Source organism: Lagenorhynchus albirostris, chromosome X (genome assembly GCF_949774975.1).
Source record: "Lagenorhynchus albirostris chromosome X, mLagAlb1.1, whole genome shotgun sequence".
Taxonomy (NCBI): domain Eukaryota; kingdom Metazoa; phylum Chordata; class Mammalia; order Artiodactyla; family Delphinidae; genus Lagenorhynchus; species Lagenorhynchus albirostris.
In genome coordinates this window covers 90,103,577-90,165,303 of record NC_083116.1, presented here as the reverse complement: position 1 = coordinate 90,165,303, position 61,727 = coordinate 90,103,577, and the positions used below count along the sequence as shown (strand labels likewise).

General features: G+C 43.6%; 2 protein-coding genes and 2 pseudogenes across 2 annotated transcripts; 2 read left to right on the top strand and 2 right to left on the bottom strand.

The window, feature by feature from the left end:
- The first annotated feature begins 7,940 nt into the window (after positions 1-7,940).
- On the top strand, positions 7,941-11,415 carry LOC132513173 (CXXC-type zinc finger protein 1-like; annotated as a pseudogene).
- A 9,162-nt stretch (positions 11,416-20,577) lies between these two features.
- LOC132513172 (U3 small nucleolar RNA-associated protein 25 homolog) lies at positions 20,578-41,791 on the bottom strand. The gene is given in 3 exon segments (XM_060137353.1): positions 20,578-22,486; positions 22,488-23,070; positions 41,664-41,791. Coding segments are annotated over 3 exon segments (2,289 nt in total). The 3' UTR covers positions 20,578-20,908.
- A 1,469-nt stretch (positions 41,792-43,260) lies between these two features.
- LOC132513171 (CXXC-type zinc finger protein 1-like) lies at positions 43,261-46,735 on the top strand (annotated as a pseudogene).
- A 9,162-nt stretch (positions 46,736-55,897) lies between these two features.
- Positions 55,898-61,365, bottom strand: LOC132513170 (U3 small nucleolar RNA-associated protein 25 homolog). The gene is given in 3 exon segments (XM_060137351.1): positions 55,898-57,806; positions 57,808-58,390; positions 61,250-61,365. Coding segments are annotated over 3 exon segments (2,277 nt in total). The 3' UTR covers positions 55,898-56,228.
- Between the last annotated feature and the right edge of the window lie 362 nt (positions 61,366-61,727).

Below are 61,727 nucleotides of genomic sequence, written 5' to 3'. Positions count from 1 at the left end.
GTTTTCATGTTGAGCCAACCATGCATTCCAGAAATAAATCCCACTTGATCATGTTGTATAATCCTAATATGCTGTTAATTTGGTTTGTTGACTATTTTTGCATCAATGTTCATAAGGGATTTTGGTCTGTGATGGATTTTTTTTTCTTGTAGTGTCTGTCTGGCTTTGGGATCAGCATAAGGCTGGCCTCATAGAATGAATTAGGGAACATTCCCTACTCTTCAATTTTTTTTTGAAAAGCTTGAGAAGGAATGATGTTAGTTTTTCTTTAAATGTTTGGTAGAATTCATTGGGAAAGCTATTAGGCCCAGAGATTTCCTTTCTTGGGAGATTTTTGATTACCGATTCAATCTTTTTACTAATTATTGGTCTCTTCAGATTTTCTATTTCTTCATGGTTTAGTCTTGGTAGGCTTTGTTTTTCTAGGAATTTGTCCATTTCATTTAGGTTATCCAATTTGTTGGCATACAATTGCTCAGAGTACTCTCTTTTAATTCTTTTTGTTTCTGTAGAATCAGTAGTAATGTACTCACTTTCATTTTTGATTTTAATAATTTGAATCCTCTGTTTCTTTCTTAGTCCATCTAGCTAAATGTTTATCCATTTTGTTGATCTTTTCAAGAATCAGCTTTGGGTTTTGTTGCTTTTCTATCACTTTTCTATTCTCTATTTCATTTTATCTCTAATCTTTATTATTTCTTTCCTTCTGCTAGCTTTGGATTTAATTTTTTCCTCTTTTACAGGTTCCTTAAGTTGTAAAGTTAGATGTTGACTTGAGATCTTTCTTGTTTTTTAATGTGTTTATAGCCATAAATTATCCCTTAGCATTGCTTTCACAGTGTCACATAAGCTTTTCTTTTTCTTAATTTTACTTATTTTTGGGCTGTGTTGGGTCTTCGTTGCTGTGCACAGGCTTTCTCTAGTTGTGGCAAGCAAGGGCTACTCTTTGTTGCAGTGCACAGGCTTCTCATTGTGGTGGCTTCTCTTGTTGCAGGGCAGGGGCTCCAGGCACCAGGCTTCAGTAGTTGCAGCACGCGGGCTCAGTAGTTGTGGTATGCGGGCTCTAGGGTGCATGGGCTTCAGTAGTTGTGGTGCGTGGGCTCAGTATTTGTGGCTCATGGGCTCTAGAGAGCAGACTCAGTAGTTGTGGTGCACGGGCTTAGTTGCTCCATGGCATGTGGGATGGTCCTGGACCAGGGATTGAACCCGTGCCCCCTGCATTGGCAGGCAGATTCTTAACCACTGCACCTCTAGGGAAGTCCTCCATAATCTTTTATATGTTATGTTTTCTTTTTCATTTGTTGCTAAGTATTTCCTAATTTCCCTTGTGATTTCTTTATTGATCCATTGGATGCTTAAAAGTGTGTTGTTTAGCTTCCACAGATTTCTGAAATTTCCCGTTTTCTTTCTGTTATTGATCTCTAATTTTATCCCATTGTTTTTATTTTTTTAATATTTTATTTTATTCTTATTTTTATACAGCAGATTCTTATTAGTTATCTATTTTATAAATATTAGTGTATATATGTCAATCCCAATCTCCCAATTCATCCCACCACCACACCCCCACCCCACTTTCCTCACTGGCTGTCCGTACGTTTGTTCTCTACATCTGTGTCTCTATTTCTGCCTTGCAAACCAGTTCATCTGTACCATTTTTCTAGATTCCACATATATACATTAATATACGATATTTGTTTTTCTCTTTCTGCCTTACTTCACTCTGTATGACAGTCTCTAGATCCATCCACGTCTCTACAAATTACCCAATTTCGTTCCTTTTTATGGCTGAGTAATATTCCATTGTATATATGTACCACATCTTCTTTACCCATTTGATTGTCAATGGGCATTTAGGTTGCTTCCATGCCCTGGCTATTGTAAATAGTGCTGCAATGAACATTTGGGTGCATGTGTCTTTTTGAATTATGGTTTTCTCTGGGTATATGCTCTGTAGTGGGATTGCTGGGCCATATGGTAATTCTATGTTTTGTTTTTTAAGGAACCTCCATACTGTTCTCCACAGTGGCTGTATCAATTTACATTCCCACCAACAGTGCAAGAGGGTTCCGTTTTCTCCACACCCTCTCCAGCATTTGTTGCTTGTAGATTATCTGATGATGCCCATTCCCATTGTTTTTAGAAAAGATACTCTGTGTGATATCTAACTTTTAGAAAATATTGAGATTTAATCTGTGGCCTAACATGTGGTCTATCCTGGAATATGTCCCATGTACACTTGTGAAGGATGTGTATTCTGCTGTAGTGGGTAGAGTGTTCTGTATATGTCTGTTAGATCAAGTTTGTTTACTGTGTTGTTCATGTCCTCTGTTTCCTTAGTTATCTCTTGTCTGGTTGTTGTATTCATTATTGCGAGTAGAGTATTGAAGTCTCCAACTATTATTGTAGAACTATCTATTTCTCCATTCAATTCTGTCAATTTTTCTTCATATATTTTGATGTTCTGTTATTAGGCATGTAAATGTTTATAATTGTTATATATTCTCACTGTTTTGAACTTTTAATTAATATATAATGTCTTCCTTGTCTCTTGTCAAGAGTTTTTGACTGAAAATTTATTAGTCTGATATTAGTATAGCCATCCCTGCTCTCTTTTGGTTATTATGCATGGAATAACCTTTTACATACTTTCACTTTCAGCCTATTAGTGTTTGGGGATCTAAAATGAATTTCTTGTAGACCCCATACAGTTGGATCACTTTTCTGAAAAAAATCCTTTCTGCCAATCTCTATCTTTTGATTGGAGAGTTTAATCCATTTACATTAAAGTAATTACTGATAAGGAGGGACTTACTTCCATTTTGGCATTTGTTTTCTGTATGTCTTTTAGCTTTCTGTCCCTCCTTCCCTGCAACACTGTCTTCCTTTGTGTTTAGTTGTCGGGTTTTTCTTTTTTTTGGTAATGAAATTTTAAAATTCCTTTCTTATTTCCTTTGGTGTATATTTTATAGCAATTTTCTTTGTGGTTACCATGGGGGTTTCATTTAACATCCTAAAGTTATTACACTCTAATTTGAATTTACACCAGCTTAATTTCAGTAGCATATACAAATTTCTCCTTTAATAGCCCCATCCCCACCTCTTTCAGTTGTTGATTTCACAAAATTACTTCTTTATACATTGTGTGTTCAAAAACATAAGCTAATAATTTTTTAAAAATACATTAGCCTGTCAAATTATGAAGATAACAAAATGTGGAGTTACAAACCAAAGTTATAATTATAGTAGCTTCTAGATTAATAATTGCTTTTTTTAATGTAGTAGTCTCTTAAATCATGTAGAAAACAAACAATGTGGTTATGCAGCATTGTTACAATAATTCTGCCTTTTATAATTGCCCATGTATTTACCTTTACTGAGATCTTTATTTTTCATATGGCTTCAAGTTACTCTCTATTGTCCTTTCATTTCAACCTTCAGGACTCCCTTTATCATTTCTTTTTTTTTTAACATCTTTATTGGAGTATAATTGCTTTACAATGGTGTGTTAGTTTCTGCTTTATAAGAAAGTGAATCAGTTATACATATACATATGTTCCCATATCTCTTCCCTCTTGCGTCTCCCTCCCTCCCACCCTCCCTATCCCACCCCTTTAGATGGTCACAAAGCACCGAGCTGATCTCCCTGTGCTATGCGGCTGCTTCCCACTAGCTATCTATTTTATGTTTGGTAGTATATATATGTCCATGCCACTCTCTCACTTTGTGAAGACTATTTCTTAAAATAAACCTTAAAACTTTGGTTTTTATAACATCCAATATATGAATCACCAACAACTGTTGTAGGAACACTGTGCTGGGAGTCCTTCACACTCCAGCATTGCCTTAACTGTCTAGTAGAGGAGAGAAACCTGCAACCCACACAGTGACACAAAGCAGAATGACAGAGGTGTTGTGAGAAAACTGAAAAAGGAGGAGCAAGGAGTTTGGGGAAGGCTTCCCAGTGGGGCAGGCACCTGAGCTTAACGTTGAAAGATAAGCAGAAAGTTGACAGGCAAAAGCAGACAAATACAAAACAGACAAGTACAGGCAACTCTCCCCCATCCTTTATAATTCCAAGGTTAAAATAAGAGGAACACCACTCACTATTATAACTATTTCCACAAGTGCATTCAGAAGAGAAGCAGGTCACTTGGTTGGAAAGGAAGTAGAGGGAACTTCCCAGATGGTGATGCCAAAGCTGAGTCTTGAAGGGTGAGCAGGACTAAGCAAAAGAGAAGGACAAGCCTGAGCAAAGGCCTGGAATGTGGAAGCCCATGCTGCATTGACAAGAGAGTGACTATCCAGGATGTCCTGAGTGTTTGACACCTGGAGGGCCTGGGAAGAGGATTTGTCTATCACAGGAAAGTGGGGCCCTGTCATAGAGAACTTTGATGGGCACACCACAGAGTGGAGAACTGATTCTGAATACCCTGGGAATCCAGGGAAGATTCCCAAGGAGAATGGTGACATAATTTTTTCATCTGTGGCCCTTTGGGAAGACAACCCTGGAGGCAAAATGGATTAGCCAGCCACATGTCAGAGGTGGGAGTTCATTATAATGTAAAATACAGGAAACCTGAACTAGGGCTTTGGAACTGGGAATGAAAGAAAGCAGCAGTAAAGAGACAGGAGATATTGGAGAGGTAGGTCTGAAGTCAGAGGTGAAGAGCAAAATGCTGTCCGAGATTCTTTGAATGAGCCACAGTGATGAAAAATAACTCAAAGGGAAGTTAAAAGTTTAGCTGGGACAAAACAAGTAGTGCTTATAAACATTCACAGCCATAGAGAGGTAGTAATGCTTTCTTTAGAGCTCGCAGACTACTTCTTAGTTCAGCTCGAATTTCTCACCTCTTGCCCCAATCCCTAAACTGGATTTGATAAAAACTGTGAAGATTTAGCAGGGGATACTGTCTTTAGAGGCTAGGCTCGAACCAGGACAATAGCTTCTTAACAGCAACATCTTAACATTTTTGAACTTTGCTTTTCTACATGATGATTAGTTAGATGCAACTCTAGTGTAAATTACAGCATTTATTTGCTCTTATCTTCAAGGAATAATATGCAGCCAGATAAATTGCAGTAATTTGCCACTTTGCAACAACACCAGGCAAGGCACCTGATCATCAGTAGCTACTGGACACTCTTGTGTGTCATGTGTAAGCTGGGCACTGCGCAACCAGTAGTGAGCAAGACCAACATTGTCCCTGCCTTCATTTCTAGTTGAGGAAGATGGGTGTGACAAAACAGGTGTGAGGGGTTCAGACAATGCCTCCATTTACTTCTTAATTTCAAGATTAAAATAAAAGAAACATTCTTGCTATATAATTATGTCCACAAATTCATTCAGAAGAGAGGCTGGTCATCCAGATGGAAAGGAAGCAGAGAGAGCTTCCCAGACGGTGATGCCAAAGCTGAGTCCTGAAAGGTGAGCAGTGTGATTGTAATCTTTCACAATGATAATGTTTTTTTCTATTTTACTTTTGTTTTACTTTTACTAATATATTTTTCTTTATTTTCATTTTACATCATTTTAATCATGTATTATATAAGATTTGATTTAATTATATAAGATTGGATTTAATCATGTATTATATAAGATTTTTACATGTTCATGGTGAATGAAATCATTATAGAATGACCCTTTGAACCCCAATTAATACTTTTTGTCTTAGTAGTTTTAGTCTGATATTAATATAATTGACCTTGCTTTATTTTGATTAGCATGTACCTGGCAAATTTCCTTCCATCCTTTTATTTCAAACGTTTCTGTATCCTTATGATTTGCCAGGTTTGGCATAAACAGCATATGGCTAGACTTGTTAATTTTCATCCAAAATGACAATCTCTGACTTTAACTGGAGAGTTTACCCCATTGACAATTTTTTATTACTGATTATGTAATAAAGTATAAATTTCAAATATGAACTTATTACTACCTTCTTACATTTTTCTTTCTATTTTCCTGCCTTTCCATAAATCTTTTTCTACTTTCTCGACTTCTAAAAGCTGATTTACTTGTTTTTCTTTGTTTTTCTCATTGCCTACCTCATGATTGAAATAGCAGATAGTAAAATGGTACTAATATGAAATTATTCAAAGTAATCGGAAATGGTAAAGGGATCAATTTTCCTGCCACATACAATAATGCAGTGAAGATCACCCTGATGTGTGAAACAGGGAGGCACTGGTGTCAAAAGAAACAAGTGTATCCTTCATGGCGCACAGAACGGCGTGTACTCAACTATTGTTTCACTGTAACCATTTGTTTCAAACTTTGGGCTGTACAGCAGCTCGGATATTAAGGGTCTGGAGCAAGTGCAAACACAGTACTCTCGGGAAGGGGTGGCGCTAAGGTCGATACCGGACCGGAAGTCGCTTTGCTGCCGTTTTTACCTCAGCTGCCTTGAAGCTTTCCTCCGTGTAGCGCTTTCCGGGCTTTGAAGACGGAGGGGTGGGTGAGGGTGTCATCGAAGGGGATTTGGGGGTTGATAATGGGTGTCTTTGGAGGCAGTATGGGGACTTGTTCGAATTTGAGTTGAGCGCTCAGATCATTATTTTCTGTCTTCTTATATTGTCAGCTGAGACCACAGTTGGGTATGTATTGTTTTCGTTTTCGTTAAGCTCTAAATATTTTCTAATTTCCGTTATTATTATTTTTTTTACCAAGAGTTTAGAAATGCCTTTTCAATTTTCAAAAGTTAAGGCTTTTGTTTCTAACGCGACTTCTCTGTGCCCCGTGTGATGCTTATTCATTGGAAAGTGTTCAGACTTCCTTTAAGACTAAGGCCAGGGTGAGTTTTTATTAATATTGCATCTGTAGCTCGAAACTAGTATGTGTTCTCTGGTTGATAACTGTCTTAACCAAAACGTGTGTATTCTTTGTGTGTGTGCTTGCTCTTCTAATCTTTGAGAGTAATGATTTGCGTGTGTGTGCAAATGCACGCAAACATTTAAAAACATTTGTATATTTATATATTTTAGTAGGCGTTACTGGGTTCAGGTAGGAGTAGTTTTCAGAATAAAGATTGTCAAATTCTTCTAGGTGAGTGAGTCAGGGCAGACAGCGCACAGCGTGGCACGTGCAAGTGGGGGAGGGGGCAGGGCTTGGCATGGCTCAGCATGTGAGAGGTAAGGCAGAGCAGAGTATGTACAGGAAGTGGGGAGGGGTATATGAGGCTGAGAGTCTGGGAGGCGGGCAGGGCCTGGCAGCGCATGGGACCCACAGGGCTGGGAGCCTTAAGGCAAGACAGAGTGTGTCCAAGAAGGCAGAGTCAGGCATGTGGAGCCTGGAGAGACTAGGCAGACTGGGCGGGACAGAAAGGTGGGCGGAGCATGTCTGAGGGGCTGGGCCGGCTGGGCAGAGGAGGCTTGTCTGGGACCATGGTGTAGGGCAAGCAGGGTAGCAGGTGTGTCCTGGAGGGTGGACAAGGCAGGCTGAGCCCTCTAAGTGTAAGGAGGTAGAGTCTAGCTTTTCTGGGTGGATATGCAGGGCCTTATGATTTCGACTGGGCAAGATGCAGCCAGATGGACTAGCCAAGTGTGTCTGGATAAGGTGGGCAAGCAGGGCCAGGTGGTGCCAGTCATTCCCAGGCAGGCAAGACCTAGTGCATCCAGGCAGGTGCTGTGGGCCCCAGCCACAGTGGCCAGAGGGTGAGGCCAGGAGTGTTGGGGCAGGGTGAGCCCATCCCCACCCACTTAGTGCTGACCCAGAGCCCTCCTTCCATCAGCACAGGAGCGCTACTTATAATCCCTGGTCTCTGGTGAATCTAGGACACAGGGTGGTTGGGGGAATGGAGCTGGTGCGAGGGTCTGCCCGTCAGTTCTTAACTGTGATACTCTCAGAGACTTTGCCATAGTCCCCCTGACAACTGCTCACTCGATCACACCTGCCTCAACTACAGAAGTCTGAGCTGTCCCAGAAGTACCAGGTGGGGGCAATGCCATCGGCAGGAAAGGAGGCCACACACCAGCTGTTGTCTGAAAAGGACCTGCCTCAGTACTGAAGCTTATACCAGGACTTTTATATACGAGATTCTTGACAATCAAAGCCTGATGAGTGTATGGCAGGGCCCCTGCGTGGAAGGGTAAGGACATTGAAGGCAGGGAGGCTCAGCAATGAAGAGAGAGGCGGCACGGAGTGTCCAGAGATCATTTAAGAAACAAATTGGGGAGACCTGTCAGCATTTTTCTCGCCTACAGCCCTGGATGAATGACACTGAGGACTTCCCATTCCTAGATTCTGCACTGCAGAAGCAGGCAATGGATACGAAGAAAAGGAAGAATTTGAAGAAAAAAGTGGAGTGGAAGGTGACAGAAATGGTGGAATGGGGGGCATGGAGGCAGAGGTTGGGGGCAGAATGCAAGGTAGTAGTACAGGGTTAGGGGGCTGACACTGATTCCCCTGCCCCTGCTTTGACCACTCTTGTCTCACGGAAGGAGAAGCAGCAGAAGCTCATGGAAAAGTCAGAAGACCCAGAGCAGTCAGATGCCGAGCACCCAGCCTCACTGCGGCAGTGCCTGGGGCCTGACTGTGTGCACCCCACCCGGCCAGGCTCCAAGTACTGCTCGGACGACTGTGGCATGAAGCTGGCAGCTGCGTGAGTGCACCTGGAGGTTAAGCAACAGGGAATAAAGTAGGGCATGATCTATGCCAGCTGTAAGTCCATCTACCCCGCTACCTATGTATCCTCCACCATTCGTCCACTCACCCACCTATCCATCCACCCTTACATCCACCGACCCGCTGAACCACCCATCCACATTCCATCCACCAACCCACTCATTCACCCTCAACAGTCACTTACCCACCCAGCTGTCTAGCCATGCACCCAACCATCCACCATCCAAGCACGCATTCACCAACATTCACTCATCTACCATTCATTATCCTAAACATCCACCATTCGGCCACTCATCCATTTCTTCTTATTTTGATGCCCCCACATACGCATTCCATTCTTGCTGTCTCCCCTTCCAGCCGCATCTATGCGATCCTGCCCAAGCGCATCCAGCAGTGGCAGAAGAGCCCTTGCATTGCTGAGGAGCATGGCAAGAAAATGCTTGAGCGCATCCACCGTGAGCAGCAGGACACCCACACCCGCCTGAAGGACTTAGAGTGCCATTTCCATGAACTTGAGGCCATCATTCAGCGTGGCAAGCAGCAGGCTGTGTGCAAAGATGAAGAGGTGAGTGGGAATGGGTGGGGTGGAGCAGAAAGGTGCCTGATATCTTGCCCTGCCGTCCCCACCCTGCACTGCTTTACTGGCCCTTCTACGGTCCTATGCAGAGTGACAAGCATGGCAGGAACAGCGTCAACCTGCAGATCTTCTGTGTCTCCTGCGGGCAACCCATCAATACGCAGGTTGCCCTGCGCCACATGGAGCGCTGCTTCGCCAAGGTTGGAGCATTGGCTGGGGGAAGATGGGGCAAGGGTGTTTTTGGCTGGGTGGGGTCCATGAGGAGGGGGGCAGGTTTGGTGCCCGGGTATTTGTTGTAGAAGAGAATACAACACACATCCATGGCTCTACCCATTTGTGCTTTTCTTCCACCCCCAGTAAAGGGGCCAAGATTTGGGCATCAGCCACTGGTGAGGGGGGGACATCGGCTGAGCAGACAGGAGCGTAGGGTCCACAGGGAGCAAATGTGTTGTTTGGGGCTTTTTCATGGGAGGTTACGCAGTGTGTGTCTATAGTTCCTCCCATTTGTACTCTTTTTTCCCCAGTATGAGCGCAAATCGCCCTTCACGTCCATGTACCCCACTCGCATTGAGGGGTGAGTGTGAGTGCTGCTCAGGGTCAAAGGCACGATGTGGACAAGGTCAGGAGCAGGGTGGGCAAGATCAAGGGCAGGATGTGGGTAGGCTCAGAGACAGAGGTGGGCAGATTAGCGGCAGGGTATAGGTGGGGTTGGGGACAAAGTGTGGGCAGGGTTCAGGGTGGGACCAGCCTCCTCCTGACCCTTAGCACCTCACTTTCACCTCTCCCCAGAACCGCAAGGCTCTTCTGTGATGTTTACGACCCACGGAGTAAGAGCTACTGTAAGCGACTCCAGGTGTTATGCCCTGAGCACTCGAAGGACCCCAAGGTGAGACTTTTCTTTCTCTACCTCATCGCCCTCCATTCTTCCCCTTCTCCCTACCTGACCACCTTCCTCTCGTCCTCCAGTGCTTGATTGCCTCCTATTCCTTCTTCCTTCTGCCTGACTGCCTTCATGCCTCCTGACCAATCCCTATGTATCCCCTCCTCCTTTCCTGACCTCCCCTACACCCCCCTCCTCACTGCCCAATCACTTTCTAGTTTTACTTTTCTCCCTGCCTGTTCATTTATTCATAATCTCCTTGCCTGACCCCGCACCCCAACATTTCTCTCTCCCTCTGCCTGACCAGCCTCCGTTCCTCTGCTCCTCACTGCATAACCATTCCCCATTCTTCCCTTCTCCTTGCTTGCTCATCTCCCTTCTTTTCCTAGCCCCTGCCTGACCACCCCACAATCCCCCCTCCCTCCCTGCATGGTTACCCTCAATTCCTCTCTTCTCACTTGCTGACTTCCTTCCATTCTTATTCTCCCTGCCTCACTTCCCCAATCGCCTTCTCACTGCTTGTCATGTCCTAAATCCCTTCTTCTTCCCTGTTTGATCAGCCCCCATCCCTTTCACCCTCCCAGCCTTATTCCTCACCTCCCCCATGCTTTACCAACCCTCATTCATCTACTTCTCCCTGTCAGACCCCCCCCTCCATCCTTCCTCTCCTTCCTGTTTGATCTCTTTCTGTTCTTCCGTCCTTCCTGCCTGATCACCTCCATTCCTACATCCCTGCTTAACTTCTTCCTCCATTCTCCATGATTGATCATCCCCCTTTGGCCCCCTCTTCTTTACCTAATCACTGAATTCCTCTCTTCCCCCCGCTAGGTCACCACTCCCCATTCCTCTCCTTCCTGCCTGCCTGCCCTCTATTCCCCTCTTCCTTGCATCCTGCCTGCCTGATCACCCTCCATTTGCCACCCTTCACGTACCTCATCATCTTTCATTCTTCCCCACAGGTACCGGATGAAGAAGTGTGCGGTTGCCCACTAGTGAAAAACGTCTTTGAGCCCACCGGTAATTTCTGTTGCCTCCCCAAACGCTTGTGCAATCACCACTACTGCTGGGAGAAGCTGAGACGTGCCGAGGTGGACCTAGAGCGCGTGCGCATGGTACGTTACAAGGCTGAGTGGGGCCGAGGGGCGGGATGGAATCCTAGAAGGCCCTTCTCATGCTTGCCCCCCACAGTTGCTCAAGCTGGAAGAGCTGGTTGAGCAGGAGCACAAGGTGCGCACAGCCATGAAGAATCGGGCAGGGCTGCTGGCCCTGATGCTTCATCAGACAACCCAGCATGACCCGCTCACCACTGACCTACGCTCCAGAGTAGACAGCTGAGCTCTGCTCAGCTGAGGTCCTGTACTCAACACCCTGTGCAAGGGAGACACTCTACGAATTCCTCACACACCTGTTCCTCTAACATCCTTCTCAGGGCATCTCAGAGTTTCTCTGTGCTTCTCTGTTCCCCATTTAGTCTCCTGTCTCGGTCTACGCCTCCTTGAGGTGGGGTGGTCCTCAAAATCCCCCCCTTTCTGTCCGTTCCTGTATCCTCCGTCTCTTTCTTTCCTGAATCTGGGCCAGGAGATCTGCCCTGCCCTCATCTCCCACCATCCAGAGTTTTGTTTAAAAACTTTAGAACAAGAGATTTTAATATCCTCTGGTGGCCCCTAAGCCGTTCTCTCTGGCCACAAACCCAATTCCGAACCTCCAGTGGTGGTGGGTGACAGTGCAGCTTTACTTGGGGGGTGGGCTACAGTGCACGTTTGGGGGTGCCTGTGATGCCCACTGTGCTCGGTGCATCCTCTTCTGTCAACGGAGATGTGATCTTATGAAGGGAATGCCAGTGACTCTTGTTCTCCTAAGTCCCCCATCCCAGTCCATCAAATATGTAGTTGGCACCTGATCAGTGTCCCTTGACCAACTTCTGTATAATTGTTAATATTCCCCAGGCCAGAGGTGCTGGGGAAACGTTGCAATGGAGGGAATAGGTGAGTGTGGGATAGTCCTCCTTGGTGATTCCACTTTGGGACACTGAGGAGAGTTCAGGGTGTCATAGCAATTATGTCCCTGCCCCCACTCACCTTGTTCCACCCTTTACCATACCACGAGGTCCCGGCCTTTTCTGTCAGCCTTGGCCCCTGCCAGTCCAGTCCTGGTCTATCTGTCTCCCCCACAAACCTGCCCATCCTGTCCTGTCCTCCTCCTCCCACTACCCTGCCCTGGGTCTGCCCTTTCCAGCTGGCTCTGCCCATTTCAAGCCTATAGGGTTGCCGGAAGAGGACTGGGACCTCTGCCACATCTGCCTTTGCCAGCCCCAGCCAGGCCTCCTGTGCCAGTAGAGGTGTGTCAAGCAGTGCTGCCTGTGGGTACTGGTATGTCTCAAATGATGGACTTGAACTACTCTTCCTATTCTTTTTATATTCACGGGCCCCTTAGGGATATTTTCATTAATTTTCACTGTTACATTTTTACCCGGGGACTCACATATTTCACCTAAATGTTTAAGTATGTTGCTCTAGACCTATATCTCATATTCCACGATAACTAGTATATTAGTTCTCTAATGCACTACGTATCTGGTGCAATATCTCCTTTTTTATTACTAGTATTGTATTTTTTTTCTTTTAAACTTCATCAGATTTTCCAGGAGCTGAGCCATATAGTCAATTATTAGAGAGGCTTACCTTTTTGTTTTATTTATACTCCCTAAATTTATATTTATGTACTTAAGCTTTTACTATATACTTAAGCTTTATGTACTTAAGCTTTTATTAACTGCCACCTTGATTTTTTTGTTTTGTGTTTCATTTTTCTATGTGTTTGCTTCATTTTGTTCTTTTTCTACCTTCTTGAGTCAAATTCCTAACGGTTATTTTTTGGTTTCCCAGTCTTTTTTTTAATAGTAAAGGATTTGAGACTCTACACTTTTTTCTAAATGTAGCTGTGTCTCATAAACTCTGGTGTGAAAGGTGCAACTTCAGAATTGATTTCTCACTTTGATCCTAGCTATTGAGGAACGTTTCTTAGTTTCTAACTGGTTAAAGTAGTTTGGTTATCTTTTCTTTCTTTCTTTGTAATTATGGTTTTACTGTGATCAGAGAATGTAGCCTGTTGAATCTGAACTTGTAAACATTACTCAAGATTTTCTCTGTGGGCCAGATTACTCAATTGAATTTTGTAAAACCTTCATGGATATAAGAGAAGAAACTATATTCTCGGTTAGGTACAGATTACTCATTAGGACTTTTCAATCTAGTTTGAGGATTAACATTTCTTTACTCTGATTTTTTGTCTTTTTGTCTACTCCATCTGTTATATTACCAAAAGATAGAATAAATGTTATATTTTAAAACAAATTTCTCCTTATAGTTCTGTTTTTGGCAGGTGGGTGGGGGGATCCTAAAGTATGTATCTTTGGCCATTTTTCACAATGCCACTATGTGTTTTCTTTGTTTTGCTTGTTGAGTCCTTTTGACCTTGAATTTACTTTGGTAAGTACATCATCACTGCTGCTTTTATTTTGCTGCCACTAATCTGGTGTGTCTTTGGCTAAACCTTTATTTTGCATTTGTCTCTTTGTTTAAGATATACTTCTTTTAACTGCATATAAGAGTATTTTTTGCTCTAATCCCACATTTGTGTCTTGAGATTCAGTCCATTTAAATTTGTATAATGATGATAACCTTATTTTTTTGTATTATATTATCCTTATTATCAGTTTTACTACTTCCTAAATATAACTTTCATTCTCTTCTTCTTCCTAACACCTTTATGACATTTCTGTTCAGTTTTGTCCCCCCCCCATACCTCATTAGTTTGGTAATTTTTATGTTTACTAATTGTCCAGTTATATATTTGGTCCTCTCTAACAGGCATGATTTATGTTTTTTCTATTATTTGATCAGAATATAATTAACCTTTCTTGGTAGAGAAAGATACTCTATCCTCCATATTTGCCTCAGCAAGGTGAACAGTATTATTTCCGGATTTTTCTAGAAACATTTAAACTGCTTTTATGAAGACTATATTTTTCTTAGGTTAAGTCAATTCTGCTTCAAGAAAATTTACTTAACATTTTTATTCAAAGTCCCCAGTCACTTTATTTGTCATAATTTAACTATAGCTATATGAATGTGTACTTGAGGGTGTGTATTTTACCACAACAGTCATTGCTAACCATTGTCTTGCTCTGTTATTTTGAGATCTATCTTCTGATTTAGTATTCATTTATTTAGAATACTTCCTTTAGTGTTTTCCTCAAATAGAGTAAATTGGTAGAATAGTGTTCATATTATTTAATGTCTGAAGCTGTTTATTTCTCCATGGTCTATGGGAAGCAGCTTCTAAAATGGCTCCCAATGATCCTTGCCTCCTGGTATTCACGGCCTTGTGTAATTCCCTCCATTTGAGTAACTTGCTTCTAATCAATAGCATACCTTTAACACTGAGGAGATGCCACCTTCGTGATTAGATTACAAGAGATTGTAGCTTCTGTCTTGCTAACAGGCTGTCCCCCTTGTTGGATTTAGTGAACCAACTTGCCATGTTGGGGAGGCCCGTATAGCAGGGAACTGAGGGTGGCCTTTCACCAACAGTCAGTATGAAACTGAGGCTCTCAGTCCAACAGCCCACATGAACTGAATCCTGTAAACAACCATATAAGTGAACTTGGAAGCGGATCCTTCCCCAGTTGAGCCATCAGATGAGGCCCCAAGCCTAGCTGAGACCTTGAATGCAGCCTCATGAGAGACCCTAAAACAGAGGACCAAGCTAAGCTGTGCCCAGATTCCAGACTCATATAAACTATGAGATAATAAATGTGTGCTTTTTTAGGCCACTAAGTTTATGGGGATGTAGAGCCAGGCAACTAGGGACTGGAGGGTCAGTGGCTTTGTGAGGGACTTCTGGAATGAAAGCCATAACATCTTTCAGGAATGGTCAGTGTTTAGCTGCTCCATAAGTCAGTTTTGGAAACTATGCGGGTCAGTAACTGGCAGTCTGGGAAGACGGATGATTGGAAGCCTGCTGGGGGTGTGGCACTGGTGTGCCCGTGTTGGGCATTATTCAAGGTTCCTGTGGTCATCATGGATTAATGATATGAGGAGCATGGGCCATGCCAGTGACCGGGGGACTTTGAAGTATCCTCTGGCAGTCCCTGTAGTCCAACCATAGGTGGCTTCTGCTGGTCAGTAAATGATGGGCAGCCAGAGGAATCAGGGGCATGGTCCCAGGGATTTGGGACCTCACGTGACCAGAGATCAACTTTCCTGAGTTCGTCAATCACTGGAGGACCTGGTGCACACCTGGTTTTCAGTGTCTAAGAAGTGGGTGGGGAGGGTGAGTTTGAGTTTTCATCTCTGTCAGAAGAGGGAGGACCAGGTAGGTTGCCCTGGATGTGCACTGAAACATGCAGAAGCTCAGTTTATGCACACAAGATGTTGTCTCCCCTCAGCCTGAGCACTTTGAAGACAATGGAAAATAGGAATATTGTTTATTGGGAGTCAACCCTGCATGGGGTTCAGAATCGCAGAGTGACAGGGACTTCCCCGGTGGTCCAGTGGTTAAGACTCCGCGCTCCCAATGTAGGGGGCATGGGTTTGATCCCTGGTTGGGGAAGATCCCACATGCCGCGTGGCACGGCCAAAAAAAAAAAAAAAAAAAAAAAGAATCGCAGAGTGACTGAGTATGGGCACTTTGGAGTCAGCTGAACTTGGCTTAAGTATTTCCTGGTCCTTCTACTTGCTAGCAGTGTGACCTTGGGCAACCGACTTCACCTCACTGTGCTTCCGCTGCTTCTACTGTCAAATGGTCCAAATGATGATCATTGTCAGGTAGCTGACAAGGTTGCAGTGAAAATTAAATGAGGTACCTGATATTGATCACCAGGGCCTCAGGGCAGAGGCAAGTTCCAGACTTGGTGTCCCTGAGACAGGTCACCATCTTCCTGCTGCATGAGCACCACGTGGCTGGTGTCCCACATCCAGAGCCCTTCCTGTTTCAGTGGAAAATGTGGTGCAGCCGATGGAAGAAAGGTGAGATGGGAGGGTCAGCCCCACAGCCTAGAGGAGGGGGAGGCAGCTCCCTGCAGGGTGTCTGCGAGCGAGGTCTGGGTCGGGGTGACCACCGGCCCCAGTCAGGGAGACGCTACCCCCTGATGCCCCGCACAGGCCCTTCAGTCCTCACTGGCTCTGTGCACATGCTCAGTTGATCCCCACCAGAGCTGCTTTCCCCCAGCACAATACTGTTAAATAAGCTATAGACCTAATTCAAATTTCACCATTTTTCCCACTAGTGTTCTTTTTTTTTCCAAGATCTTCTCCAAACTTTGACTGTTCCTCCGTCTATCCTTGTCTTTAATGACCTTGACACTTTTGAAAAGTACAGTTCAGGTATTTTGTAGAATGTCTCTCAACTTAGGTTTGTCTGTTATTTTCTCATGATTAGATTGTGGTTTTGCATTTTAGCAAGAATGCCACAGAAATGTCCTCAGTGCACTTCTTGAGGAGGTACGTGATGTCGATGTTAAACTTGACCATTTGGTTAAGGTAATATCTGCTGGTTTCTCCATTGGAAAGTTTCTATTTTTCGCATTGTACTTAATAAATACCTTGGGGAAGATACTTTGAGACTATGCGAATATTCTGTTGCTATTCAATCTTTTGCCCACTAATTTTAGCATTTATCAGTGGATCTTGCCTACAACAATTATTACCGTGGTGTTTGCCCAATAGTGGTTTTGTATTTCCTTCATTCCTTCTACATTTATTAATTGGGATTATTCTCTAAGAAAGAGCTGTCCCTCCCCTCTCACTTATTTATTGTCTTTTTATTCACTTTTTAATTTATATCAGTATGGACTCATGGATATTTATTTTATTCTCTGGGTTATCCTCCAATACAGTGGCCCCTCCTTATCCGCAGTTTAGTTTTCCACAGTTTCAGTTACCCATGGTCAAATGTGGTCCAAAAATATTAAATGGAAAATTCCAGAAACCAACAATTTATAAGTTTTAAAATTGTGTGCCATTCTGAGTGGTGTGATTAAATCTCCCGCCATCCCGCTTCGTCCTGCCTGGGGCTGTGAATCATCCCTTCATCCAGTGTATCCCACCCGTTTGTTGCAATATAGCAGTGATTGTGTTCAAGTAACCATTATTTTACTTAATAATGGCCCCAAAGTGCAGGAGTAGTGATGCTGGCAGTTTGGCTATTCTCTACTGTGCCTAACTTATAAATTAAACTTTATCATAGGTATGTATGTGTATAGGGAAAAATAGTATGTATGAGGTTCGGTACAATATGTGGTTTCAGGCATCCATTGGGGATCTTGGAACATATCCCCCATGGATAAGGGGGGAGCTACTGAACTAGCATTATTTATTGTGTTGCTCACATTGTCCCAGCTGTGGCCATTGGGAGCTCCTTCAGGTTGGCTCCTGTGTCCTTTTTTTTTATTGTTTAAATAAACTTTAAAAATCTACAATAGCTTTCGATTTATAGAAAAGTCTCAAAGATAGTTTTCCCTATCGTTAACATCCTACATTGCTATGGTATGTTTGTCACAACTAAGGAACCAACATTGGTACATTACTGTTAACTAAACTACACACTTTATTTGCATTTCTTTGGTTTTAAACTAATGTTTTTTTTTTCTGTTGCAGGATCTCATCCAGGACACCACATTACGTTTATTCATCATGTCTCTTTGGCTTCCCCTAGACTGTGAGTTTCTCAAACTTTCCTTGTTTGTGATGACCTTGACAGTTTCTAGGAGTACTGGTCAAGTGATTGATAGAACATTCTTCAGTTGGTCTTATCTGACATTTTTCTCATTACCAGACTAGGGTTTGAGATTTTGGGAAGAATACCACAGAAGTGAAGTACCATTCTCATCACTTCATATCAGGGGTACATGCTATCAACCTGACTTATCCCCAATAATGTTAACCTTGATCACTCTCTTGGCAGAGGTTTGCCAGCTTTCTCCACTATAAAGATACTCCCCACCCCCTTTCTATACTCCAGTCTTAGGAAGCAAGTCACTAAGCACACCCAGGGATGGGGAGAGGATGTTAACCACTACCTCCTGGACGGGGAAATATCTACACACATTATTTGAAATTCTCCAAGTTATCTGTCTCATCTCTCCCATTTATTAATTTATTCAATCATGTATTTATACCAGTATGGACTTATGGATATTCATTTTTATTTCATGGGTTATAATCCAATACTATTGTTTATGTTTTGTTGCTCAGATCTCTAGCTTTGGCCATTAGGAGCTCCTCTGGGTTGGCTTCTGTATCTTTTTGACATGCCCTGCCTTTTTTGAGTACGTTCTTACTTTTTGGCACCACAAGATGTTTCAGGTTCATCTTGTAGTTTCCCTGCTCCAGCCCTGGACTCAAGCACTTCTCCAAGAAGCCCTAACTCCTTTTATTGGAGAATGGTATTGAGAAACAGGATCTGGGCACTAAATGTGCTCACTGACTAGGCAGAACACTCCAGTGTTACCTAGTATATTCTTAGAGCCCAATCAAGAGACAGAAATCACACAGGAGTTTGAAGAGAGCATGTTTAATATAAGTAATTAACTATAACAGGGAATTGGAGGAATGGGAGATTGGCTACTAAGAGGTAAAGAGCACTCCAAATATAGGGAGTAGCCTTTATCCCTAGTGCTGAGATAAAGCACCTGAGAAAGAGGCCACTCCCCATCTCTCCACCCCGGCTTAGAATTTGATCTAATTGGAAAGGGCACGACCAAGACCCATTGGATGGCAGAGAAGTTTGCTGAGCTGGTTGGCAGGGCTTGATGGAAGTCTGCCCTCTGGGATGACGGGGGAAGACGTTTATGGGATGTGCCACATGCTTATGGCCGCTGGGTGCTACTGTCCACCTAGGGATGCACTGCAGAAGCCATGGGTGCTGCAGGAACTTGGTGAGAGCAGCACACCAGAGCTAGGAAGAGAAGTCTCTTCCTCCTCCAGTGTCTTTCTATGCCCTCTACTGATAACTGAAATACTTAGGCTAATTTCTTTCCTTTCCCATCCTCTTCAGTGCCGTTATACTATTCATTTTTAATATAGGTATGTTCATTTGTTAGCGTATATGTCATTTAGGGTTCACCCCACATTGTAGTTAATTTTAATTTTTTTGGAGGATGTGAAACAGTATGGTTTCATGAATCAAAGCTACACAAAAAGGTATATTCAGAGAAGCGTCACTTATCTCCTTGTCCCTACTATCCTGTCCCTTTCCCACCTATCCCCTGTAGGTAAGTGAGCTCTTTAGTTTCAAGTGTATCCTCCTGTATTTCTTTTGCAAGGACATGTATGTCTTCTTATATCCCCTTCTTTCTAGACACTCTTTAAAGCTTCACTTTTTTCATTTAACAGTATGAAATCATTCCATATCCATTCATAGTCTTCCTTTTGTTGGAGATCTTTAAGATGGATTTCTAGATGTAGGATTGCTGACTCAAGAGGTAAGAACAAATGTAGTCTAGTTAGATATTACCCAATTCCTCGCCAGAAGGATCGAAGCAGTTTGTGTTCCCAACATAAATATACTAGAGTGCTTTTTTCCCCACAGCCTCACCAACATAACATATTGTCACACTTTTAATTTTTACCAGTCTGATAGATGAGACATGGCATCTTGGTGTTATTTTAATGTGCATTTTGCTAATTGTAAGTAAGTTTGAGCTTTAAAAATATATTTGGTGGCCATCGTACATCTCTTTTTCTTTTTGTGAATTACCTGTTCATGTCTTCCCATTTTTTAAATTTGTTTTGTATTAAAGTATAGTTGATTCACAATGTTGTGTTAATTTCTGCTGTACAGCAGTGATTCAGTTATACATATACATACATTCTTTTAAAAATATTTTTTCCCTTGTTTATCCATTCCATATATAATAGCTTGCATATGCTAACCCCAGCGTCCCACTCCATCCCTCCCCCACCCTCCATCCCCCTTGGAAACCACAAGTCTGTTTTCTACGTCTGTGAGTCTGTTTCTGTTTCGTAGATGCATTTGTGTCAGGTTTTAGATTTCATATATAAGTGATATCATATGGTGTTTGTCTTTCTCTTTCTGACTTACTGCACTTAGTATGATAATCTCTAGTTGCATCCCTGTTGCTGAAAATGGCATTATCTCATTCTTTTTGATGGCTGAGTAGTATTCCATTGTATATATGTACCACATCTTCTTTATCCATTCATCTGTCAATGGACATTTAGGTTGCTCCCACATTTTTAAAATGAGGTTTTTAGGCCCATGTTTCTCAATTTTTAAGAGTTCTTTATATCAGGGATCAGCAAACTAGAACCCATAGGCCAAATCTGGCCCACCACCAGTTTTTATAAATAAAGTTTTATTGAAACACAGCCACACTCATTTGTTTACATATTGTCTATGCTGCTTTCACACTACCCCTGCAGAGTTGGTAGTGTAGATTGAGTCAATTCTTTTCGTTCTTTTTTTTTTAAGAATTTACCAAGTGTAATAAATTAGAGGTGAAGTCACAACAAAAGAATTTATGGCGTCCAAAAAAATTCACAAGTAGAAGTTTCCTTCTATCAACTTCTCAGAGTCCCATGAGCTCTCCCCTGACCTCTGAAAGATGGGTTTTACCAAAATCTGGTTTACACTGAACTTTTCAGGTATATATGATCTGAAAAGAAAGAAGTATCTGATAAGAACCTGCCTGGTGCTCCTTCCTTGCTGCAGCCCTTCTTTGTGTAAGTGATCAGAATCAGGTCCAAGTGACACAGAACCAAGCATGACATATCACACCAAACACCAGTTCCTGTCCAACCAATTCTCATCTCTCTCCAGTAATGAAGAGGTGGACGTTCTTCTTGGACTGCAGCATCTGTGCAGCCCGCTCGACCCCGACCACAGCAGCCAACCTCTGGGCATCGTACTTGGAGTAGAGGACGGTGCAGGTCCAGGCAGCTTCCTCTCCTCTGGTGGTGGCTTGCAGCATGTTACAGACTTCACTGTAGAAGTGGGGATATGTTGGCAGTTCATAGAAAATCAGGTTCCTGATGCCTTTTATTGTGTATCTTTTGTAGAAATGGAAGCGCTCTGTGAGGAGCAGGAACTGCTTCTCTCCTTGAAGGAAGAAGTGTCTGGCCCTGGAGACACCAGACTTCTGGGCACACTCGCAGATATGAGTGAAGTTCAGTTCCTCCTTCTTGAAGTAATTTCAGAGACGCACAAAGTCCAAGTAGGAGGGGACATAGATAAGCGTGTGAGACATGACTGCATCACGATACTGAGGCAAAATCTTGTTGACGAAAAAGTTAAACCTGGCATCAATCACTGAAGCTAGGTTTTCAGCTTCCATCCTCTGGAAGACACGTGGGAGCTGCACCAGGACATGACTGATGCAGCCTGTCATCGGGACGTTCCTCACAGCCACCTGGCCTTGCCCATGGATGCAGTATTTGATGAACACAGAGTTGATCTGGGCATCCTGCGGGGCCCCAGACAGCAGCGTCTGACGATAGTACTTGGACCAATTATTGAGGCTCCACATGCGCACTCGAGAAAAGTCCACCCCATGTGAGTCCAAGGGCAGTAGGTCCATGTGGTTCATCAAATGCAAGACATGCTCCCAGTTCTGCATCAGGTAAATGTCAGCTTGATCAATGATGAGAAGCTCAATAGAAGACAGAAAGTCAAAATCTCTCTTCTTCTCTCCTTCTCCACCAATGATGGTCCTCAAGCCCAGAGGGGAGGCAATGAGGATGTCTGACGAATAGAAGGGGGCATAAAGTCGGATGCTTCTCTGCAGTATTGCCACTCCAGTCCTGAAGTGGTCATCGATGTTGCCGACAAATACAGCTTCATAATCCTCAGGCCTCTTCAGGTTGGGTGGTCTCTCCTCGGGATCTGAGCCATACTCTCCATTAAACCTCTTTTTGTTGCCTACAATTATTTTCTTCTTGCTGTCGCCCTCAAGAAGACTGATGAAGAGCTGTACCACCCGCAAAGCAGCTTCCCGGAATGGCACCACTATCAGCACCTTGGGCCTCGTTAGCCCTTGGTCCCTGAAGTCATCATCATCACCCACCCCAAGTTTCTGGCTTCGGCACCTGCTGTTGTTGGTAAGCACCTGGGCATTGGCTTTGAGGACGTGATTTATCACATGCAGGCAGTACACGTGGCGGATCTCTTCCCCATTCTTCAGGGCAGTCCTTTCTGGGTAGAACAGGTCCCGGTAAGAATTCATAATTAAGAAGAGCTCTTTCTGGAGGGGTGGGAAGGGGCTACTTGAATTTGGGGGACCAGAGAGGAACTGGCTGTTGGTCTTGATCCAGGTGGATTCCAGAGGCTTCTGGAGATGAAGTGACTTTAAGTCAATGTCCTTTGGGGGTTTAAAGGTTTCCGGTTTCCAACTGTTGAAACCTGGATGAAAAGACAAGCTGGCCCAGGATGGGCCATTTTAGCTGGTGGGTAGTTTTGGGATTTGTGGCAACAGCCTGGATTTCTTTTTCTTTCAGTTCTTTGTTTACATGTTGTGCAAATGGATCTTGTAATGCTTTCAGAGAACAGTTGCCTTCTCTTTCCTCTTCGAGAAAGTTGGTTTCTAGGCTGAAGAGTGACTCATGTTTTGCATCTGTAAACTCCTCTGGGGATTCCTCTGATGTGCCAGGTGGCCCGAGCCCATCTTTTCCCTTAGGGTCAGCAGGTAAGGCCGCATTCTTCTGCATGTCAGTAGACGCTACTGCCGTCTCTTCCTCCACACTGATGTCACTATCGCCATCTTCAAGATTCATTTCTGTCTCATCTATAACACTGTCTTCTTCTTCCTCTTCCTCCTCCTCATCTTCCTTGGAAACATCCTTTAATGTGGCAAGTAGTCTGTTGTAACCAGAAACTTGTTCTGGTTCACTCTCTGCTTCACTTTCAGAACTTGAAGTATCTAAACTCTCTGACAGTTGACAAGTCTGTGGTTTTGCTTCCTTTCTGGAAACCCTTGGAAGGTGGAAAACAGAAGTTCAATGTTTTGAAATAAAAGATTTGGTAAAGCTGTCTTCTCTTGTAACTTAGAAAGAAGATCAGTGGACGAAAGCAGTTCAGGAGCTTGTAGTTCTAAAGAAGTCATGATCCACACCATTGTAAAGAAATCATACCCCAATAAAGATGTTAAAAAAAAAAGTCATGATCAAGTGGGGTTTATTCCAGAGACACAAGGATAGTTCAACATCAGCCTGAGAGGCTTGTCTGCTCACCCGCTGGGGTGGGCGGGGCTGGGAGCTCAATTCTTTTCATTCTTGTTTCTTTATTCTGCTCTGTGGTAGTTATTTCCACTATTTTATCTTCCAGGTCACTTATCCGTTCTTCTGCCTCAGTTATTCTGCTATTGATTCCTTCTAGAGAATTTTGTATTTCATTTATTGTGTTGTTCATCATTGTTTCTTTGCGCTTTAATTCTTCTAGGTCCTTGTTAAACGTTTCTTGTATTTTCTCCATTCTATTTCCAAGATTTTGGATCATCTTTAGTATCATTACTCTGAATTCTTTTTCAGGTAGACTGCCTATTTCCTCATCATTTGTTTGGTCTGGTGGGTTTTTACCTTGCTCCTTCATCTACTGTGTGTTTCTCTGTCTTCTCATTTTGCTTAACTTACTGTGTTTGGTGTCTCCTTTTTGCAGGCTGCAGGTTCATAGTTCTTGTTGTTTTTGATGTCTGCCCCCAGTGGCTAAGGTTGGTTCAGTGGGTTGTGCGGGCTTCCTGGTGGGGGGGGACTGGTGCCTGTGTTCTTGTGGATGAGGCTGGATCTTGTCTTTCTGGTGGGCAGAACCGTGTCCGGTGGTGTTTTGCGGTGTCTGGGACCTTATTATGATTTTAGGCAGCCTCTCTGCTAATGGGTGGGGTTGTGTTCCTGCCTTGCTAGTTGTAGGGTATCCAGCACTGTAGCTTGCTGGTTGTTGAATGGAGCTGGCTCTTAGCTTTGAGATGGAGATCTCTGGGAGAGCTTTCACCGTTTGATATTACGTGGAGCTGGGAGGTCTCTGGTGGTCCAATGTCCTGATCTCGGCTTTCCCACCTCAGAGGCACAGGCCTGACACTTGGCTGGAGCACCAAGACCCTGTCAGCCACACGGCTCAGAATTAAAGGGAGAAAGAAAGAAAGAAAGAAAGAAAGAAAGAGAGAGAGAGAGAGAGAGAGAGAGAGAGAGGGAGGCAGGGAAGGAGGGTGGGAGGGAGGAAGAGAGAGAGAGAGAGAGAGAAAGAAGGAAAGAAAGAAAGAAAGAGAGAAAGGAAGGAAGGAAGGAGAAAAGAAAGAAAAAATAAAATAAAGTTATTAAAATAAAAAAATATTAAAAATTTTTTAAAAAAGAAAGAAAGAAAGAAGAGAGCAGCCGAACCAAAAAAACAAATCCACCAGTGATATCAAGCCCTAAAACCATACTAAAAAAAAAACCAAAAGCAAAAAAAAAAAAACGGACAGACAGGACCCTAGGACAAATGGTAAAAGGAAAGCTATACAAACAAAATCACACAAAGGATACACATACACACTCACAAAAGGAGAAAAAGGAAAAAATATATATATATAAAGGAAGAGTAACGAAATCAATAAAGATATCTACCAATGATAATAAACTCTAAATACTAAACTAAGATAAACATAAAACCAGAAACAAATTAGATGCAGAAAGCAAACTCCAAGTCTACAGTTGTTCCCAAAGTCCACTGCCTCAATTTTGGCATGATTCGTTGTCTATTCAGGTATTCCAGAGATGCAAGTTGATTGTGAAGATTTAATCCACTGCTCCTGAGGCTGCTGGGAGGAATTTCCCTTTCTCTTATTTTTTGCACGGCTCCTGGGGTTCGGCTTTGGATTTGGCCCCACGTCTGTGTGTAGGTCGCCTGAGGGTGTCTGTTCTTCGCTCAGACAGGATGGGGTTAAAGTACCAGCTGATTAGGGGGCTCTGGCTCACTCGGGCCAGGGGGAGGGAGGGGTACAGAATGCGGGGCAAACCTGTGGTGGCAGGGGCTGACATGATGTTGCAACAGCCTGAGGTGCGCTGTGTGTTCTCCCGGGGAAGTTGTCCCTGGATCATGGGACCCCGGCAGTGGCGGGCTGCACAGGCTCCCGGAGAGGAGGTGTGGATAGTGACCTGTGCTCGCACACAGGCTTCTTGGTGGCTGCAGCAGCAGCCTTAGCGTCCCATGCTCGTCTCTGGGGTCCACACTGATAGCTGCGGCTCACGCTCGTCTCTGGAGCTCGTTTAGGCGGTGCTCTGAATCCCCTCTCCTTGCGCACCCCCAAACAATGGTCCTCCAATACTTCTAGGTAGGTCTCTGGACCTGCTGTGGCACTGTGGGGCCAGCTCAGACTCTGATCTGGCCTTACTCCTGCATGTACTTGTCTCCAAAGTCCACAGCCTCGATTGTGGGAACACTCGTTTTCTCTTCAGATATTTCACAGATTCAGGTTTTACCAAGCCAATTGCAGGGGTCTAATCCGCTGCTCCTGTGGCTGCACGGAGAGATTTCCCTTTCTCTTCTTTGGTCGCACAGCCCCTGGAGTTCACCTTTGGTTTTGGCCCTTGCTCTGCCTGTCAGCCACCCTCAGGCATCTGTTCCTGCCCAGCCAAGAGGGGTGAAAGCAGAGGCTGATTAGGGCTCACTTGCTCACTCAGGCCGGGGAGAGGGAGGGATACAGCTGTCACAGTTGGGGTGTGGGGGGAGTGCCTGCAGTGGCAGAGGCCAGCAGGAAGTTGCTACAGCCTGAGGCATGCCATGCATTCTCCCAGGGAAGTTGGCCCCAGATAATGGGACCCTTGGCAGTGGTGGGCAGCACAGGCTCCCAGGAAGGTGTGGGCAGTGACCTGCACTTGCTCCCGGGACCCTCGGCAGCAGCAGCGGCAGCCGTCGCGCCCGCCTCTGGGATCCTAGGTAGCAGCTGCGGCTCGCGTGGGTGATGTCCTGCCGTCTGTGAGTGCATGTAGGTAGAAGCTCCTATGGTGGGATTGCCCCTCTCCTTGAGCACCCTGCAACAATGGTCTCTTGCCTCTCAGGAAGGCCTAGGCTTTTTCCCAGACTCCCTCAGCTGTGGTGCACTAGCCCCCTTCAGGCTGTGTTCACGCAGCCAACCCCAGTCCTCTCCCTGGGGTCTGACCTCCGAAGCCTGAGCCTCAGTGCCCAGCCCCCACCTGCCCTGAACAGACAAGCATCTCAGGCTGGGGAGTGGTGGTTGGCACCAATCCTCTGTGCGGGATTCTCTCTGCTTTGCCCTCCGCACCCCGTTGCTGCGCTCTCTTGCATAGCTCCGAAGCTTCCGCCCCGCCACCCCCCATCTCTGCCAGTGAATGGGCTTCCTAGTGTGTGGAAACTTTTCCTCCTTCACGGCTCCCTCCCAGAGGGGCAAGTCCTGTCCCTACTCTTTTGTCTCTGATTTTTTCTTTTTTCTTTTGCCCTACCCAGCCACGTGGAGATGTTCTTGCCTTTTTGTAAGTCTGGGGTCTTCTGCCAGCGTTCAGTAGGTGTTCATTAGGAGTTGTTCCATGTGTAGATGTATTTTAGATGTATTTGTGGGGAGGAAGGTGATCTCCATGTCCTACTCCCCTGCCATCTTGAAGGTCCTCCTGGAAGTTTTATATTTTTTAATTACAGATTCAATTTCACTTCTAGTGATCAGTCTGTTCAAACTGTGTTTCTGCTTGACTCTGTCTTGGCAGGCTGTATGTTTCTAGAAATTTGTCCATTTCTTCTCGGTTGTCCAATTTGTTGGCATATAACTGTTCACAGTATTCTCTTATGATTTTTTTTTTTTTTGCAGTACGTGGGTCTCTCACTGTTGTGGCCTCTCCCATTGTGGAGCACAGGCTCCGGACGCGCAGGCTCAGCGGCCATGGCTCACGGACCCAGCTGCTCCATGGCATGTGGGATCTTCCCGGACCGGGGCACGAACCTGTGTCCCCTGCATCGGCAGGCGGACTCTCAACCGCTGCGCCACCAGGGAAGCCCTCTCTTATGATTTTTTTAATCTCTGTGATATCATTATTATCTCTCTTCTTTCATTTCTTATTTTGTTTATTTGGGTCCTCTCTCTTTTCTTCTTTGTGAGCCTGGCTAAAAGTTTATCAGCTTCCTTATCCTTTTGAAAACCCAGCTCTTGGTTTCATTTACCTTTTTGGTTTTTTTATCTCTATTTTTTTTACTTCCTCTCTGATCTTTATTATTTCCTTCCTACTTCTGACTTTGGGCTTTGTTTGTTCTTCTTTTTCTAATTCTTTCATGTGGTAAGCTAGGTTGTTTAGTTGAGATTTTTCTTATTTCTCGAGAATGGTCTGTACTGCTATGAACTGATTTTGCGGCATCCCACAGATTTTGGAAAATTGTGTTTTCATTTTTATTTGTCTTGAGGTATTTTCTGATTTCCTCTTCGATTTCATTGTTGACTTTTTTTTTAATAGCATGTTGTTTAGTCTCCACGTGTTTGTTCTTTCCCCCTTTTTCTTTCTGTAGTTATTTTCTAGCTTTGTGCCTTTGTGGTCAGAAAAGATACTTGAAATAATTTCTATCCTCGTAAATTTGTTGAGGCTTGTTTTGTGACTTAGTATGTGATCTATCCTGGAGAGCGTTCCATTTGCACCTGAAAAGAATGTGTACTCTGCTTTCTTTGCACGTAGTGCCCTGTAGATATCAATTAATTCCAACTGGTCTATTGTGTCATTTAGGACCTCTATTGCTTTATTGATTTTCTGTCTCAGTGATCTGCCCGTTGATGTCAGTGGGGCGTTAAAGTCTCCTACTCTTATTGTACTATTGTCAATTTCTTCCTTTATGTCTGTCAGTATTTGCTTTACATATTTAGGTGCTCCTGTATTGGGCACATATATGTTAACGAGTGTAGTATCCTCTTCTTCTATTGATCCCTTTATCATTATATAATGCCCTTCTTTGTCTTTCATGATAGCCTTTGTTTTAAAGTGTATTTTGATACGAGTATTGCTAGCCCTGCTTTCTTGTCACTTCCATTTGCACAAAATAACTTTTTCCATCCCCTCACTTTCATTCTGTGTGTGTTTTCTCACCCTGAAGTCTCTTGTAGGCAGCATGTTGAAGGGTCTTGTTTTTTTATCCAGTCAGCCACCCTGTTTTGTTTGGAGTATTTAGTCCATTGAGATTTAAAGTAATTATTGATAGGTATGTATTTATTACCATTTAATTCCTTGTTTTCTCATTTTTTTGTAGTTTTTTGTTCATTTCTTTTTCTTTCTGTGGTTTGGTGATTTTCTTTTGTAGTATGCCTGAGTTCCTTTCTTTTTGTTTTTTTGTGTATCTATTGTTGATTTTTGATTTGTGGTTACCGTGGGATTCATATATGTTGACCCATAATTGTATCTACTTGCTATAAACTGATAATCATTTAAGGTCACACACATTCTAAAAGATGTACATTTTTTACTTCCCTCCCCCACATTTTGTGATTTTGATGTTCTATTTTACATGTTCATGCTTATCCTTTTGCTGTTAATTGTAGTTACAATTGCTTTTACAAATTTTTTGATTGTTTTTTAATCTATATACTGGCTTATTTAAGTGATCATCAATCCTTTTATATATCTGCCTTTCCAATAGATTCTTGCTTCTTTTCTTTTTAGAGAAAACCCTTCAATATTTCTTTTAGGGAGGTTAATATTGCTGAATTCCTTTAGCTTTTGCTTGTCTGAGAAATTCTTTATCTTTCTTTCTATTCTAAATGGTAATCTTGCTGGGTAGGGTATCCTAAGTTGCAGGTTTTTCCCTTTCAGGACTTTGAATATATCATGCCACTCCCTCTGGCCTGCAAAGTTTCTGAAGAGAAATCAGCTGAGAGCCTTATGGGGGTTCCCTTGTAACTGACTCCATGTTTCTTTGCCGCCTTTAGAGTCCTCTCTTTATCTTTAACTTTTTCCATTTTAATTATGATATATCTTGGTGTGAGTCTGTATGGGTTCATCTTGCTTGGGACCCTCTGTGCTTCCTGTACCTGGATATCTGTTTCTTTCTTTAGGTTTCAGAAGTTTTCAACCATAATTTCTTCAAATACATTTCAATTCCCTTTCCTCTCTTTTCTCCTTCTGGAAGCCCTATAATGCGGATGTTGGCATGTTTTATATTATCCCGTAGATCTCGTATGTTGCTTTCGTTTTCTTTTTCATTTGTCTTTCTGTCTGCTGTTCTAATTGGGTGATTTCCATTTTTCTATCTTCCAGATCAGTTATGTGTTCTTCTGTATCACCTAGTCTGCTGTTAATTCCTCCTAGTGTATTTGTCATTTCAGTTATTTTATTCTTCAGTTCTGCCTGTTTCTTTTTAATATTTTCTTGTTCCTTGTTAAAATTCTCACTGTGTTCATATATCTGTTTCCTTAATTCGGTTAGCATTTTATTGCTAATGCTTTGAACTCTTTAATAATAATAAATAATTTCTGTTTCATTAGTTGTTTTTTCAGGGGTTTTCTCTTGTTCTTTCATCTGAAAAAATTCCTCTGCCTTCTCATTTTGCTTAACTTCCTCTGTCTCTATGAAATTAGGTGAAATAGTTACCTATACCAATCTTGAAGGAGGGTCCTTGTGTGGGAGCATCACAATACTGTCTTCATGTGCCCAGTGGCTTTGATGGGAGAGCTGGATCTGAAGTGAGCATGAATCACATCTTCCCCCAGAGTGTGCTGGTAGCTATCACATTGGTAGAAGGTGGGGCTGGAAATGGAGGGGCTAGAGCCAGGGCCAGATGTGGTCTAGGGCTTCTCCTCTGCTCAGTGGCCAACACCACCCTGTTGGGGGTGGGGGTGGGGGTAGGGGTGGGGGTGGGTCCTAAGTTGCTGGAGCATAAGTCCTAAGAGTCTGGTCTGAGCTGGCTCCATTCCCTCTAAGTGTGTGCTCTCCCGTCTCCCAGCACGGGCACCCTTGTCCCAAAGGGGAGCAGTACTGGAGCAAGAGGAGCTGGAGCAGGTGCTTGGTGTGGGTCAGGGCACAGGCTGTAGCAGTACCAGCACCAGTCACTGTTCTGGACCATTCCTGCAAGTGCCAGCAATGGCTGCCTTCACCTTGTTTAGATGCCATGCTGGGTCTGAGCCAGCTCGGTCCCTCACAACTGCGCACTCCCCTCTGCCATGGTAGCCCTCACCCTAATGCAGAGCTGCACCATGGAGCAAGTGGGGCCAGAGCAGAGGCTTAGCTCAGGCTGGGTCACATGCTGGGTTGGTCATGGGAAACCAGCCAGAGTCCTGGGTAGTTTCAATATGCTTCCCCACCCTTGTTCCGGGGAGTAAGCAAGCATGTGCATGCTCTTCATGAGTGGTGTGTAGGTTTCTTACAGCCCTCCTATTAGTCTCACTGGTTTTCAAACCAGCTCCAGTTTCTTGTCTTCCCCGTGTCAGACCCCAAGGCTGGGTGCTCAATATGTGGCTTGAACTTCTCACTCCCCAGGGAGGACCTCTGAGCCTGTGCAGTCCCCTTCATCTTCTGTGCCCCCTCTCAGGGGTGCAGGTCTTGACCTGATTGCTTCTCTTCCCTTCCTAGCTGATTCTGTGTGGATCATTTTTACAGCCTTTTTGCCAGTCTCCAGTTTGTTTTCAGTGAGAATTGTTCCACACGTTGATGTATTTTTCATGTGTTTGTGGGTATAGGTGAGCTCTGCATCCTCTTCCTCTGCCATCTTGATCTCCCCTTCTCTCTTCCCTCCTCCTTCTTTCAATCTCCTCTTCTCCTGAACTTTGAAAAACTTTAAGAATGACAGAAACAGTTTTCAAAAAAACTGTTCTGAAAGCTGCAGGCATGAGATTGCACCTATGATCCTGAGAAGAAGGCATGGAAAACTGGAACAGTCCCTCAACAGTTCGAACCACAAATTTTCAGCAGTTACAGATAAGAAAAATTGCAGCCTGGGACAGACCACAGTCATATGCCCTTCTTGCCCTATATAAATTAATCCTGCCTCAGCTTGGGAAGTTTATCGTTCTTAAGTTTCTAACTGATGCACATCCGTTGAGTAAAATCTTTAAGCACTCTTAGAGTCACAGTTTTTCTCTCGACAGGTTCATTCTGTAATAATAAAGGGGTTAATTCATCAAAAGGACATAACAATCCTGAATGTTTAGGGACCTAATAACAGAGCTTCAAAAAGTGTCAAGAAAAACCTGATAGAACTGCAAGGAGAACTAAATCAATCCACAATTACAGTCCAATATTTCAACACCCTTCTCTCAATAATCACTAGAATAAGTAAACAGAAGAGAAGAAGTAAGGATATAGAAGACTTGGATAACACTATCAACCAACTTGCCCTCATTGACATTTATAGAGCATATCGGCAGACTACACTTCCTTTACAAGAGCACATGTAACCCATTTACCAAGATAGACCATATTCAGGGTCATGGAACCAATCAAATACATTTAAAAGTATTCATATCATACAAAGTATGGCCTGGGACCAGAACTGAATTAAATTAGACATCAAAACCAGAAAGATCCCTGGAAAATCCCCAAATGTTTTGAAACTAAATTACATACTTCTAAATAATCTGTAGATGAAAGAAGAAATAAAACTTGAAATTATAAGATATTTTGACCTAAATGAAAATGAAAGCACAGCATATAAAAATAGGGGGATTCAGCTAAAGAAATATTTAGAGGTACATTTATAGCACTAAGCATTTATATTAGAAATTAAGAATGCTCTTAAAGCAGTAATCTCAGCTTCCTTCTTAAGAAACAAAAGCTGTACGAGCAAATTAAATCTAAAGTAATTAGAAGAAGGGAAATAATAAAGATCAGAGCAGAAATCAATGAAATAGAAACCAGAAAATCAATAGAGGAAATCAATGAAACCAGAAGCTAGTTCTTTGAGAAGATCAATAAAATTGTGAAACCTCTAACCAGAATGATCAGGAAAAAAAGAGAGAAGACACTAGTCACTAAGATTAAGAATGACAGAGGTGAAATCACTGCAGGTCCTAAAGATGTAAAAAAGGATAAAAGGGAGCACTATTAGCAAAGATGGAGGAGTAAGGATCCCTGGAATTTCACCCTTCCATAAAAGCAATGAAAAAACTGGCAAAATATTGTCAAAATCAACTTTTTCACAACTCTGGAAATCAACCAAAATTTTTCAGTTACCTGGGAAGCATTTAGTCAAGAACATATACTGAATCTCAGTACGAACAGCAAGTTCTGTGGCATTTTAACTTTTCCTACTCCCACCCCCAACTCCCCAGTTCAGTGGCAGACTTGAAAAGACCACATTCCCGGTACCGGTAGGAGCAGAATGGAGTTATTGCTCTTTCTAAGAGCTGCTATAAACATGGGAGGACAAATATCTCTTTAAGACCCTGCTTTCAATTCTTTTGAATATATATCCAGAAGTGGAATTGCTGGATCATATGGTAGTTCTACTGTTAATTTTTTGAGAAAATGTTATATTTTTTTCATTAGTGACTGTACATTTTACATTCCCACTAACAGTGCACAAGGGTTCCAATTTTTCCACATCCTTGCCAACACTAGTTATTTTCTGTTTTTTGATAGTAGCTCTGCTAATGAGTGTGAAGCGGTATTACATGTAGTTTGGATTTGTATTTCTCTAACAATTAGTGATGTTGAGTGTATTTTCATGTGCCTGTTGTCCATCTGTGTGTCTTCCTTGGAAAATGTCTATTCAGGTCCTCTGCCCACTTTTTTTTTTTGGCCGCACTGTGCAGCTTACGGGATCTTAGTTCCCTGACCAGGGATTGAACCCATGACCCCTTCATTGGAAGCACAAAGTCTTAACCACTGGACTGCCAGGGAAGTCCCATGCCCACTTTTTAATTGGGTTGTTTCGTTGTTGAGTTTTAGGAGTTCTCTATATATTCTGGATATTAATCCCTTATCAGATATAAAATTTGCAATTATTTTCACCCCTTTGTGTGTTGCCTTTTTTACTCTATTGATAGTGTCTTTTTAAAAATTAATTAATTTATTTTTGGCTGCATTGGGTCTTCGTTGCTGTGCGTGGGCTTTCTCTAGTTGTGGCAAGCCGGGGCTACTCTTTGTTGCGGTGCACAGGCTTCTCATTGTGGTGGCTTCTCTTGTTGCGGAGCCTGGGCTCTAGGCGCGGGCTTCAGTAATTGTGGCACGTGGGCTCGGTAGTTGTGGATTGCAGGCTCTAGAGCGCAGGCTCAGTAGTTGTGGCACACGGGCTTTGTTGCTCCACGGCATGTGGGATCTTCCTGGACCAGGGCTTGAACCCATGTCCCCTGCATTGGGAGGTGGATGCTTAACCACTGCACCACCAAGGAAGCCCTGATAGTGTCTTCTGATGCACAAAAATTTTTAATTTTCATGAAGTTCAATTTGTCAAATTATTTTGGTTGTTGTTGTTGCCTATGCTTTTGGTGTCATACCCAAGAAACCATTGCTGAATCTAAGGTTGTGAAGTGTTTGCCCTATGTTCTTAGAGTTTTAGATCTTACATTTAGGTCATGGATCCATTTTGAGTTATTTTTTTAATATGGTGTTAGGTACGGATCCAACTTCATTCTTTCCCATGTGGATATTCAGTTTTCCCAGCACCATTTGTTGAAATGGCTGTTTTTCCCCCACTGGATGGTCTTGATAGCCTTCTCAAAAATCATTTGATCATATATACAAGGGTTTATTTCTGGATTCTCTGTTCTATTCCATTGGCTTATATGTTTCTCTTTATGCCAGTACCATATTGTTTTGATTACTGTACCTTTGTAGTAAGACTGAAATCAGGAAATGTGAGTCGTCCAGTTTTGTTCTTCTTTTACAAGATTGTTTTGGCTATTCAAGGTCCCTTGAGATTCTATATGAATTTTAGGAATTTTTTGTGTGAAAAAAAATTGGGATTTTGATAAGGATTGCATTGAATCTAGATCAGTATTGACATCTTACCTATGTTTTCTAATCTATGAACATGGGTTATTTTTCCATTTATTTCTGTCTTTATTTTCTTTCAGAAATGTTTTGTAGTTTTCATTGTACAAGTTTTTTAACTTCCTTGGTTAAGTTAATTCCTAAATATTTTTATTCCTTTTGATATTATAAATGCAATTGGTTTATAAATTTCCTTTTTGGGTTGTTCATTGTTAGTGCATACAAATGCAACTGATTTTTGTGTGCTGACCTTATGTCTTGCTACTTTGCTGAATTTGTATATTAGTTCTAACAGGGTTTTTTTGGGGGGGCGTCTCTATGGAATGTAGGGTTTTCTACATATAAGAGCATATTATCTGTGAACAGAGATCATTTTACTTCTTCTTTTCCAATTTATATGCCTTTTATTTCTTTTTCTTGCCTAATTGCTCTGGTCAGGACTTCCACTATTTTGAATAGCAGTAGCAAAGGTGGGCATCCTTGCTTTGTGTCTGACCTTAGAGGAAGTTTTCAGTCTTTTACCACTGAGTATGGTATTTTCTGTGGGTTTTTCATACATCAATCTTACTATGTTGAGGTAGTTTCTTTCAATTCCTAGTTTGTTGATTTTTTTTTATCATGAAAGAGTGTTGAATTTTGTCAAATGCTTTTTCTCCATCAATTGAAATGACCATTTGGCTTTTCGACCTTTCATTTTGTTAAGTTGGTGTATTACATTGTTCAGTTTTCATGTTGAGCCAACCATGCATTCCAGAAATAAATCCCACTTGATCATGTTGTATAATCCTAATATGCTGTTAATTTGGTTTGTTGACTATTTTTGCATCAATGTTCATAAGGGATTTTGGTCTGTGATGGATTTTTTTTTCTTGTAGTGTCTGTCTGGCTTTGGGATCAGCATAAGGCTGGCCTCATAGAATGAATTAGGGAACATTCCCTACTCTTCAATTTTTTTTTGAAAAGCTTGAGAAGGAATGATGTTAGTTTTTCTTTAAATGTTTGGTAGAATTCATTGGGAAAGCTATTAGGCCCAGAGATTTCCTTTCTTGGGAGATTTTTGATTACCGATTCAATCTTTTTACTAATTATTGGTCTCTTCAGATTTTCTATTTCTTCATGGTTTAGTCTTGGTAGGCTTTGTTTTTCTAGGAATTTGTCCATTTCATTTAGGTTATCCAATTTGTTGGCATACAATTGCTCAGAGTACTCTCTTTTAATTCTTTTTGTTTCTGTAGAATCAGTAGTAATGTACTCACTTTCATTTTTGATTTTAATAATTTGAATCCTCTGTTTCTTTCTTAGTCCATCTAGCTAAATGTTTATCCATTTTGTTGATCTTTTCAAGAATCAGCTTTGGGTTTTGTTGCTTTTCTATCACTTTTCTATTCTCTATTTCATTTTATCTCTAATCTTTATTATTTCTTTCCTTCTGCTAGCTTTGGATTTAATTTTTTCCTCTTTTACAGGTTCCTTAAGTTGTAAAGTTAGATGTTGACTTGAGATCTTTCTTGTTTTTTAATGTGTTTATAGCTATAAATTATCCCTTAGCATTGCTTTCACAGTGTCACATAAGCTTTTCTTTTTCTTAATTTTACTTATTTTTGGGCTGTGTTGGGTCTTCGTTGCTGTGCACAGGCTTTCTCTAGTTGTGGCAAGCAAGGGCTACTCTTTGTTGCAGTGCACAGGCTTCTCATTGTGGTGGCTTCTCTTGTTGCAGGGCAGGGGCTCCAGGCACCAGGCTTCAGTAGTTGCAGCACGCAGGCTCAGTAGTTGTGGTATGCGGGCTCTAGGGTGCATGGGCTTCAGTAGTTGTGGTGCGTGGGCTCAGTATTTGTGGCTCATGGGCTCTAGAGAGCAGACTCAGTAGTTGTGGTGCATGGGATTAGTTGGTCCATGGCATGTGGGATGGTCCTGGACCAGGGATTGAACCCATGTCCCCTGCATTGGCAGGCAGATTCTTAACCACTGCACCACTAGGGAAGTCCTCCATAAGCTTTTGTATGTTATGTTTTCTTTTTCATTTGTCGCTAAGTATTTCCTAATTTCCCTTGTGATTTCTTTATTGATCCATTGGATGCTTAAAAGTGTGTTGTTTAGCTTCCACAGATTTCTGAAATTTCCCGTTTTCTTTCTGTTATTGATCTCTAATTTCATCCCATTGCTTTTATTTTTTTAATATTTTATTTTATTCTTATATTTTATATAGCAGGTTCTTATTAGTTATCTATTTTATACATATTAGTGTATATATGTCAATCCCAATCTCCCAATTCATCCCACCACCGCCCGCACCCCACTTTCCTCCCTTGGTGTCCATACGTTTGTTCTCTACATCTGTGTCTCTATTTCTGCCTTGCAAACCGGTTCACCAGTACCATTTTTCTAGATTCCACATATATACATTAATATACGATATTTGTTTTTCTCTTTCTGCCTTACTTCACTCTGTATGACAGTCTCTAGATCCATCCACGTCTCTACAAATTACCCAATTTCGTTCCTTTTCATGGCTGAGTAATATTCCATTGTATATATGTGCCACATCTTCTTTACCCATTTGATTGTCAATGGGCATTTAGGTTGCTTCCATGCCCTGGCTATTGTAAATAGTGCTGCAATGAACATTTGGGTGCATGTGTCTTTTTGAATTATGGTTTTCTCTGGGTATATGCTCAGTAGTGGGATTGCTGGGACATATGGTAATTCTATGTTTTGTTTTTTAAGGAACCTCCATACTGTTCTCCACAGTGGCTGTATCAATTTACATTCCCACCAACAGTGCAAGAGGGTTCCGTTTTCTCCACATCCTCTCCAGCATTTGTTGCTTATAGATTTTCTGATGATGCCCATTCCCATTGTTTTTAGAAAAGATACTCTGTGTGATATCTAACTTTTAGAAAATATTGAGATTTAATCTGTGGCCTAACATGTGGTCTATCCTGGAATATGTCCCATGTACACTTGTGAAGGATGTGTATTCTGCTGTAGTGGGTAGAGTGTTCTGTATATGTCTGTTAGATTGAGTTTGTTTACTGTGTTGTTCATGTCCCCTGTTTCCTTAGTTATCTCTTGTCTGGTTGTTGTATTCATTATTGTGAGTAGAGTATTGAAGTCTCCAACTATTATTGTAGAACTATCTATTTCTCCATTCAATTCTGTCAATTTTTGCTTCATGTATTTTGATGTTCTGTTATTAGGCATGTAAATGTTTATAATTGTTATATATTCTCACTGTTTTGAACTTTTTATTAATATATAATGTCCTTCCTTGTCTCTTGTCAAGAGTTTTTGACTAAAAATTTATTAGTCTGATATTCGTATAGCCATCCCTGCTCTCTTTTGTTTGTTATGCATGGAATAACCTTTTACATACTTTCACTTTCAGCCTATTAGTGTTCGGGGATCTAAAATGAATTTCTTGTAGACCCCATACAGTTGGATCACTTTTTTGAAAAAAATCCTTTCTGCCAATCTCTATCTTTTGATTGGAGAGTTTAATCCATTTACATTAAAGTAATTACTGATAAGGAGGGACTTACTTCCATTTTGGCATTTGTTTTCTGTATGTCTTTTAGCTTTCTGTCCCTCCTTCCCTGCAACACTGTCTTCCTTTGCGTTTAGTTGTTGGGTTTTTTTTTTTTTTTTGGTAATGAAATTTTAAAATTCCTTTCTTATTTCCTTTGGTGTATATTTTATAGCAATTTTCTTTGTGGTTACCATGGGGGTTTCATTTAACATCCTAAAGTTATTACACTCTAATTTGAATTTACACCAGCTTAATTTCAGTAACATATACAAATTTCTCCTTTAATAGCCCCATCCCCACCTCTTTCAGTTGTTGATTTCACAAAATTACTTCTTTATACATTGTGTGTTCAAAAACTTAAGCTAATAATTTTTAAAGAATGCATTAGCCTGTCAAATTATGAAGATAACAAAATGTGGAGTTACAAACCAAAGTTATAATTATAGTAGCTTCTAGATTAATAATTGCTTTTTTTAATGTAGTAGTCTCTTAAATCATGTAGAAAACAAACAATGTGGTTATGCAGCATTGTTACAATAATTCTGCCTTTTATAATTGCCCATGTATTTACCTTTACTGAGATCTTTATTTTTCATATGGCTTCAAGTTACTCTCTATTGTCCTTTCATTTCAACCTTCAGGACTCCCTTTATCATTTCTTTTTTTTTTAACATCTTTATTGGAGTATAATTGCTTTACAATGGTGTGTTAGTTTCTGCTTTATAAGAAAGTGAATCAGTTATACATATACATATGTTCCCATATCTCTTCCCTCTTGCGTCTCCCTCCCTCCCACCCTCCCTATCCCACCCCTTTAGATGGTCACAAAGCACCGAGCTGATCTCCCTGTGCTATGCGGCTGCTTCCCACTAGCTATCTATTTTATGTTTGGTAGTATATATATGTCCATGCCACTCTCTCACTTTGTGAAGACTATTTCTTAAAATAAACCTTAAAACTTTGGTTTTTATAACATCCAATATATGAATCACCAACAACTGTTGTAGGAACACTGTGCTGGGAGTCCTTCACACTCCAGCATTGCCTTAACTGTCTAGTAGAGGAGAGAAACCTGCAACCCACACAGTGACACAAAGCAGAATGACAGAGGTGTTGTGAGAAAACTGAAAAAGGAGGAGCAAGGAGTTTGGGGAAGGCTTCCCAGTGGGGCAGGCACCTGAGCTTAACGTTGAAAGATAAGCAGAAAGTTGACAGGCAAAAGCAGACAAATACAAAACAGACAAGTACAGGCAACTCTCCCCCATCCTTTATAATTCCAAGGTTAAAATAAGAGGAACACCACTCACTATTATAACTATTTCCACAAGTGCATTCAGAAGAGAAGCAGGTCACTTGGTTGGAAAGGAAGTAGAGGGAACTTCCCAGATGGTGATGCCAAAGCTGAGTCTTGAAGGGTGAGCAGGACTAAGCAAAAGAGAAGGACAAGCCTGAGCAAAGGCCTGGAATGTGGAAGCCCATGCTGCATTGACAAGAGAGTGACTATCCAGGATGTCCTGAGTGTTTGACACCTGGAGGGCCTGGGAAGAGGATTTGTCTATCACAGGAAAGTGGGGCCCTGTCATAGAGAACTTTGATGGGCACACCACAGAGTGGAGAACTGATTCTGAATACCCTGGGAATCCAGGGAAGATTCCCAAGGAGAATGGTGACATAATTTTTTCATCTGTGGCCCTTTGGGAAGACAACCCTGGAGGCAAAATGGATTAGCCAGCCACATGTCAGAGGTGGGAGTTCATTATAATGTAAAATACAGGAAACCTGAACTAGGGCTTTGGAACTGGGAATGAAAGAAATCAGCAGTAAAGAGACAGGAGATATTGGAGAGGTAGGTCTGAAGTCAGAGGTGAAGAGCAAAACGCTGTCCGAGATTCTTTGAATGAGCCACAGTGATGAAAAATAACTCAAAGGGAAGTTAAAAGTTTAGCTGGGACAAAACAAGTAGTGCTTATAAACATTCACAGCCATAGAGAGGTAGTAATGCTTTCTTTAGAGCTCGCAGACTACTTCTTAGTTCAGCTCGAATTTCTCACCTCTTGCCCCAATCCCTAAACTGGATTTGATAAAAACTGTGAAGATTTAGCAGGGGATACTGTTGTAGTTTATCTTATGACAGGGCCGAAAGTAAGCTCATCGCACGAGATGAATTGTGCCGAAGCACAGCAGTAGAGGGCTGCCGCTCGCTCAGGCAAAACAGCGCCGTCTGTCCTGCTGTGGTAGCTTTTATTAAAGCATTATCTACGTTTACATTTTAAGACTTGTCTTCTTAACATTTCAGAAATGCCAAAGCAGCAACCTATGTTTTTATTAATTATACAAGCAATAATTGGCTTTCTTGAAAACATGCCGTGCTTCGTCCTTGAGCGCAAAAGCAGCACAAAGTTCCCACCATTATTTTGATTATACTGAAGTAGCACAAGGACATTTCCTTGCGTTCCCACCACTCTGATTATACTGAGGACATCTCATGGATCAGTGCCCAAAGCACTCAATGCTTCTTCGCAGGCTCCCGGTTTGCCGGGGGGGGGGGGGCGGGGGGCTCAAAGCATTCAGGACTGTTCACAGCTCTGGCTTATTCGCATGCCCCCAGTTTGCCGGGGAGGGGGGGCTCAAAGCAATCAGGACTGTTTGCAGTTCTGGCTTATTCACCAGCCCCCAGTTTGCTGGGGGGGGGGCTCATGGGTCACGTCTCCTTTCCATGTCCTCAGTTATTCCATTACAGGATACTATCTTTAGAGGCTAGGCTCGAACCAGGACAATAGCTTCTTAACAGCAACTTCTTAACATTTTTGAACTTTGCTTTTCTACATGATGATTAGTTAGATGCAACTCTAGTGTAAATTACAGCATTTATTTGCTCTTATCTTCAAGGAATAATATGCAGCCAGATAAATTGCAGTAATTTGCCACTTTGCAACAACACCAGGCAAGGCACCTGATCATCAGTAGCTACTGGACACTCTTGTGTGTCATGTGTAAGCTGGGCACTGCACAACCAGTAGTGAGCAAGACCAACATTGTCCCTGCCTTCATTTCTAGTTGAGGAAAATGGGTGTGACAAAACAGGTGTGAGGGGTTCAGACAATGCCTCCATTTACTTCTTAATTTCAAGATTAAAATAAAAGAAACATTCTTGCTATATAATTATGTCCACAAATTCATTCAGAAGAGAGGCTGGTCATCCAGATGGAAAGGAAGCAGAGAGAGCTTCCCAGACGGTGATGCCAAAGCTGAGTCCTGAAAGGTGAGCAGTGTGATTGTAATCTTTCACAATGATAATGTTTTTTTCTATTTTACTTTTGTTTTACTTTTACTAATATATTTTTCTTTATTTTCATTTTACATCATTTTAATCATGTATTATATAAGATTGGAATTTTTACATGTTCATGGTGAATCAAATCATTATAGAATGACCCTTTGAACCCCAATTAATACTTTTTGTCTTAGTAGTTTTAGTCTGATATTAATATAATTGACCTTGCTTTATTTTGATTAGCATGTACCTGGCAAATTTCCTTCCATCCTTTTATTTCAAACGTTTCTGTATCCTTATGATTTGCCAGGTTTGGCATAAACAGCATATGGCTAGACTTGTTAATTTTCATCCAAAATGACAATCTCTGACTTTAACTGGAGAGTTTACCCCATTGACAATTTTTTATTACTGATTATGTAATAAAGTATAAATTTCAAATATGAACTTATTACTACCTTCTTACATTTTTCTTTCTATTTTCCTGCCTTTCCATAAATCTTTTTCTACTTTCTCGACTTCTAAAAGCTGATTTACTTGTTTTTCTTTGTTTTTCTCATTGCCTACCTCATGACTGAAATAGCAGATAGTAAAATGGTACGAATATGAAATTATTCAAAATAATCGGAAATGATAAAGGGATCAATTTTCCTGCCACATACAATAATGCGGTGAAGATCACTCGGATGTGTGAAACAGGGAGGCACTGGTGTCAAAAGAAACAAGTGTATCCTTCATGGCGCACAGAACAGCGTGTACTCAACTATTGTTTCACTGTAACCATTTGTTTCAAACTTTGGGCTGTACAGCAGCTCGGATATTAAGGGTCTGGAGCAAGTGCAAACACAGTACTCTCGGGAAGGGGTGGCGCTAAGGTCGATACCGGACCGGAAGTCGCTTTGCTGCCGTTTTTACCTCAGCTGCCTTGAAGCTCTCCTCCGTGTAGCGCCTTCCGGGCGCTGAGGTATCTTGTGAGGGCTTTGAAGACGGAGGGGTGGGTGAGGGTGTCATCGAAGGGGATTTGGGGGTTGATAATGGTTGTCTTTGGAGGCAGTATGGGGACTTGTTCGAATTTGAGTTGAGCGCTCAGATCATTATTTTCTGTCTTCTTATATTGTCAGCTGAGACCACAGTTGGGTATGTATTGTTTTCGTTTTCGTTAAGCTCTAAATATTTTCTAATTTCCGTTATTATTATTTTTTTTACCAAGAGTTTAGAAATGCCTTTTCAATTTTCAAAAGTTAAGGCTTTTGTTTCTAACGCGACTTCTCTGTGCCCCGTGTGATGCTTATTCATTGGAAAGTGTTCAGACTTCCTTTAAGACTAAGGCCAGGGTGAGTTTTTATTAATATTGCATCTGTAGCTCGAAACTAGTATGTGTTCTCTGGTTGATAACTGTCTTAACCAAAACGTGTGTATTCTTTGTGTGTGTGCTTGCTCTTCTAATCTTTGAGAGTAATGATTTGCGTGTGTGTGCAAATGCACGCAAACATTTAAAAACATTTGTATATTTATATATTTTAGTAGGCGTTACTGGGTTCAGGTAGGAGTAGTTTTCAGAATAAAGATTGTCAAATTCTTCTAGGTGAGTGAGTCAGGGCAGACAGCGCACAGCGTGGCACGTGCAAGTGGGGGAGGGGGCAGGGCTTGGCATGGCTCAGCATGTGAGAGGTAAGGCAGAGCAGAGTATGTACAGGAAGTGGGGAGGGGTATATGAGGCTGAGAGTCTGGGAGGCGGGCAGGGCCTGGCAGCGCATGGGACCCACAGGGCTGGGAGCCTTAAGGCAAGACAGAGTGTGTCCAAGAAGGCAGAGTCAGGCATGTGGAGCCTGGAGAGACTAGGCAGACTGGGCGGGACAGAAAGGTGGGCGGAGCATGTCTGAGGGGCTGGGCCGGCTGGGCAGAGGAGGCTTGTCTGGGACCATGGTGTAGGGCAAGCAGGGTAGCAGGTGTGTCCTGGAGGGTGGACAAGGCAGGCTGAGCCCTCTAAGTGTAAGGAGGTAGAGTCTAGCTTTTCTGGGTGGATATGCAGGGCCTTATGATTTCGACTGGGCAAGATGCAGCCAGATGGACTAGCCAAGTGTGTCTGGATAAGGTGGGCAAGCAGGGCCAGGTGGTGCCAGTCATTCCCAGGCAGGCAAGACCTAGTGCATCCAGGCAGGTGCTGTGGGCCCCAGCCACAGTGGCCAGAGGGTGAGGCCAGGAGTGTTGGGGCAGGGTGAGCCCATCCCCACCCACTTAGTGCTGACCCAGAGCCCTCCTTCCATCAGCACAGGAGCGCTACTTATAATCCCTGGTCTCTGGTGAATCTAGGACACAGGGTGGTTGGGGGAATGGAGCTGGTGCGAGGGTCTGCCCGTCAGTTCTTAACTGTGATACTCTCAGAGACTTTGCCATAGTCCCCCTGACAACTGCTCACTCGATCACACCTGCCTCAACTACAGAAGTCTGAGCTGTCCCAGAAGTACCAGGTGGGGGCAATGCCATCGGCAGGAAAGGAGGCCACACACCAGCTGTTGTCTGAAAAGGACCTGCCTCAGTACTGAAGCTTATACCAGGACTTTTATATACGAGATTCTTGACAATCAAAGCCTGATGAGTGTATGGCAGGGCCCCTGCGTGGAAGGGTAAGGACATTGAAGGCAGGGAGGCTCAGCAATGAAGAGAGAGGCGGCACGGAGTGTCCAGAGATCATTTAAGAAACAAATTGGGGAGACCTGTCAGCATTTTTCTCGCCTACAGCCCTGGATGAATGACACTGAGGACTTCCCATTCCTAGATTCTGCACTGCAGAAGCAGGCAATGGATACGAAGAAAAGGAAGAATTTGAAGAAAAAAGTGGAGTGGAAGGTGACAGAAATGGTGGAATGGGGGGCATGGAGGCAGAGGTTGGGGGCAGAATGCAAGGTAGTAGTACAGGGTTAGGGGGCTGACACTGATTCCCCTGCCCCTGCTTTGACCACTCTTGTCTCACGGAAGGAGAAGCAGCAGAAGCTCATGGAAAAGTCAGAAGACCCAGAGCAGTCAGATGCCGAGCACCCAGCCTCACTGCGGCAGTGCCTGGGGCCTGACTGTGTGCACCCCACCCGGCCAGGCTCCAAGTACTGCTCGGACGACTGTGGCATGAAGCTGGCAGCTGCGTGAGTGCACCTGGAGGTTAAGCAACAGGGAATAAAGTAGGGCATGATCTATGCCAGCTGTAAGTCCATCTACCCCGCTACCTATGTATCCTCCACCATTCGTCCACTCACCCACCTATCCATCCACCCTTACATCCACCGACCCGCTGAACCACCCATCCACATTCCATCCACCAACCCACTCATTCACCCTCAACAGTCACTTACCCACCCAGCTGTCTAGCCATGCACCCAACCATCCACCATCCAAGCACGCATTCACCAACATTCACTCATCTACCATTCATTATCCTAAACATCCACCATTCGGCCACTCATCCATTTCTTCTTATTTTGATGCCCCCACATACGCATTCCATTCTTGCTGTCTCCCCTTCCAGCCGCATCTATGCGATCCTGCCCAAGCGCATCCAGCAGTGGCAGAAGAGCCCTTGCATTGCTGAGGAGCATGGCAAGAAAATGCTCGAGCGCATCCACCGTGAGCAGCAGGACACCCACACCCGCCTGAAGGACTTAGAGTGCCATTTCCATGAACTTGAGGCCATCATTCAGCGTGGCAAGCAGCAGGCTGTGTGCAAAGATGAAGAGGTGAGTGGGAATGGGTGGGGTGGAGCAGAAAGGTGCCTGATATCTTGCCCTGCCGTCCCCACCCTGCACTGCTTTACTGGCCCTTCTACGGTCCTATGCAGAGTGACAAGCATGGCAGGAACAGCGTCAACCTGCAGATCTTCTGTGTCTCCTGCGGGCAACCCATCAATACGCAGGTTGCCCTGCGCCACATGGAGCGCTGCTTCGCCAAGGTTGGAGCATTGGCTGGGGGAAGATGGGGCAAGGGTGTTTTTGGCTGGGTGGGGTCCATGAGGAGGGGGGCAGGTTTGGTGCCCGGGTATTTGTTGTAGAAGAGAATACAACACACATCCATGGCTCTACCCATTTGTGCTTTTCTTCCACCCCCAGTAAAGGGGCCAAGATTTGGGCATCAGCCACTGGTGAGGGGGGGACATCGGCTGAGCAGACAGGAGCGTAGGGTCCACAGGGAGCAAATGTGTTGTTTGGGGCTTTTTCATGGGAGGTTACGCAGTGTGTGTCTATAGTTCCTCCCATTTGTACTCTTTTTTCCCCAGTATGAGCGCAAATCGCCCTTCACGTCCATGTACCCCACTCGCATTGAGGGGTGAGTGTGAGTGCTGCTCAGGGTCAAAGGCACGATGTGGACAAGGTCAGGAGCAGGGTGGGCAAGATCAAGGGCAGGATGTGGGTAGGCTCAGAGACAGAGGTGGGCAGATTAGCGGCAGGGTATAGGTGGGGTTGGGGACAAAGTGTGGGCAGGGTTCAGGGTGGGACCAGCCTCCTCCTGACCCTTAGCACCTCACTTTCACCTCTCCCCAGAACCGCAAGGCTCTTCTGTGATGTTTACGACCCACGGAGTAAGAGCTACTGTAAGCGACTCCAGGTGTTATGCCCTGAGCACTCGAAGGACCCCAAGGTGAGACTTTTCTTTCTCTACCTCATCGCCCTCCATTCTTCCCCTTCTCCCTACCTGACCACCTTCCTCTCGTCCTCCAGTGCTTGATTGCCTCCTATTCCTTCTTCCTTCTGCCTGACTGCCTTCATGCCTCCTGACCAATCCCTATGTATCCCCTCCTCCTTTCCTGACCTCCCCTACACCCCCCTCCTCACTGCCCAATCACTTTCTAGTTTTACTTTTCTCCCTGCCTGTTCATTTATTCATAATCTCCTTGCCTGACCCCGCACCCCAACATTTCTCTCTCCCTCTGCCTGACCAGCCTCCGTTCCTCTGCTCCTCACTGCATAACCATTCCCCATTCTTCCCTTCTCCTTGCTTGCTCATCTCCCTTCTTTTCCTAGCCCCTGCCTGACCACCCCACAATCCCCCCTCCCTCCCTGCATGGTTACCCTCAATTCCTCTCTTCTCACTTGCTGACTTCCTTCCATTCTTATTCTCCCTGCCTCACTTCCCCAATCGCCTTCTCACTGCTTGTCATGTCCTAAATCCCTTCTTCTTCCCTGTTTGATCAGCCCCCATCCCTTTCACCCTCCCAGCCTTATTCCTCACCTCCCCCATGCTTTACCAACCCTCATTCATCTACTTCTCCCTGTCAGACCCCCCCCTCCATCCTTCCTCTCCTTCCTGTTTGATCTCTTTCTGTTCTTCCGTCCTTCCTGCCTGATCACCTCCATTCCTACATCCCTGCTTAACTTCTTCCTCCATTCTCCATGATTGATCATCCCCCTTTGGCCCCCTCTTCTTTACCTAATCACTGAATTCCTCTCTTCCCCCCGCTAGGTCACCACTCCCCATTCCTCTCCTTCCTGCCTGCCTGCCCTCTATTCCCCTCTTCCTTGCATCCTGCCTGCCTGATCACCCTCCATTTGCCACCCTTCACGTACCTCATCATCTTTCATTCTTCCCCACAGGTACCGGATGAAGAAGTGTGCGGTTGCCCACTAGTGAAAAACGTCTTTGAGCCCACCGGTAATTTCTGTTGCCTCCCCAAACGCTTGTGCAATCACCACTACTGCTGGGAGAAGCTGAGACGTGCCGAGGTGGACCTAGAGCGCGTGCGCATGGTACGTTACAAGGCTGAGTGGGGCCGAGGGGCGGGATGGAATCCTAGAAGGCCCTTCTCATGCTTGCCCCCCACAGTTGCTCAAGCTGGAAGAGCTGGTTGAGCAGGAGCACAAGGTGCGCACAGCCATGAAGAATCGGGCAGGGCTGCTGGCCCTGATGCTTCATCAGACAACCCAGCATGACCCGCTCACCACTGACCTACGCTCCAGAGTAGACAGCTGAGCTCTGCTCAGCTGAGGTCCTGTACTCAACACCCTGTGCAAGGGAGACACTCTACGAATTCCTCACACACCTGTTCCTCTAACATCCTTCTCAGGGCATCTCAGAGTTTCTCTGTGCTTCTCTGTTCCCCATTTAGTCTCCTGTCTCGGTCTACGCCTCCTTGAGGTGGGGTGGTCCTCAAAATCCCCCCCTTTCTGTCCGTTCCTGTATCCTCCGTCTCTTTCTTTCCTGAATCTGGGCCAGGAGATCTGCCCTGCCCTCATCTCCCACCATCCAGAGTTTTGTTTAAAAACTTTAGAACAAGAGATTTTAATATCCTCTGGTGGCCCCTAAGCCGTTCTCTCTGGCCACAAACCCAATTCCGAACCTCCAGTGGTGGTGGGTGACAGTGCAGCTTTACTTGGGGGGTGGGCTACAGTGCACGTTTGGGGGTGCCTGTGATGCCCACTGTGCTCGGTGCATCCTCTTCTGTCAACGGAGATGTGATCTTATGAAGGGAATGCCAGTGACTCTTGTTCTCCTAAGTCCCCCATCCCAGTCCATCAAATATGTAGTTGGCACCTGATCAGTGTCCCTTGACCAACTTCTGTATAATTGTTAATATTCCCCAGGCCAGAGGTGCTGGGGAAACGTTGCAATGGAGGGAATAGGTGAGTGTGGGATAGTCCTCCTTGGTGATTCCACTTTGGGACACTGAGGAGAGTTCAGGGTGTCATAGCAATTATGTCCCTGCCCCCACTCACCTTGTTCCACCCTTTACCATACCACGAGGTCCCGGCCTTTTCTGTCAGCCTTGGCCCCTGCCAGTCCAGTCCTGGTCTATCTGTCTCCCCCACAAACCTGCCCATCCTGTCCTGTCCTCCTCCTCCCACTACCCTGCCCTGGGTCTGCCCTTTCCAGCTGGCTCTGCCCATTTCAAGCCTATAGGGTTGCCGGAAGAGGACTGGGACCTCTGCCACATCTGCCTTTGCCAGCCCCAGCCAGGCCTCCTGTGCCAGTAGAGGTGTGTCAAGCAGTGCTGCCTGTGGGTACTGGTATGTCTCAAATGATGGACTTGAACTACTCTTCCTATTCTTTTTATATTCACGGGCCCCTTAGGGATATTTTCATTAATTTTCACTGTTACATTTTTACCCGGGGACTCACATATTTCACCTAAATGTTTAAGTATGTTGCTCTAGACCTATATCTCATATTCCACGATAACTAGTATATTAGTTCTCTAATGCACTACGTATCTGGTGCAATATCTCCTTTTTTATTACTAGTATTGTATTTTTTTTCTTTTAAACTTCATCAGATTTTCCAGGAGCTGAGCCATATAGTCAATTATTAGAGAGGCTTACCTTTTTGTTTTATTTATACTCCCTAAATTTATATTTATGTACTTAAGCTTTTACTATATACTTAAGCTTTATGTACTTAAGCTTTTATTAACTGCCACCTTGATTTTTTTGTTTTGTGTTTCATTTTTCTATGTGTTTGCTTCATTTTGTTCTTTTTCTACCTTCTTGAGTCAAATTCCTAACGGTTATTTTTTGGTTTCCCAGTCTTTTTTTTAATAGTAAAGGATTTGAGACTCTACACTTTTTTCTAAATGTAGCTGTGTCTCATAAACTCTGGTGTGAAAGGTGCAACTTCAGAATTGATTTCTCACTTTGATCCTAGCTATTGAGGAACGTTTCTTAGTTTCTAACTGGTTAAAGTAGTTTGGTTATCTTTTCTTTCTTTCTTTGTAATTATGGTTTTACTGTGATCAGAGAATGTAGCCTGTTGAATCTGAACTTGTAAACATTACTCAAGATTTTCTCTGTGGGCCAGATTACTCAATTGAATTTTGTAAAACCTTCATGGATATAAGAGAAGAAACTATATTCTCGGTTAGGTACAGATTACTCATTAGGACTTTTCAATCTAGTTTGAGGATTAACATTTCTTTACTCTGATTTTTTGTCTTTTTGTCTACTCCATCTGTTATATTACCAAAAGATAGAATAAATGTTATATTTTAAAACAAATTTCTCCTTATAGTTCTGTTTTTGGCAGGTGGGTGGGGGGATCCTAAAGTATGTATCTTTGGCCATTTTTCACAATGCCACTATGTGTTTTCTTTGTTTTGCTTGTTGAGTCCTTTTGACCTTGAATTTACTTTGGTAAGTACATCATCACTGCTGCTTTTATTTTGCTGCCACTAATCTGGTGTGTCTTTGGCTAAACCTTTATTTTGCATTTGTCTCTTTGTTTAAGATATACTTCTTTTAACTGCATATAAGAGTATTTTTTGCTCTAATCCCACATTTGTGTCTTGAGATTCAGTCCATTTAAATTTGTATAATGATGATAACCTTATTTTTTTGTATTATATTATCCTTATTATCAGTTTTACTACTTCCTAAATATAACTTTCATTCTCTTCTTCTTCCTAACACCTTTATGACATTTCTGTTCAGTTTTGTCCCCCCCCCATACCTCATTAGTTTGGTAATTTTTATGTTTACTAATTGTCCAGTTATATATTTGGTCCTCTCTAACAGGCATGATTTATGTTTTTTCTATTATTTGATCAGAATATAATTAACCTTTCTTGGTAGAGAAAGATACTCTATCCTCCATATTTGCCTCAGCAAGGTGAACAGTATTATTTCCGGATTTTTCTAGAAACATTTAAACTGCTTTTATGAAGACTATATTTTTCTTAGGTTAAGTCAATTCTGCTTCAAGAAAATTTACTTAACATTTTTATTCAAAGTCCCCAGTCACTTTATTTGTCATAATTTAACTATAGCTATATGAATGTGTACTTGAGGGTGTGTATTTTACCACAACAGTCATTGCTAACCATTGTCTTGCTCTGTTATTTTGAGATCTATCTTCTGATTTAGTATTCATTTATTTAGAATACTTCCTTTAGTGTTTTCCTCAAATAGAGTAAATTGGTAGAATAGTGTTCATATTATTTAATGTCTGAAGCTGTTTATTTCTCCATGGTCTATGGGAAGCAGCTTCTAAAATGGCTCCCAATGATCCTTGCCTCCTGGTATTCACGGCCTTGTGTAATTCCCTCCATTTGAGTAACTTGCTTCTAATCAATAGCATACCTTTAACACTGAGGAGATGCCACCTTCGTGATTAGATTACAAGAGATTGTAGCTTCTGTCTTGCTAACAGGCTGTCCCCCTTGTTGGATTTAGTGAACCAACTTGCCATGTTGGGGAGGCCCGTATAGCAGGGAACTGAGGGTGGCCTTTCACCAACAGTCAGTATGAAACTGAGGCTCTCAGTCCAACAGCCCACATGAACTGAATCCTGTAAACAACCATATAAGTGAACTTGGAAGCGGATCCTTCCCCAGTTGAGCCATCAGATGAGGCCCCAAGCCTAGCTGAGACCTTGAATGCAGCCTCATGAGAGACCCTAAAACAGAGGACCAAGCTAAGCTGTGCCCAGATTCCAGACTCATATAAACTATGAGATAATAAATGTGTGCTTTTTTAGGCCACTAAGTTTATGGGGATGTAGAGCCAGGCAACTAGGGACTGGAGGGTCAGTGGCTTTGTGAGGGACTTCTGGAATGAAAGCCATAACATCTTTCAGGAATGGTCAGTGTTTAGCTGCTCCATAAGTCAGTTTTGGAAACTATGCGGGTCAGTAACTGGCAGTCTGGGAAGACGGATGATTGGAAGCCTGCTGGGGGTGTGGCACTGGTGTGCCCGTGTTGGGCATTATTCAAGGTTCCTGTGGTCATCATGGATTAATGATATGAGGAGCATGGGCCATGCCAGTGACCGGGGGACTTTGAAGTATCCTCTGGCAGTCCCTGTAGTCCAACCATAGGTGGCTTCTGCTGGTCAGTAAATGATGGGCAGCCAGAGGAATCAGGGGCATGGTCCCAGGGATTTGGGACCTCACGTGACCAGAGATCAACTTTCCTGAGTTCGTCAATCACTGGAGGACCTGGTGCACACCTGGTTTTCAGTGTCTAAGAAGTGGGTGGGGAGGGTGAGTTTGAGTTTTCATCTCTGTCAGAAGAGGGAGGACCAGGTAGGTTGCCCTGGATGTGCACTGAAACATGCAGAAGCTCAGTTTATGCACACAAGATGTTGTCTCCCCTCAGCCTGAGCACTTTGAAGACAATGGAAAATAGGAATATTGTTTATTGGGAGTCAACCCTGCATGGGGTTCAGAATCGCAGAGTGACAGGGACTTCCCCGGTGGTCCAGTGGTTAAGACTCCGCGCTCCCAATGTAGGGGGCATGGGTTTGATCCCTGGTTGGGGAAGATCCCACATGCCGCGTGGCACGGCCAAAAAAAAAAAAAAAAAAAAAAAGAATCGCAGAGTGACTGAGTATGGGCACTTTGGAGTCAGCTGAACTTGGCTTAAGTATTTCCTGGTCCTTCTACTTGCTAGCAGTGTGACCTTGGGCAACCGACTTCACCTCACTGTGCTTCCGCTGCTTCTACTGTCAAATGGTCCAAATGATGATCATTGTCAGGTAGCTGACAAGGTTGCAGTGAAAATTAAATGAGGTACCTGATATTGATCACCAGGGCCTCAGGGCAGAGGCAAGTTCCAGACTTGGTGTCCCTGAGACAGGTCACCATCTTCCTGCTGCATGAGCACCACGTGGCTGGTGTCCCACATCCAGAGCCCTTCCTGTTTCAGTGGAAAATGTGGTGCAGCCGATGGAAGAAAGGTGAGATGGGAGGGTCAGCCCCACAGCCTAGAGGAGGGGGAGGCAGCTCCCTGCAGGGTGTCTGCGAGCGAGGTCTGGGTCGGGGTGACCACCGGCCCCAGTCAGGGAGACGCTACCCCCTGATGCCCCGCACAGGCCCTTCAGTCCTCACTGGCTCTGTGCACATGCTCAGTTGATCCCCACCAGAGCTGCTTTCCCCCAGCACAATACTGTTAAATAAGCTATAGACCTAATTCAAATTTCACCATTTTTCCCACTAGTGTTCTTTTTTTTTCCAAGATCTTCTCCAAACTTTGACTGTTCCTCCGTCTATCCTTGTCTTTAATGACCTTGACACTTTTGAAAAGTACAGTTCAGGTATTTTGTAGAATGTCTCTCAACTTAGGTTTGTCTGTTATTTTCTCATGATTAGATTGTGGTTTTGCATTTTAGCAAGAATGCCACAGAAATGTCCTCAGTGCACTTCTTGAGGAGGTACGTGATGTCGATGTTAAACTTGACCATTTGGTTAAGGTAATATCTGCTGGTTTCTCCATTGGAAAGTTTCTATTTTTCGCATTGTACTTAATAAATACCTTGGGGAAGATACTTTGAGACTATGCGAATATTCTGTTGCTATTCAATCTTTTGCCCACTAATTTTAGCATTTATCAGTGGATCTTGCCTACAACAATTATTACCGTGGTGTTTGCCCAATAGTGGTTTTGTATTTCCTTCATTCCTTCTACATTTATTAATTGGGATTATTCTCTAAGAAAGAGCTGTCCCTCCCCTCTCACTTATTTATTGTCTTTTTATTCACTTTTTAATTTATATCAGTATGGACTCATGGATATTTATTTTATTCTCTGGGTTATCCTCCAATACAGTGGCCCCTCCTTATCCGCAGTTTAGTTTTCCACAGTTTCAGTTACCCATGGTCAAATGTGGTCCAAAAATATTAAATGGAAAATTCCAGAAACCAACAATTTATAAGTTTTAAAATTGTGTGCCATTCTGAGTGGTGTGATTAAATCTCCCGCCATCCCGCTTCGTCCTGCCTGGGGCTGTGAATCATCCCTTCATCCAGTGTATCCCACCCGTTTGTTGCAATATAGCAGTGATTGTGTTCAAGTAACCATTATTTTACTTAATAATGGCCCCAAAGTGCAGGAGTAGTGATGCTGGCAGTTTGGCTATTCTCTACTGTGCCTAACTTATAAATTAAACTTTATCATAGGTATGTATGTGTATAGGGAAAAATAGTATGTATGAGGTTCGGTACAATATGTGGTTTCAGGCATCCATTGGGGATCTTGGAACATATCCCCCATGGATAAGGGGGGAGCTACTGAACTAGCATTATTTATTGTGTTGCTCACATTGTCCCAGCTGTGGCCATTGGGAGCTCCTTCAGGTTGGCTCCTGTGTCCTTTTTTTTTATTGTTTAAATAAACTTTAAAAATCTACAATAGCTTTCGATTTATAGAAAAGTCTCAAAGATAGTTTTCCCTATCGTTAACATCCTACATTGCTATGGTATGTTTGTCACAACTAAGGAACCAACATTGGTACATTACTGTTAACTAAACTACACACTTTATTTGCATTTCTTTGGTTTTAAACTAATGTTTTTTTTTTCTGTTGCAGGATCTCATCCAGGACACCACATTACGTTTATTCATCATGTCTCTTTGGCTTCCCCTAGACTGTGAGTTTCTCAAACTTTCCTTGTTTGTGATGACCTTGACAGTTTCTAGGAGTACTGGTCAAGTGATTGATAGAACATTCTTCAGTTGGTCTTATCTGACATTTTTCTCATTACCAGACTAGGGTTTGAGATTTTGGGAAGAATACCACAGAAGTGAAGTACCATTCTCATCACTTCATATCAGGGGTACATGCTATCAACCTGACTTATCCCCAATAATGTTAACCTTGATCACTCTCTTGGCAGAGGTTTGCCAGCTTTCTCCACTATAAAGATACTCCCCACCCCCTTTCTATACTCCAGTCTTAGGAAGCAAGTCACTAAGCACACCCAGGGATGGGGAGAGGATGTTAACCACTACCTCCTGGACGGGGAAATATCTACACACATTATTTGAAATTCTCCAAGTTATCTGTCTCATCTCTCCCATTTATTAGTTTATTCAATCATGTATTTATACCAGTATGGACTTATGGATATTCATTTTTATTTCATGGGTTATAATCCAATACTATTGTTTATGTTTTGTTGCTCAGATCTCTAGCTTTGGCCATTAGGAGCTCCTCTGGGTTGGCTTCTGTATCTTTTTGACATGCCCTGCCTTTTTTGAGTACGTTCTTACTTTTTGGCACCACAAGATGTTTCAGGTTCATCTTGTAGTTTCCCTGCTCCAGCCCTGGACTCAAGCACTTCTCCAAGAAGCCCTAACTCCTTTTATTGGAGAATGGTATTGAGAAACAGGATCTGGGCACTAAATGTGCTCACTGACTAGGCAGAACACTCCAGTGTTACCTAGTATATTCTTAGAGCCCAATCAAGAGACAGAAATCACACAGGAGTTTGAAGAGAGCATGTTTAATATAAGTAATTAACTATAACAGGGAATTGGAGGAATGGGAGATTGGCTACTAAGAGGTAAAGAGCACTCCAAATATAGGGAGTAGCCTTTATCCCTAGTGCTGAGATAAAGCACCTGAGAAAGAGGCCACTCCCCATCTCTCCACCCCGGCTTAGAATTTGATCTAATTGGAAAGGGCACGACCAAGACCCATTGGATGGCAGAGAAGTTTGCTGAGCTGGTTGGCAGGGCTTGATGGAAGTCTGCCCTCTGGGATGACGGGGGAAGACGTTTATGGGATGTGCCACATGCTTATGGCCGCTGGGTGCTACTGTCCACCTAGGGATGCACTGCAGAAGCCATGGGTGCTGCAGGAACTTGGTGAGAGCAGCACACCAGAGCTAGGAAGAGAAGTCTCTTCCTCCTCCAGTGTCTTTCTATGCCCTCTACTGATAACTGAAATACTTAGGCTAATTTCTTTCCTTTCCCATCCTCTTCAGTGCCGTTATACTATTCATTTTTAATATAGGTATGTTCATTTGTTAGCGTATATGTCATTTAGGGTTCACCCCACATTGTAGTTAATTTTAATTTTTTTGGAGGATGTGAAACAGTATGGTTTCATGAATCAAAGCTACACAAAAAGGTATATTCAGAGAAGCGTCACTTATCTCCTTGTCCCTACTATCCTGTCCCTTTCCCACCTATCCCCTGTAGGTAAGTGAGCTCTTTAGTTTCAAGTGTATCCTCCTGTATTTCTTTTGCAAGGACATGTATGTCTTCTTATATCCCCTTCTTTCTAGACACTCTTTAAAGCTTCACTTTTTTCATTTAACAGTATGAAATCATTCCATATCCATTCATAGTCTTCCTTTTGTTGGAGATCTTTAAGATGGATTTCTAGATGTAGGATTGCTGACTCAAGAGGTAAGAACAAATGTAGTCTAGTTAGATATTACCCAATTCCTCGCCAGAAGGATCGAAGCAGTTTGTGTTCCCAACATAAATATACTAGAGTGCTTTTTTCCCCACAGCCTCACCAACATAACATATTGTCACACTTTTAATTTTTACCAGTCTGATAGATGAGACATGGCATCTTGGTGTTATTTTAATGTGCATTTTGCTAATTGTAAGTAAGTTTGAGCTTTAAAAATATATTTGGTGGCCATCGTACATCTCTTTTTCTTTTTGTGAATTACCTGTTCATGTCTTCCCATTTTTTAAATTTGTTTTGTATTAAAGTATAGTTGATTCACAATGTTGTGTTAATTTCTGCTGTACAGCAGTGATTCAGTTATACATATACATACATTCTTTTAAAAATATTTTTTCCCTTGTTTATCCATTCCATATATAATAGCTTGCATATGCTAACCCCAGCGTCCCACTCCATCCCTCCCCCACCCTCCATCCCCCTTGGAAACCACAAGTCTGTTTTCTACGTCTGTGAGTCTGTTTCTGTTTCGTAGATGCATTTGTGTCAGGTTTTAGATTTCATATATAAGTGATATCATATGGTGTTTGTCTTTCTCTTTCTGACTTACTGCACTTAGTATGATAATCTCTAGTTGCATCCCTGTTGCTGAAAATGGCATTATCTCATTCTTTTTGATGGCTGAGTAGTATTCCATTGTATATATGTACCACATCTTCTTTATCCATTCATCTGTCAATGGACATTTAGGTTGCTCCCACATTTTTAAAATGAGGTTTTTAGGCCCATGTTTCTCAATTTTTAAGAGTTCTTTATATCAGGGATCAGCAAACTAGAACCCATAGGCCAAATCTGGCCCACCACCAGTTTTTATAAATAAAGTTTTATTGAAACACAGCCACACTCATTTGTTTACATATTGTCTATGCTGCTTTCACACTACCCCTGCAGAGTTGGTAGTGTAGATTGAGTCAATTCTTTTCGTTCTTTTTTTTTTAAGAATTTACCAAGTGTAATAAATTAGAGGTGAAGTCACAACAAAAGAATTTATGGCGTCCAAAAAAATTCACAAGTAGAAGTTTCCTTCTATCAACTTCTCAGAGTCCCATGAGCTCTCCCCTGACCTCTGAAAGATGGGTTTTACCAAAATCTGGTTTACACTGAACTTTTCAGGTATATATGATCTGAAAAGAAAGAAGTATCTGATAAGAACCTGCCTGGTGCTCCTTCCTTGCTGCAGCCCTTCTTTGTGTAAGTGATCAGAATCAGGTCCAAGTGACACAGAACCAAGCATGACATATCACACCAAACACCATTTCCTGTCCAACCAATTCTCATCTCTCTCCAGTAATGAAGAGGTGGACGTTCTTCTTGGACTGCAGCATCTGTGCAGCCCGCTCGACCCCGACCACAGCAGCCAACCTCTGGGCATCGTACTTGGAGTAGAGGACGGTGCAGGTCCAGGCAGCTTCCTCTCCTCTGGTGGTGGCTTGCAGCATGTTACAGACTTCACTGTAGAAGTGGGGATATGTTGGCAGTTCATAGAAAATCAGGTTCCTGATGCCTTTTATTGTGTATCTTTTGTAGAAATGGAAGCGCTCTGTGAGGAGCAGGAACTGCTTCTCTCCTTGAAGGAAGAAGTGTCTGGCCCTGGAGACACCAGACTTCTGGGCACACTCGCAGATATGAGTGAAGTTCAGTTCCTCCTTCTTGAAGTAATTTCGGAGACGCACAAAGTCCAAGTAGGAGGGAACATAGATAAGCGTGTGAGACATGACTGCATCACGATACTGAGGCAAAATCTTGTTGACGAAAAAGTTAAACCTGGCATCAATCACTGAAGCTAGGTTTTCAGCTTCCATCCTCTGGAAGACACGTGGGAGCTGCACCAGGACATGACTGATGCAGCCTGTCATCGGGACGTTCCTCACAGCCACCTGGCCTTGCCCATGGATGCAGTATTTGATGAACACAGAGTTGATCTGGGCATCCTGCGGGGCCCCAGACAGCAGCGTCTGACGATAGTACTTGGACCAATTATTGAGGCTCCACATGCGCACTCGAGAAAAGTCCACCCCATGTGAGTCCAAGGGCAGTAGGTCCATGTGGTTCATCAAATGCAAGACATGCTCCCAGTTCTGCATCAGGTAAATGTCAGCTTGATCAATGATGAGAAGCTCAATAGAAGACAGAAAGTCAAAATCTCTCTTCTTCTCTCCTTCTCCACCAATGATGGTCCTCAAGCCCAGAGGGGAGGCAATGAGGATGTCTGACGAATAGAAGGGGGCATAAAGTCGGATGCTTCTCTGCAGTATTGCCACTCCAGTCCTGAAGTGGTCATCGATGTTGCCGACAAATACAGCTTCATAATCCTCAGGCCTCTTCAGGTTGGGTGGTCTCTCCTCGGGATCTGAGCCATACTCTCCATTAAACCTCTTTTTGTTGCCTACAATTATTTTCTTCTTGCTGTCGCCCTCAAGAAGACTGATGAAGAGCTGTACCACCCGCAAAGCAGCTTCCCGGAATGGCACCACTATCAGCACCTTGGGCCTCGTTAGCCCTTGGTCCCTGAAGTCATCATCATCACCCACCCCAAGTTTCTGGCTTCGGCACCTGCTGTTGTTGGTAAGCACCTGGGCATTGGCTTTGAGGACGTGATTTATCACATGCAGGCAGTACACGTGGCGGATCTCTTCCCCATTCTTCAGGGCAGTCCTTTCTGGGTAGAACAGGTCCCGGTAAGAATTCATAATTAAGAAGAGCTCTTTCTGGAGGGGTGGGAAGGGGCTACTTGAATTTGGGGGACCAGAGAGGAACTGGCTGTTGGTCTTGATCCAGGTGGATTCCAGAGGCTTCTGGAGATGAAGTGACTTTAAGTCAATGTCCTTTGGGGGTTTAAAGGTTTCCGGTTTCCAACTGTTGAAACCTGGATGAAAAGACAAGCTGGCCCAGGATGGGCCATTTTAGCTGGTGGGTAGTTTTGGGATTTGTGGCAACAGCCTGGATTTCTTTTTCTTTCAGTTCTTTGTTTACATGTTGTGCAAATGGATCTTGTAATGCTTTCAGAGAACAGTTGCCTTCTCTTTCCTCTTCGAGAAAGTTGGTTTCTAGGCTGAAGAGTGACTCATGTTTTGCATCTGTAAACTCCTCTGGGGATTCCTCTGATGTGCCAGGTGGCCCGAGCCCATCTTTTCCCTTAGGGTCAGCAGGTAAGGCCGCATTCTTCTGCATGTCAGTAGACGCTACTGCCGTCTCTTCCTCCACACTGATGTCACTATCGCCATCTTCAAGATTCATTTCTGTCTCATCTATAACACTGTCTTCTTCTTCCTCTTCCTCCTCCTCATCTTCCTTGGAAACATCCTTTAATGTGGCAAGTAGTCTGTTGTAACCAGAAACTTGTTCTGGTTCACTCTCTGCTTCACTTTCAGAACTTGAAGTATCTAAACTCTCTGACAGTTGACAAGTCTGTGGTTTTGCTTCCTTTCTGGAAACCCTTGGAAGGTGGAAAACAGAAGTTCAATGTTTTGAAATAAAAGATTTGGTAAAGCTGTCTTCTCTTGTAACTTAGAAAGAAGATCAGTGGACGAAAGCAGTTCAGGAGCTTGTAGTTCTAAAGAAGTCATGATCCACACCATTGTAAAGAAATCATACCCCAATAAAGATGTTAAAAAAAAAAGTCATGATCAAGTGGGGTTTATTCCAGAGACACAAGGATAGTTCAACATCAGCCTGAGAGGCTTGTCTGCTCACCCGCTGGGGTGGGCGGGGCTGGGAGCTCAATTCTTTTCATTCTTGTTTCTTTATTCTGCTCTGTGGTAGTTATTTCCACTATTTTATCTTCCAGGTCACTTATCCGTTCTTCTGCCTCAGTTATTCTGCTATTGATTCCTTCTAGAGAATTTTGTATTTCATTTATTGTGTTGTTCATCATTGTTTCTTTGCGCTTTAATTCTTCTAGGTCCTTGTTAAACGTTTCTTGTATTTTCTCCATTCTATTTCCAAGATTTTGGATCATCTTTAGTATCATTACTCTGAATTCTTTTTCAGGTAGACTGCCTATTTCCTCATCATTTGTTTGGTCTGGTGGGTTTTTACCTTGCTCCTTCATCTACTGTGTGTTTCTCTGTCTTCTCATTTTGCTTAACTTACTGTGTTTGGTGTCTCCTTTTTGCAGGCTGCAGGTTCATAGTTCTTGTTGTTTTTGATGTCTGCCCCCAGTGGCTAAGGTTGGTTCAGTGGGTTGTGCGGGCTTCCTGGTGGGGGGGGACTGGTGCCTGTGTTCTTGTGGATGAGGCTGGATCTTGTCTTTCTGGTGGGCAGAACCGTGTCCGGTGGTGTTTTGCGGTGTCTGGGACCTTATTATGATTTTAGGCAGCCTCTCTGCTAATGGGTGGGGTTGTGTTCCTGCCTTGCTAGTTGTAGGGTATCCAGCACTGTAGCTTGCTGGTTGTTGAATGGAGCTGGCTCTTAGCTTTGAGATGGAGATCTCTGGGAGAGCTTTCACCGTTTGATATTACGTGGAGCTGGGAGGTCTCTGGTGGTCCAATGTCCTGATCTCGGCTTTCCCACCTCAGAGGCACAGGCCTGACACTTGGCTGGAGCACCAAGACCCTGTCAGCCACACGGCTCAGAATTAAAGGGAGAAAGAAAGAAAGAAAGAAAGAGAGAGAGAGAGAGAGAGAGAGAGAGAGAGGGAGGCAGGGAAGGAGGGTGGGAGGGAGGAAGAGAGAGAGAGAGAGAGAGAAAGAAGGAAAGAAAGAAAGAAAGAGAGAAAGGAAGGAAGGAAGGAGAAAAGAAAGAAAAAATAAAATAAAGTTATTAAAATAAAAAAATATTAAAAATTTTTTAAAAAAGAAAGAAAGAAAGAAGAGAGCAGCCGAACCAAAAAAACAAATCCACCAGTGATATCAAGCCCTAAAACCATACTAAAAAAAAAACCAAAAGCAAAAAAAAAAAAACGGACAGACAGGACCCTAGGACAAATGGTAAAAGGAAAGCTATACAAACAAAATCACACAAAGGATACACATACACACTCACAAAAGGAGAAAAAGGAAAAAATATATATATATAAAGGAAGAGTAACGAAATCAATAAAGATATCTACCAATGATAATAAACTCTAAATACTAAACTAAGATAAACATAAAACCAGAAACAAATTAGATGCAGAAAGCAAACTCCAAGTCTACAGTTGTTCCCAAAGTCCACTGCCTCAATTTTGGCATGATTCGTTGTCTATTCAGGTATTCCAGAGATGCAAGTTGATTGTGAAGATTTAATCCACTGCTCCTGAGGCTGCTGGGAGGAATTTCCCTTTCTCTTATTTTTTGCACGGCTCCTGGGGTTCGGCTTTGGATTTGGCCCCACGTCTGTGTGTAGGTCGCCTGAGGGTGTCTGTTCTTCGCTCAGACAGGATGGGGTTAAAGTACCAGCTGATTAGGGGGCTCTGGCTCACTCGGGCCAGGGGGAGGGAGGGGTACAGAATGCGGGGCAAACCTGTGGTGGCAGGGGCTGACATGATGTTGCAACAGCCTGAGGTGCGCTGTGTGTTCTCCCGGGGAAGTTGTCCCTGGATCATGGGACCCCGGCAGTGGCGGGCTGCACAGGCTCCCGGAGAGGAGGTGTGGATAGTGACCTGTGCTCGCACACAGGCTTCTTGGTGGCTGCAGCAGCAGCCTTAGCGTCCCATGCTCGTCTCTGGGGTCCACACTGATAGCTGCGGCTCACGCTCGTCTCTGGAGCTCGTTTAGGCGGTGCTCTGAATCCCCTCTCCTTGCGCACCCCCAAACAATGGTCCTCCAATACTTCTAGGTAGGTCTCTGGACCTGCTGTGGCACTGTGGGGCCAGCTCAGACTCTGATCTGGCCTTACTCCTGCATGTACTTGTCTCCAAAGTCCACAGCCTCGATTGTGGGAACACTCGTTTTCTCTTCAGATATTTCACAGATTCAGGTTTTACCAAGCCAATTGCAGGGGTCTAATCCGCTGCTCCTGTGGCTGCACGGAGAGATTTCCCTTTCTCTTCTTTGGTCGCACAGCCCCTGGAGTTCACCTTTGGTTTTGGCCCTTGCTCTGCCTGTCAGCCACCCTCAGGCATCTGTTCCTGCCCAGCCAAGAGGGGTGAAAGCAGAGGCTGATTAGGGCTCACTTGCTCACTCAGGCCGGGGAGAGGGAGGGATACAGCTGTCACAGTTGGGGTGTGGGGGGAGTGCCTGCAGTGGCAGAGGCCAGCAGGAAGTTGCTACAGCCTGAGGCATGCCATGCATTCTCCCAGGGAAGTTGGCCCCAGATAATGGGACCCTTGGCAGTGGTGGGCAGCACAGGCTCCCAGGAAGGTGTGGGCAGTGACCTGCACTTGCTCCCGGGACCCTCGGCAGCAGCAGCGGCAGCCGTCGCGCCCGCCTCTGGGATCCTAGGTAGCAGCTGCGGCTCGCGTGGGTGATGTCCTGCCGTCTGTGAGTGCATGTAGGTAGAAGCTCCTATGGTGGGATTGCCCCTCTCCTTGAGCACCCTGCAACAATGGTCTCTTGCCTCTCAGGAAGGCCTAGGCTTTTTCCCAGACTCCCTCAGCTGTGGTGCACTAGCCCCCTTCAGGCTGTGTTCACGCAGCCAACCCCAGTCCTCTCCCTGGGGTCTGACCTCCGAAGCCTGAGCCTCAGTGCCCAGCCCCCACCTGCCCTGAACAGACAAGCATCTCAGGCTGGGGAGTGGTGGTTGGCACCAATCCTCTGTGCGGGATTCTCTCTGCTTTGCCCTCCGCACCCCGTTGCTGCGCTCTCTTGCATAGCTCCGAAGCTTCCGCCCCGCCACCCCCCATCTCTGCCAGT